This window comes from Prionailurus viverrinus, chromosome A1 (genome assembly GCF_022837055.1).
Source record: "Prionailurus viverrinus isolate Anna chromosome A1, UM_Priviv_1.0, whole genome shotgun sequence".
NCBI lineage: Eukaryota > Metazoa > Chordata > Mammalia > Carnivora > Felidae > Prionailurus > Prionailurus viverrinus.
Genome location: NC_062561.1, coordinates 75,379,263 through 75,451,351, shown reverse-complemented (window position 1 = coordinate 75,451,351; position 72,089 = coordinate 75,379,263). Strand labels below are relative to the sequence as shown.

At 38.7% G+C, this 72,089-nt stretch overlaps 1 pseudogene; it reads right to left on the bottom strand.

Annotated features, from left to right (window-relative positions):
- Positions 1-17,139: 17,139 nt before the first annotated feature.
- On the bottom strand, positions 17,140-23,604 carry LOC125163742 (nuclear receptor coactivator 7-like; annotated as a pseudogene).
- Positions 23,605-72,089: the final 48,485 nt, after the last annotated feature.

The window sequence follows — 72,089 nt, the reverse complement described above, 5'->3', positions numbered from 1 at the left end:
TGAATGTCATTTTTTTTTCATTTAAATTAATACAGCTCATCATCGTGCATCAGAAATCTTCCGTTTGAATGTCAATTTAAATTTAAATGTCAAACACTTAAATTTTTAAATATTTCATAAAAATAATATATCTTGTTCTCTTTTAATCTGTACTTCTATTATTACCCTCAGAATTTCCTTTGTGACTATTCTTTACATAAATGTAAAGGCACGCAAACTCTGAATTATTCTTGCTCTCATGGAGGGTTAGAAGACAATACGCTTCTTACTTTAAAATTGTCATCATTAAACTCAAGCACAGAATTAGCAGAGGTTTTGAATATTTCTTTTATATGTGAACACATTTGAGTTTTCAAGAGACTTTCATGAAGGAGCATCAGTAGAGATTTTAACCAATGGGGTTAATGTGATCAAATTATAAAACCAATTGATTTAATTATCCAATGTTTACTAGGTGATCGGAATAAGGAGAGGTTTACTTTGAAACTTCATCAAAACCTACTCAACAGTGTTACAAACACACATGTTAAAAAGTGTTCACACATGGGCAGAAGAAATTCAAACAAGGGGGCATAACTTCAGAGGCCACCTAAAGATGGTCGAACACTGAACTGGGCAAGAAGTGTGCTGGTCAGGGGTCAAAGAACCTTCGTAGGGAAAGGGAAGGGCTAGGGATCAATTAGGAGATCACAGGTCATTAAATCGAGGCTTTGACTTTTTCATCTTTACTGAAAAACATATTTGGTTATTACTTCTGACCTTGAGGTTACCGGGTGCCAATTATTCCCATCCGTTCATTTTATAAAATTCTTTGTGACTGACGATATCACAAGAAAATGTTAAGATTTTCAGCTACGGAGTGTAATAAATGCCCTTTATTCATTCAAATAGTTCTAAACAATTATAAAAGTTTCCACTTGAGATTAAATAAATGCAACTCCCATATTTAGAATAAATCTAGTATGATGTAGGACCCCCATGCAAGAAGAGATACGTTGCGTATCAGTGTCGATTACCCAAGTGATCATTGCACTACATTTTACACTGCTTCCACTTACACGTTCAAAAATAGGAAACACTTATTAAATAGGAATTGGGGATCCCTTTTAGTCACTAATAACTGATTAATGCATTTTATTAACTGAAGCCATCTGGGGCTTTTCAGATGTCTGTTATGATTCTGGAATTCCTTATGCTAAAACAAACAAAGTGCATAGAGCAAATGGGCCAGCAGCAAGTTAAATGTCCTCGAAGTACAAAGGTGCTAGACAATTTATGCCTTAGGAAACCCTCTGATTGCAAGTGATATAAGTTTTAAAAATAACCAGACTTTAATAGACTAATTGTGAAAGATTAGTCCATTTATCTGAGCTTGTTAAACACTGCAGTAGACTGGAACCAATTAAATAAATAACTCTAATTCTGTATTATTAACTTCAAAAGTCCCCAGTTCCCATCACTGCAGTGGTATGATAGGTAATTTTTTTCAAAGCACAATTCTTTTCCCCCACAAAGGGAAGTGTAATTTGGCACATTTTTTTTTTACTGCGTCTACATATATATATATATATATATCAGACTACATATGGTCAATTGAATGTGCCACATTAGCCTTATATATAAATAGAGAAAAATATCAAATTAAAGTTTTGTTTTTTAGGTACAAGTAAAACTGCACCCAGATAAACAGATACATCAGTGTATTTAATTCACTGTGTTCCTACAAATGGAATCTATTTCTGGTTCTTAAAGACGATTCTCTTCAAGTTGCATTTAATAATTTAATTTAAAATATGTTCCTGACCTCACCAACCACAAAATGGAATACAAACAACTCCGAAGTTCTAAAATAGTGGAGGAAAAAAATGGAAAAAGGAATTATTCAGAGAGTCTACAGAAGCACTCAGCATATGTGTCTGATATAAATGTGATGCTTCTTCCTTTATGTTCACTGTTGCCTAAACAAGAAAATAAGCATTAACATCTTTATCTCCAAATTAAATAGTCAGAGTCTAAAGTCCTTAATAAAAACTTCTCTGCTCTGTCTTACTTAAGCCAAAAAAACAGGAAAATTAAATGTAATATGTTAAAATGGGATTTTAAGTAAAATGATCTCCAAGGGAAAAATATTTGTTGATTATTTGAATGGTGTGATTAGAACTAAGTATTAACAAATGTTCCCAGTACTGAATTGGAAAGGGATATGGACATTTGTTCCCGACCTTTAATTTTCAAAACTTGAGGTCTCTTTCTCCTCTCTTTCTCTTTCTCTCTCCCTCTCTCTCTCTTCCACAAACTCACAAATGTGACTTGCATAGCTACATTTCCAAAAGCTATCGGATTTGATAATAAATATATTTTATGTGAAATTCTTCTTTCTCTGGAACAGTTTGCAAATCAGACACTAAAAGAAAAGTTGTGGGACATTATAACTAAAAGTGGGGACACTTTCTGATACTTTCTCCATCTCGGTTTGTTAACAGGAATCAGACTCCAAGTCCCAAACTGTAATCACATTGAATCATGTTCATCTACGTGTCAGACGCTAACGTGGTTTCATCAACAATTGCTTCAAGGGTCCTGTGCCATTTGAAATAAGGAACTTTGTTTTGGAAAAAAGAAAGGGACAAAGGTTGCCTGCTAATTTCTTCTTGTGACCGAAGCTAATGAAATTCTAAAGCACCAGGGGACATCAAGGGACACCATCCAGGCTCTAAAGTCTCTGGGACTGTGCTTGAAGGTTCAACGGCCATGAGAGTTTCCCCAGATTCCTGGAAGCACGCAAAATGATGCCTCCGTAGAACCCTATAAGAATCTACACCTGGTTTGCTACATTTTCATTCTCCCAAGTACTGAGCACCATTAAGAGCTCATTTCAAAGAAACGAGTAAGTGAATTTTAATATGCTAGTCAAAGATCCCATATTGCACCATTTTCCCCTGCATTGGTAATTTTAAAGGGAAAAAAGGAAACATGTTCGTCATCAAATGGAAGATCATTGTCTTCTTTAGAAGATAAGATGAGCGGATAAAATGGGACTCTAAGAAAAAAGGTAAAGACACCCTTTCAATCTCAGGGAAAGCATTTTTTTAGGAAGTGATACTTCTTAAAGGAACAAGGTCGTGTTTTAAGATGAGAACAAATAGAGAGGATGTTAGATTTCTTAAGGCAAAGCCCATGACTCCTTTGGTCAATGTCCTGATGTTTGCTTCAAGAAAGAGACCAGAAACATTAATTCACAGCCCCTGTGACAACCCAGTTATCCCAAGTCATGGACCCAGAGTGTCATCTAATTAGTACCACTCCGGGTCTAGAGGAGCCCTCCAGGGCTGGGAGGCACGGTGTGGACTGGCTGGTTGATGGTAATTGGTGGTGGAGACTCTGGGAATATATCAGCTTCCGGTTAAGTGTGTAAACTGCTTTATTTTAAAGATTTGTTCGTTAATAAAATGATTTTTTTTACTATCACAACTATTGTTTTTAGGCAATTGCTCTTGCATTATTGGACGAGAAATTATGAAATAAACCAGGATGGGAATGTTGTAGAAACTCAATAATTGACACTATAAAACTTGCCTTAAGTTAATTTAATAGCTTCTTGGTTTCCCCCTGAGAACATGAGCCTGTATTTAGAATCCAGCGCTAAATATGTTAGTGAGTACTTCAATCTGTGTTCTATATTTAGTTTCTAATCAACTTTCTTGTAAATAGGACCATTTTCTCCACTTCGGTTTCTTTTATTTAATTTGAAACTGCTTAGCCAAATTCCTAACAAGCTTTGTTTGAACTTTGCTGTTGTATTTCTTGACACTGAGTTTCAAGGCCAGTAGTGTTAGCCTTTGGTGCTTGATTCCAACTTTGTAATAATATTTATTCTGATCTGTAGACTATGAACTGTCAATTCTGAATTCTTCATGATGCAGAGAGGCTGGGCTTCCTGTGGGGCATCTGCAGTGATCCAAAGATTCTGATTCCTCTCATTTCAAGTGATCCTGTGGAGGCCACCCTGTGTTTTGTAAGAGAAATTAACTTTCTATCTGGGTGCTTAGTGACAATGAGCTCCTAATGCGATGGTATTCCTGAGGGGAAAAAGAAGGGAGCTTTTAAAAAATACTAAAGATAATTTTCTTTTACTGAGAAGCAAAGTAATAGTTCAACTGAGAGACAAAATTATTCTGTTTATATAAGATGCTTATCAGTATAAATATATATGAATAATATAAAAATATAAATATATACATATAAAATCTTGTTAATGAATGTTTATACATTAACGTATACTCATTTATCTTCATTATCAATTATATGTTAAGATCATATTAGAGAGAAGCTTCTGGGTGGTTCAGTCAGTTAAGCCTGACTCTTCTTTTTTTTTAATTTATTTATTTTTGAGGGAGAGAGAGAGAGAGAGAGAGAGAATGAATAGGGGAGGGGCAGAGAGAGAGGGAGACACAGAATCCGAAGCAGCCTCCAGGCTCTGAGTTGTCAGCACAGAGTCCAACACAGGGCTCAAACCCACGAACTGTGAGATCATGACCTGAACTGAAGTCAGACGCTTAATCGACTAAGCCACCCAGGTGCCCCAGACTCTTGATTTTGGCTCAGGTTATGATCTCAGGTTCATAAGATTGAGCCCCCTGTCAGGCTCTGCACTGACAGAGCAGAGCCTAGTTGGGATTCTCTCCCTCTCTCTCTGCCCCTTCCTCCCCAAAAAATAAATAAATGCACTTTATTTATTTATTTATTTATTTATTTATTTTCATTATGAAATTTATTGTCAAATTAGTTTCCATACAACACCCAGTGCTCATCCCAACAGGTGCCCTCCTTAATACCCATCATCCACCCTCCTTCCCTCCCTCCCACCCCCCATCAACCCTCAGTTTGTTCTCAGTTTTTAAGAGTCTTTTATGGTTTGTCTCCCTCCCTCTCTAACCTTTTTTTTTTCCTTCCCCTCCGCCATGGTCTTCTGGTAAGTTTCTCAGGATCCACATAAGACTGAAAACATGGTATCTCTCTGTTCTCTGTATGACTTATTTCACTTAGCATCACACTCTCCAGTTCCATCCCTTTGCTTCAAAAGGTCATATTTCATTCTTTCTCATTGCCACGTAGTACTCCATTGTGTATATAAATCACAATTTCTGTATCCATTCGTCAGTTGATGGACATTTAGGCTCTTTCCATAATTTGGCTATTGTTGAAAGTGCTGCTATAAACATTGGGGTACAAGTGCCCCTATGCATCAGTACTCCTGTATTCCTTGGGTAAATTCCTAGCAGTGCTATCGCCGGGTCATAGGGTAGATCTATTTTTCATTTTTTGAGGAAACTCCACACTGTTTTCCAGAGTGGCTGCACCAGTTTGCTTTCCCACCAACAGTGCATGAAACAGGTTCCCGTGTCTCCACATCGTCTCCAGCATCTATAGTCTCCTGATTTGTTCATTTTAGCCACTCTGACTGGCATGAGTAAATGCACATTTTTTTAAAAAAAGAAGATCGTATAAATGTAATGTCATCTGTTCTGAATCATATAGAAAAAAAGATTTAAATGACACTATAATACCTTTTTGCATTTACTAGTAAACTCTGGAGCAAATAAAATGCTTTTCCTCTTGGTGCTTCTGGAGTTCAGATTATGATTAAAGTTCTTATATATTATGATCATTTTTCAAGGTGGTTTTAAATATGGTTTAAACTAAAACTATTGGGGCGCCTGGGTGGCTCAGTCGGTTGAGCGTCCGACTTTGGCTCAGGTCATGATTTCACAGCTCGTGAGTTCAAGCCCCGTGTCAGGCTCTGTGCTGACAGCTCAGAGCCTGGAGCCTGTTTCGGATTCTGTATCTCCCTCTCTCTCTGCCGCTAACCCACTCGCATTCTGTCTCTGCCTTACTCAAAAATAAACAAACATTAAAAAAATTTAAAAAAATAAACTAAAACAATTTTCCTCCAATTAATTAATTAATACCCACCTAATTTTAATCATTTAATTATTCAGATGCAAATAAAAATCTCCATATTCTGTTCAGTTGTAACTTCCTTTCAGGACACTGAGCAAACTTTTAACCCTGAAATTTCACCAAATTCAGTTTCCCATTGAATGCATAATAATGGCCACTAATTTTTTTAATAAGTCTTAGATATAATAACAGGCATAAAAAGGAATGTACATCACAACGCTGAAACACATTGTTCTGCTTTGGATGCATTCTTACATTTAGATGGATTATGGAATCACCTGAACAGAAATGTCTCCCTTTGCTACTGGCTGATAATTGCAGCTAGTGTAGTGTTAACTTTCTTATTATATATATCCCTCCATGTCAGTGCTCTTTCTAAAACGTCTTGCCTCTTTTTTTATTTTTTTATTTTTTTAACGTTTCTTTATTATTGAGAGACAGACATAGAGCATGAGCACGGGAGGGGCACAAAGAGGAGGAGAGGCGGAATCTGAAGCATGCTCCAGGCTCTGAGCTGTCAGCACAGAGCCCGAGGCGGGGCTCGAACTCGCAAACCTGGAGATCATGACCTGAGCCGACGTCGGACGCTTAACCGACTGAGCCACCCAGGCGCCCCTCTTGCCCCTTTTTAAAGCCAGAATTCTCCATTAAGCGCATTCGGTCATTTAACGAAATTGCTTGTAAGACCGTTTGTTGCTCAAAGTCACGAGTGGGCTGAAATTCAAATAAATCGTCATTTTCGAAGAAAGCGACAGAAGATAAACCGTTTTTATTTCTTTGGTGGAAAGCTGTAAGGTGGAAATCCTGTTCTCACCCGTGTTCACTTCCAGTAGGGGTTTAATTCAGATAATGGATCAGCGTATTAGCAGAAGAGGAAATATTGGAAATGATAGCTGGGGAGATACAATATAAACATTACAGTGGGTACTAGTTTACCGATTTAATAGGTAGTATCCGTCTTCCCATCCATGGATCCATCCATCCAAACTGAGAGTGTGTGAATGTTACAAAAGCAGAGTCCATTAGTCACTTGTTACGACCAGCACCACTTACAAAACTCAGTACGTCGAAATTTACAAACCTTTCTCTTGAGATAAGGATGACGTGACAGCGTAATAGTTCCCTGGTAATATTCAATAAGGATTTTAGTAAAAGTAACTAAAAATATCTAGAGATTATTTTCTCCTCAGGCACTGCGGCAAGGATTTTCATTTTGCCCCCCCCCCCAACAGGCCTACAACGAAACGATGGCGATTCACATCCTGTAGACGAGGAAACTAAGGCGTAAGAAGCTTCAATACATAAATCTCTCAAGGTCAAAAAGTTGACTTATCACGGAATGCACAGGAAAACTGAGACCATCCACTTGCCATTATTTCTACATTAACTGAGTGTTCCTTAAGTTTTTCTGTAAGAGACCGTTACAGCAGTAACCAGACCAAATTGCTTTAACTTGCTTCAGATTTCGCAAAGTAAAAGCTCCCCTCCCCCCCCCCCCCCCCCCCCCCCCCGCAAAGGAGCCCACGTCAGATTATAAGGACAAAATTGTGTTCAAAAATATGACTTCTTCAGAGAAAGCCAGTGCTTGGGTGAAATGTATTTTATATTTCAGCACACCAATGAAAAACTATAGTTTTAAAATACCAGATAATTTAGTTTATCACATCCCTCCTCTTCCAGAATTGGTCAGTACCTCTGAAGAGGGGAAATTCTCCAAGAAAAACATTATCCTTCTGAAGGCTTCCTTTCTGTTGCTCTATTTGACATCTTAGAAGATAACATTTATAATGAAGGAATTAGAGTATTCTACAATTTTTGAGCAGATAATTTTCTGAAGCTGAAAGATACAAGGAAATTATTATAATCTGGATTGTCATCATTATCGAAAACATCAGTGAAATAGTTCCGGGTAATTTCAAAGAAAATGAAAGAGGAGGATGATTGTCCTGCAGAAATCTTCATCCTAAAAACTGATATTCTCATTAGTGAATCCATATGTTAGGAAATGTATGAAAGGCACCCCCCCCCACCCCGCCCGCGCGATCATGCTTAAGCAGGTAGGAAACAGGAAGCTACCGCATGTTCCAGAATTCAATCTTGAGCAGTGAGCACACCGATGCATTTCTCCCGAATGTTTCCGAACACCGTCTCTGCTCTCTGGATAGGTACCGATGCCATCCTGGGCTTTTCACCTTTCCGTCTCAATGACAGCTGCTAATTGCATCCAAGTTTCCCTTTCCTGAGCAGACTCTTACTTCTTATCTATTCTTCAGACCATTCTGAATATTCGTCAACTTTCCCCCACACGGAATCCCTTTTATATTTTTGTTTTCCCACAGGAATGTGAGCCTATCATAGCCTCTCCTCCCTCTTGCTTTTTTCACTCTTAAGGTGCCGTGGATGATATCATTCACATCAGTACACATAAAGCTGGCCACTCCTTCTAAAGGCTGAGTAGGGTTGTATAGATGTAACATCATTTATGTCACTAGTCCAACACTGCCAGCCGTTAGATGTTTTCAGGCTTCTAATGTTTAAAGTGTTGCCATGAATGACCTCGGGCACCATTACTTACCTATAGGACAAATATATATAAAGAAATGGAATTGTTAGACCAAAGATTTTATTTTATTTATTTTTCATGTTTATTTATTTTTAAGACAGAAAGACACAGAGCGCAAATGGGGGAGGGGCAGACAGAGAGGGAGACACAGAATGGGAAGCAGGCTCCAGGCTCTGAGCTGTCAGCACAGGGCTCAACGCAGGGCTCGAACTCACCAGCCGCAAGATCATGACCTGAGCTGAAATTGGATGTTTAACCGGCTGAGCCACACAGGTGCCCCAAAGATGGTGTGCATTTTAAGCATATATGTGTAAAATATATAGCTAAAATATAGGCATTCAAATATATACGTAAATAGCAACCCCCCCACCCTGTAGATGTGCCCTTTCACGACCATAAGTAATGTATAAGAATGCCTCACTAACACAATGTGATTTTGTTTTAACTTTTGCCAATCTTTGCCAAATTTAATTTATATTTATTTTATAATGAATGAGGTAGACTATCTTTCCCCAAACCAAAGCATATCTCTTTATTTTCTGAAAATTGTCTATTCCCATCCGTTGTTAATTTTTCTTTTGCATTTCAACTTAATTCTAATGGATCTGTAGAAGCTCTTTATGTACAAGAAAATTTCCCTTTGTATGTAATATGAATTGCAAATATCAACCTTACTGTCAAAAATTGAATTATTAGTCCTAACTTTTCACTTCTCTTTGATAGTATTATACATTAAAATCCTGGCCCTTGATGCATTATGAGACAGTGTACTTCTCCACCCCTTGACTTTGTTCTTGTCAGTGTGACTTGTTTTGGCCAAGGATGAGTTCATAGCTGTGGCAGGAGTGGAGAATTTAAATTTGCTTACAAGATTGGTCTTAAATCCTGGCATTTTGTGATCCACAATTAGAGAAGGTTCTTCCCATTTACTGTTGTCCTTTTTAGCCTGGTCACCACAGTGGACACATGCAAAGACCTGAGCTCAACCATGTCCAACATTCAAGCACAGCTGGTGACACAGGACAAAGCAGAGCGCCCCGGCATCCCAGTCAAAATTTGTTTATCCAGATGGACCCTGGGGCTCATGTGCATAAACAGAAACTCTTACTGTGGTGAGCCTCTGAGATTTGGGGATAGTTTGTTATACAGCAATAACTGACACAAGCATTAAATGATCAGTTGTCTCTCACTGTCATGATTTTTTTTAATTCAAATTTTTATTTTTATAGCTTGAATTTATTAATCATTTTCATGTATACTTATAGGATTTATATGTTGTTGAGAAAGGCCTACGTGCTGAAAACACAAATTAAAATAAGATATTCTACGTTTATTTCATTGCTTTTTTTTTAAATTTTTTTTTAAGTTTATTTTTGACAGAGACAGAGTGTGAGCATCAGCTGGGGAGGGGCAGAGAGAGAGAGAGAGAGGGAGATACAGAATCCGAAGCAGGCTCCAGGCTCCAAGCTGTCAGCACAGAGCCTGATGTGGGGCTCGAACTCACACACAAACTCATGTGAGATCATGACCTGGGCCGAAGTCAGACGCTTAACCGACTGAGCCACCCAGGCGCCCCTATTTCATTGCTTTTTAATGTTAGTTTTCTTTCCCTTTAATTATATAGTAGCTTTAGGACTTATTTAATGTGTATTTTAGATTAGACATTAAAATACATTTTTCAACTCAAATAATGTCAAAAACTACAATTTATTTAGTAATCTATGTTTTATTGACCAACTTGAGATGTCACCATTAAATATATTGAATTTCACAAATAATTATGGTTTATTTCTGAAGTTTCTTGACATTCTCTCTCTATATCCATTTAAATGGACATAGAACACCCTTAAAGGCCATATATGAAAACCAACAGCTAGCGTACTCAATGGGAGAAAAGTAGAGAGCTTTTCCTCAAAGTTCAGAAACAAGACAAAGATGACCACTCTCACCACTTTTAGTCAACAAAATACTGGAAGTCCTCCCCACAGCAATCATACAAGGAAAAGAAATCAAAGGCATTCAAATCGGCAAGGAAGAAGTAAAACTTGCTCTATTTGCAGATGACATGATACTATCTATAGAAAACCCTAAGGATTCCACCAAAAACCTACTAGAATGGATAAATTAATTCAGTGAAGTCACAGCATACAAAATCAGTGTCCATAAAGTTTTTGCATTTCTATGAACTAATAATGAAGTAGCAGAAAAAGGAATTAAGAAAACAATTCCCTTTATGATTGTGTCAAAAATAATAAAATGTATTAGGAATAAACAACCAAGAAGGTGAAAGAGTATAAAATATTAATGAGAGAAATGGAAGATGATACAAACAGATGGAATGATAGTCCATGTTCATGGATTGGAAGAGCTAATATTAAAATTCCCATATTGCATACATAATGCAAAGCAACCCACAGATTTAATACAATCCCTATCAAAATATCAACAGCAGTTTTTCACAGAACTAGAGCAAATAATCTTAGACTTTGGAACCACAAATACCTTGGATAGTCAAAGAGAGCTTGAAAAAGAAGAACAAAACTGGGGCTACCACAATCCCAGATTTCAAGATGTGATACAAATCTGTAGCAGTCAAAACAGTATGGTACTGGCACAAAAACAGTCACAAAGATCAATGGAACAGAATAGGGAGCTCAGAAAGAAACACGTGGTCAACCAATCCTCCACAAAAGAGGCAAGACGATACAATGAAAGAAAGACAGTTTCTCCAACAAATGGTGTTTGGAAAACTGGACAGCTACATGCAAAAGAATGAAACTAGACCATGTTCTTAAACCATACACAAAAATAAATTCAAAATGAATTAAAGACCTAAAGATAAGACCTAAAAACATAAGCAATAATCTCTTTGACATCAGCCATAGAAACATTTTCCTAGATATTATCTCCTTTGGCAAGGGAAACAAAAGCAAAATTAAACTATTAGGACTACACCAGAATATAAAGCTTTTGCACAGCAAGGGAGACTGTCAACAAAACCAAAAGAACCCACTGATTAAGAGAATACATTTGCAAATGATATACCCATGAAGGGGTTAATATCCAAAATATATAAAGAACTTACACAACTCAACACCAAAAAAACAAAAATAAAAGCAAAACAAACAAATAATTCCATTAAAAAATGGCAGAAGATATGAACAGACATTTCTCCAAGAAGACATATTGAAGGCCAACAGACACATGAAAAGATGCTCAACGTCAGTCATCATCAGAGAAATGCAAATGAAAATCAAAGTGAGACAACACCTCACACCTGTCAGAATGGCTGAAATCAAAACCCCAAGAAACAACAAGTGTTAGCAAGGATATGGAGAAAAAGGAGCCCTCGTGCCCTGTTGATGGGAATGCAAACTGGTACAGCCACTGTGGAAAACACTATGGCAGTTCCTCAAGAAATTAAAAATAGAATTACCATTGGATCCAGTAATTCCAGTACTAGGTATTTCCCTCCTCCCCCCGCAAAGATGAAAACTCTAATTCAAAAGGATACATGCACCCTTATGTTTATTGCAGCATTATTTACAGTAGGTAAGATCTGGAAGGAACCTGAGTGTGCACCCACAGGTAAATGGCAAAAGAATGAAATCTTGCTATTTACAACAACATGGATGGATCTAGAGGCTATAATGCTAAGTGAAATAAGTCAGTCAGGGAAAGACAAATACCTTATAAATTCACTCATATGTGGAATTTAAGAAACAAAACAAGGGTAGCTGGGTGGCTTAGTTGGTTAAGCGTCCAACTTCTGCTCAGGTCGTGATCTCGGGCTGACAGCTTGAAGCTGAAGCCTGCTTTGGATTCTGTGTCTCCCTTTCTCTATGCCCTTCCCCTGCTCACACTCTGTTTCTCTCTGTCTCTCAAAAATAAACTAAACATTTAAAAAAGTTTTAAAAAGAAATAAGAAAAGAGAAAAACAACAAAGTAAACAGACTCAATTATATATAACAAACTTGTTGTTGACAGAGGGGAGCTGGGCAGGGAAATGGGCAAACTAGGTGAAGGCGATTAAGAATACACTTATTGTGATGAGCACTGAGTAATGTAAATCACTATGATGTACACGTGCAACCAATATAACACTGTATGCTAACTATATTGGGATTACAAAAAATAAACACAAATGTAAAAAATAAACAAATGTCATTAGCAACTCTTTATTCATCACTTTAGTATGTGTTATATCTATTTTCTTCGTTTTCTTCATTTTGAGAAGTATCCTTATGTATTGTCTCCAAGGATGACAAAATCATATTAGTATTTTCAAAAATATTTCAAATGTCAGTTTCATTGGAATTACATAAAACATAGAGGTTTATTTAAGCAATAGTTTTTTAAGATATACTGACACTTCATTTTCAAGTATATACTTTTTACTTAGTACTCTTTTGTGTCCCTCGGGAGTGTTTTTAAAAGTTTCTTGATGTGATGTCTATTATTTAATTATATGAATTTCATCTTCTATTTTCCTGTTGTTTTTCTACAGGCGTAGATAAACTTTTATCCATAGGAATTGTATTTTGAGCTGAGATTCATTTTTATCTTTTCTTGTTTATCATAGTTTTCCAGGCAAAGTACAATATCTTAAAATAATCATAAGCTGTTTTTTAACAGACTTTTGAAAACTTTCTGGGGGGAAATAATGGTAGATTCCCATGCAGCTGGAAAAAATAATACAGAGAGACAGAGAGATCCTGTGTACCCTGTAGTTTCTCCAAATGGTGACATCATGAAAAACCCAACACAAATATAACACAGTATCACAACCAGGACATTGACATTGACACAGTCAAACTACACAAGATTTCCATCACACCAGAATCCCCCGGGGTACCCTGTTATAGACACACCCACTTTTCCTCTTACCTCTACTTTCTCCCTAACTCCACTGAGATGCTAATCTTTTGTCCATTTCTGTACTTTTGTCATTTTAGGAATATTATATAAATAGAATCAGTGTAAAAAGCCTTTTGCCACTGGCTTTTTCACTCAGCATAATTCTCTGGAGATCCATCCCAATTGTTGGGTGTACCAACAGTCTATTCCTTTAGAATGTGGAGTAGGATTCCATAGTGTGGATATACCAGTTTGTATCCCCCATTGCAAGACATCTGGGTTGATTCTGGTTTATGATTATTATGGGTAGAGCTTCTGTGAACATTTGTGTACAGGTCTTTGTCTTCATTGCCTTGGAATAACAGCCTGGAAGTGTAATTGCAAGGTTGTATATTGAGCATTTTAAGTAGCAGATATGCTATTTTCCAGACTGGCTGGATCATTTTCCATTTTTGCTGGTAATGTAGGAGTGATTCAGTTCTTCTCCATCCTCCTCAGCCCTTGGTGATATCACAATTTTATTTTTACATTAGCCATTCGAATAGGTGTGCAGTGATATCTCATTGTGTTTCTAATTCACCTTTCCCTAACAGTAAATGACATTGAACTCTTCTCATGTGCTCATTTCCAGCTCAAGAATCTTCTTCAGTGAAATGTCTCTTCATGACTTTTGACTTGTTCTAATTGGATTGTTTGCTTTTTTACTATGGAGTTTTGAGAGTTCTTTTTTATATTCTACATGCCTTGTTCTTTGTTAAGGAAGCAATTTACAAATATTTCCCCTACTCTATAGGTGGTATTTTCTTTCATCCTGCCACCAAGTCTAAGGAGTCTTTCTTTGCCTAGCCCCATGTCGCAGAGACTTCCTACTATTTTTGCATATAAGTTTTAGTTTTGTATTTAATTCCAGGATCCAGTTTGAGTTAATTTTTGTATAAGGTATTAATTTTGTGTAGGGTTAAGGTTCATTTTTTTGGGGGGGGGCCTACAAATGTCCAATTCCTTCAAGCACTATATGTTGGTAAGTTTACCCCCATTGAATTGGTTTTACAACTTTGTAAAAAAATCAGATGCAACAAGAATGTGTCTATTAATAGTTTTGCTATTTGGGTTCTGGATCTATGTGTCTATCCCTCGGCCAGTACCACATGACCTGAGCCCTGCAGTTGTATAGTAAACCTTAACATTAAATAGAGTGATTCCTCCCATTTTGTTCTTGCACATCAAGACTGTTGTAAGTATTCGAAGTCCTTTCCTTCTCTATATAAATTTTAGAATAAACTAATAGTGATGCCCATTGGCTTGGATTTCTTTGGGTTTATTCTATTTGAGGTTTGCTCAGTTCCTTAAATCTGTAAGTTTATGGTTTTTTTTTTTTTTTTACAAATTTGAGAAGTTTATACCCATTATTTCCTTGAGTACTTTTTCAGTACTACGTTTTTTCTTTTCCTCTGGGACTCTAAAACATGTATATTAAGTCTTTCTCAGTAGTCCTACAGGTCTCTGAGACTCTGTTAAATTTTTTTTTTCAGTCAACTCCCTCTCTCTTTTAGATGAGGTGGTTTTTACTGTTCTGTCTCTAGTTCACTGATTCTTCTGTATTTTCTCCATTGTGATGCTGAACTGAAGACACTAACATTTTATTTTGGTTATTATATTTTTCAGTCCTAAAATTCCATGTGGCTCTTCTTTATGTCTTCTACTTCTTTGTTGAGGCTTTTTATTTCTTCATTTGTTTCAAGTGTGTTCATAATTGCTCACTGAAGCTTTTATATCGTAACTACTTTTAAAATACTTGTCAGGTAATTCTAATATCTTTGTCATCTCAGTGTGGAAATTGAGATTTTTTTTAACATTGATCTTGAGACTGTGTTGGTCCTTGGTATGTAGTGATTTTTCTTTTCGAAGACCTAACATTTCTATGTTGTGTTATGAGCCTGTGGATCTTATTTAAGCCTTCAGTTTTAGGTGGCTTTCTCTGATACCACAATGACAGTGGAGGAGGGACACTCTCTTGTCTTTGGCAGATAAAAGTAAAGTCTAGCTCCACGTGGCACCCCAAAGCAGGAGGGAGACTTATTACTGCTGAGCAAAAGGATGTTCTAGCTTCCCAGGTTGTCTTGACTGATATTACTGTGGGAGTGGCCTTGTCACTATGTCACTACATCACTGAGGGGTGACGGTGGATGTCCAGACTCTCCACTAGGCCTGTCCTAACACCATCTAGCAAGGAAGGGATGGGGATGGAAGTCTAGGCTCTCCATGTAGCCTCCAGGGACTCCATAGGGGAGAGAAGTGTTGCCTGTAAGGAGATCTTCACTGCCTGGTGATGACAAAAATTCCACCTCCCTATTTGACCTGCTCTAATACCCTGTGGTCAGGTTATTGAGGCACCTTATGACATCCTTGAAAAGGTGGAACTCTGAGCTCCTCACCCACATTTTGCTGCTGTGTAATTACACATTATGTGTAATGTACACATTTGTTGTTGTTGTTGTTTTATTTAAAAGAAGGAGTTAGGAAGAGTACATTTACTCCACCTTTCTTTATGAAAACAAAAGTATCCATTAAGATTTTTATCTTTCATTTTTATTCTTATCTAGCTGGAGTAAACTGTATATCAGAACAATGTTGAAGAAGAAGAAGAAGAAGAAGAAGAAGAAGAAGAAGAAGAAAAGAAGAAGGGGAAGAAGAAGAAGAAGAAGAAGAAGAAGAAGAAGAGAAGAAGGAGGAGAAGAAGGGGAAGGAGAAGGGGAAGGAAAAGAAGATGAAGAAGGGGAAGGAGAAGAGAAGAAGGGAAGAAAGTACTCTTGTTATTATTCTTTAAAGATAATGCTTCCTCTAAAGGTTCATATGCTTTCAGAACATTAAGAGAATGTTAATATAGGAACTTTTATTTTATCCATTAAGGAAATAGGAATTCATTTTATCTGTTATGAAAGCAATTATCTATTCTTGTTTAATTAAGAATTTTTATAAAGAATATATTATGCATTTTAAACTGCTTATTGAATATACGAGAAGATCATAAGTTTTTTCTGTTTTACTTTCATTTCTTAATAAAATGAGTAAAATATTCTAACACCAAATCATCTTGACATTATACCTTAAATACTAATGGGTCATGATGTAGCAATACCATGTTGAAGTTGGATGCAGTTTCCTAATATTTTATTTGAGATATTTTTCATTGATACTAAAAAGAATGATTCATCTGTGATTTATTTGTGCTATGTTTTTGAGCTATTTTTTAATTATTAAAAAAGAGAAAAGTTTTCATATGAACAGCAATTATTGTTTTTTTCTAAATTAGGAAATAATCTCTTAGTATTAAGAACAATAAGATGACTGCTCTTTTTATATAGAACATTATCCAAATCTATGAAATACAATCTTATTAAGTCTCAAGAAAGTGGTAGAAACTGTTTCATCAAATTTCATAAGCTTCTCCAGGCAGAGTCCCAGTCTTATTTACCTAGAACTGGCCCAGCACATGCCAGGATGTATGCGTTCATTAAGTGTTTGTTCATGTGGAATCTCATCAATTAGTACCCACAATGACTCATTTTTCAAATTAAGAACTTATGTTTCAAATGGATAAAGAATCTCAGTCCAGGGCACACTATTTCTAGGAATTCTCATTCGTCACCACTTGATTCTCTGACTCCTTATTCCACTGACCAGAGCAGGGCAGCCCAAGACTACACATCTCTTCCTGGAGCAGGGCACAGGATACCTTCTTATATTTCAGACAGCTGTTAACATAGGCTCTCCAGAGAAACAGCAAACCAATACTCTGTCTACTTTCTTCGTTTGCCATACTGCTGGACTATGGCTGCAGTGTGCGTGACAAGGAATTTTCCCATTGGTTTTCCTACTTTAATGCACAGAAAGGTGGGCGGAGTCTTGCTTTTCTCTTCTTTTGAAAGAAGTATATCTTCAGTAGGTACCTGAATTCTTTCTGGTAGCCAAAACTGAATTTCAGACTTACTATCCATTTGTGCACCTTGGCAGTTGTGATCCAGAAGAGATTCTAAACAGGTGCCTGGACACTATTCCTATTTGCTTCTGTACGCAGAAGAAGGCCATTTGCTGTGGGAGGGACACTCTTTCACCCAGCTTTTATCTGGCTTTTTATTGCATTCAGCTGATGAATCACCTACCTGGGAAACAGAATTACTAAGGGTGTTGTCTTCCCCCACTAGCTCAATACTTTTGCCATCATTAATTCTGGCTTCTGCAACTTTATAACTGTGACCCTTCTTTCTTCTTATGAAGGTAATATTCAATGAATTTAACTTTATCTAGATTTCCATGTACATTCATGTCCATTCAATGTTTTCTACTTGGATTTCTGGGGAACCCAACTACTTGTTCATGTCTGGCACTATATCTTGCTTTTCACAGGTTTCTAAAGCTAGGGCTCCCTTCAGTTCAGCATTATTGTCTGTTCCGGAAAAGCTCAGGGCTGGCTCCACCTACATTTCTGTAGCAGGAGTATTGTTTATGACTTAGCCTTCCTTAGCTCTTCTGGGTCAAGAGAAAGGCACTCTGTTGAGATGTCTCTTTTGTCCATTCCACTATCAGTTGGAGAAGAAACTTCTTCCAAGTCAACGGAGTTAAAATCTTCCCCTAAAAGGAAATTTTCTTTGGCTATAGTTCAGATGTAGCACGAATATCAGAAGGTTCCTTGCTGAACTTAGTCACATTCATAGATCCATTGGTTGCCTCCCCAGAAGATTCTAGCATCTTTAACTTCCTTGACACAATGCGAGTGGTCTGAGGGCTTTGTAGGTGTGTATTTTGTTGACTTCTCCAAAGGCCCTGTTGTTTTGGAGTTCGAAGCGATGGTTCTCTCTCCATCCTGATGGTTTTTGGGTTTTTTTCCTTGTTGACATCTTTGAAGTCACTGACCCATGGAAGAGATTGCTTCCATTGCCTTTACAATGACATTTCCCACATGAAGAGCAAGATGACCTGCCATCACTTGGAGATTGGGAAGGTCTGGCTTCAGAAAAGGGTATCAATCTATTCAGTAAGTTTTTGAGCTATTTGTGATGGCAATGTAATCTTAACTTCATTTTTTAAACAACGAAGTTCCTTTTTTATTTTTATTTTTTTGTTTTATTTTTTTTTCAGTTTCAGTTCTTCATGGCAGGAAGAGCGAGATTTTAAAGTATTTTTATTTAAATATATCACGTCTCTTGGTATGTTTACTCCTAGATACTTCACTCGCCATAGTAAATGAATTACATTTTATTATATTTCTTAAATAATTGGTAGAATAAGCTGTGAAATTATCTAGGCCTGCTACTTAGCTGGCTATAGTTCTTGATGACTTTCTCTATTACTCCCAGAGGTCAGTCTGGTTAATTTATATTTTCCCAGACTGGACCTTTTCAAGGTGGCTTGAATCAAGCAAACTTCCACTTTTCAGTCAGAGGGAACTCAACAACATTGTTGCGTTAAATGGAAAACTGTAGATTATGCCTGATGCTGCTGTTTTAATATTATTATTATTGTTATTGTTATTGCTATTGTTATTGTTATTAATCCTGTCACTCCTATTAACTCCAGAATGTGATCTACACAAAGAATGAAGATGCCCTGGGAACCATTCTAGTAGGAACCATTCCAGCCATCTCTGAACGGTTCTTTTGGGACTCATTCCCTTCAGGGGAAAGCAGGCGGGAGGCAGTATGGTCTTTATATCCACCCCCAATGAATCTCTAGGATGATTTATGTCCACCAGTGCAAAAGATAGCATGCATGTGTGCATTTGTGTGTGTGACCAGACTAATTTCTCTTTTTCCACTAAGTTCTGATAAGAGATGTTTAACAACTCGGGTCAATTATTTTTAGTGTATTTATTTATTTTGAGAGAGAGTGTAGGGGAGGGAAAGAGAGAGAGGGGAGCGAGAATCTCCAGGAGGCTCTGCACTGTCCGCGCAGAGTCCAATGCCGGGCTCGAACCCACAAACCTTGAGATCGTGACCTGAGCCAAAATCAAGAGTCGGACACTTATTGGACTGAGCTCCCAGGCGCCCCGATAACTCTGCTTGATTTTAAAGAGAACTTCTTCTCACCCATCTTCCTCAGTTTTTGAATCTCATGAAAGCTCTATGCCACATAGAAGTCTTATTTAACTTTGGTATATCTGTCAAGCACCAGTGAAGAAAAAGTGAAGTATCTATTTCCTTCTATTTTCCCTGAATCAGTTTTCACCTTCTGCATGAAAATAAATAAATAAATAAATAAATAAATAAGTAAATAAATAAAGGATTCTCTTTTAGCTCATCATGTAAAGTTGTCTGTATTAATGTTTGGTTTATCCTCTTGCAATGTGGCTGTTTACGTTCCCAGACTATATATATATATATATATATATATATATATATAGGCTTCTTAGCCAGCTCATTGTGCCATAGACTTTTGACCTTAAAAGCACTGTAAGCTTGTTCTAATGCCTATTTTCCTTAAATACATTGAAGTAGTCACTCTATAATCTCTAGCATCTTTTTGGCAAAAATAGAGACTTACACTATGTTTGTTTAATTTTGAACACAGTGGGGCAATTTTCAAATATAATTGCACATTGCCCAAGTTTCAGATTTTTGGTTTCCTTAAACAGATCTAAGTGTAAGAAAGGAAATGTTGGAAGAGATTCAGAAACTTTAGGAAGCAAACATCAGAAAGCCAGAAGGACATTGACTGGATATTGACAATTAGGAAGAAGAAATGACTCCAAGTGCCACTGAGATTTTGCAAATGCATAGATGGGGGCATGAAGCATTCTGGGCAAAATTATGAGTCTCAGGATGGGAGAGGAGACGTACTGGGGTCGTCAGAGGTGGTGCAGCCACCAGCACTGGCCCGGGGGCTCACAGGCATCTCATAAATGCTTTTTGAATGACTGTTAGATGAATTCCATACCAGACACACTGAATTTGATGTGGACGTTTTCTGTGGTCCTGTAACCTTAAACCTGTGGGGCACTCTTACTTTACAAAGCACTTTCATATGCTGCCCCATTAATCCCCACAATAAACCATGGAGTAAAATATCATTAAAGCCCTCTTATAGCTGAGGAAATGGGGCTTAGAAAGATTAAGTTCCTTACTTAAGTTATATGTTTAGTATGAGCCAGAGATGAGGTTTAAGCCCAAGTGTTTTTGAAACCAAAACCTGGGCTCTTTCTCATACTGCGGAGTGTTCCAAGTAGCAGTAGCTTTGGCCGCCCGTAGCTGGCTATCTCAGACACATCTGAGGAAATCATCAGGCTTGGAAAGACACAAATATTTACAGAGAGAGTTAAAAATGAGAGCACATCAGCAGTAGGCAAGAGACTCACAAAGGATGGAACGCTATTTTTTTTTTCACTGCAGTGTGACCAACACGGAGGGAAATTCAATGCTGTACTTACTGAGTCAATGATTCCCCAGAATGTGCTGGAAGAAGACAGGTTTGTTTGGGGAAAAAAAAAATCAAAGACTACATATGCCAGAATCATGGTGAAAGAATCACCAGTAGCTGGCAACCCATTTCATGGAAGAGTTAAGGATTTTAAGAAGCAAAAAGAAGGGTTCCCCAGGATTCTTCTTGAGGAAAAGGTGATGTATTTCAACTACAATACCGTGAAATATCTAAAAAAAATAAACAACTAATATTCTTTTTTTTTAATTTTACGTGACACCTTTTTGTAAGGGTGTCTTAGATGTGGGTAGAATATTGGTGAACTACATGACAGCTGAGTGGGGTTTTGCTGATCGATGAGATTGCTTTTGAGAACTTTTTGAGAAATCACTTTTGTTTTTTTGCATCGGTTTTTGTTTGAGGTCATTTTTTATAGGTCTATTGGACAGTCCCTACATCCATTCTATACCAGTCACTTTCAGTTGGATCCCTTTTAGCTCTTTCTTTATTTCATTTTGATTTTAAAAGGCTTGTCTCCTTTTGCTTATTTTTTTTTAATCTAAAGAAATTATCTGTGTGCCCAGTTAATATTGTTATTTGTTTATTTCATATCCTTTTTCCATATGTTACCATCTCCTTTCTGAGTTTTTATTTTGGGCTTATGGTATTGTTTTCTATCTTCTATCATTTTCCTAATTTATTTTAGCTTGTTTGGAACATCTGTTCTTCCATTGGAGGGCTTCCATTTCCTAGACGGTCATTATTCTATGTCAATATATCTTTTTAAAAAAAGGAAGTGCATGGTATTTTATTGTGATCATTTGCATTGTGCTACTTTTTCTTTCTCTACATTAAATTCGTTTCATGGTATTTGAGGAAGAAGGAGTGCAGTCGAAGAGTTTTTCTAGGCTCATGGCTCTAACGCCTTCCCTATAATTTCCATCAGTTCTTTAATGTTATGGTCCCTTACCATTTGAAATCTTCTAGTAGTGTCCTTTGTTTATATTAAACACACCCAACTCCTGCTTTTGCCCCTGTCGTTCCTCTTCTAATAAATTTAGGTTTTCTTTCAGATAGTCTCTCCTTGATGTAGGGTTCTGTCGTAGAGGGATTTTGCAGACTTCATAGACATCAGATCGTTCACGTGACATCATCTTAAATCATGGACTCACGCTATTTAGCCATAATTTAGCATACGAAAAAAATACGTATAGTTTCAGTAGAGTTTTTCAAATTGTCCTGCCCATGTTCCAGCACATGCTTGGTGGCAAGTTGGGGCATCTCCACTTCTCGCATCCATCATGTGTCAGCTCTTTCCTCCTGAAGAGATGCTGGTACCATTCAAGTCTTGTGCTGCCAGGCATTTGTACCCTCTCCTCTCATTTCCTGGTTTCGTGTCGTGAGTGTCATCGTGGGGTGTTGGTTTTGCTATTATGGTTCCAGCCACTGTTTTCATAGCTCTTCACCTGCCCCCAAGGTGAGAGCACAAAGCTCAGCCTTCAGGCTTTAACTGGTATAACTGCTTGGATTTTGGACTTGAGTGCTTTAAAAATACATATTTCTTGGGACTCCTGGGTGGCTCAGTCGGTTAAGCATCTGACTTCCGCTCAGGTCATGATCTCCCAGCTTGTGAGTTTGAGCCCCGCGTCGGGCTTTGTCCTGACAGCTCAGAGCCTGGAGCCTGATTCAGATTCTGTGTCTCCCTCTCTCTCTGCCCCTCCCCCTATTCATGCTCTGTCTGTCTCTCTCAAAAACAAAGAAACATTAAAAAATTAAAAATACATATTTCTTAATTTAACAAAAGAGAATAAGCATCTATATTTTATTTATTTATTTATTTTTTCAATATAAGAAATTTATTGTCAAATTGGTTTCCATACAACACCCAGTGCTCATCCCGACAGGTGACCTCCTCAATACCATCACCCACCCTCCCCTCCCTCCCATCCCCCATCAACCCTCAGTTTGTTCTCAGTTTTTAAGAGTCTCTTATAGGCATCTATATTTTAGATGCCTTATTTTCTGAAACTTAAATCTTCATATCCTTCTGTAAAAGTTTGTCCACATACTCAAACACATACACTAACCCCTCATAATTGAAAACTTACCTTGATCTCCACAAAACATTCTAAATGACACAGCATATTCTTTATCACCAAATTACCTCATATATTCTCTTTTCCGCTTTATAATTGTTATCAGATTGACGTGTCTGTCCTCATTATCAGAGTGAACCACAGAGCTGTTCCACTGGTTTGATTTTACTGTATAGAATGGTGCCCTTTTTTTTTTTCTTTAAGACAGAAAATTCCCAGTCACCCCTCCTATTCCAGTGACAAATAGAAAAAAGAAAATATCTTAGCAAACTGAAAACAAACACCTGTAGTGATGAGATAGGAATGTTTTTTTTTGCAATTTAAAAAAACTAAACCCATGTTTTTCTTGAACACTCAAGTTTATGTATGGATTTCATTAAGAATGTTACCAGATGTCAAATATTTACAAACCATTTCTACATTTCTTAACTGGTCATAAACTAAGAAGTAAACGATCGTCTTTGAGTGGCAGTAAATACTATGATAAATACTCTGCCAAGGAAATCTTTACCTGCTGGAAACGATTTTTAACTGTCAATGTAGCTCTAATGCCTTATTTTCTACCTGGTTATATTTGACGTCTCCTGAAGCCAGACCATTAGTGAGATGCGTTATCTCACTGAGGCCTTCCTCTGAACCTTTACAAGGACACCCCACAGCCCGTGGCCATACAGGCTCATAGTCTCCTGAACAAGTTATCGAGGACTGCAACATCTTCATAGTGTTCCTAACTAGCCATTTTTAACTTAATTTAGTAGTTAATGCAGTCAAATAGGATATATGATTAAAACGTAAAACACGGCTCTGTGCATCTAGCTAATTGTTTGTTTGGTTTAACTAATTAATAGGATCTATTTCAAAATGTGCCCAGTTTTATGAAAAGTAATTTTGGTTTTACTACAGTAATTTGTACACTCCATAATTTCTGGCACAGTATATGGGAATTTACAAACTCATTTACGGTTTCTCTTTACTCATATCTTATATGATATATATACTTTGTGTGTGTGTGTGTGTGTGTGTGTGTGTGTGTGTGTATGTAAAGTAGTTCATGTAGCATTCAACACAAGAGTTCTAGTAATAAATATAACATGCTTTTAGCTAAATATTTTCATAAAGTGGTCTAAAACATTTTTCCTGAGTGAAATTCCATTATAGATTCACATGCACACACACACACACACACACACACACACACACATCTTTATCCATTCATCTTTGGACACTCAGGTTGCTTCCATATCTTGGGTATTGTGAATAATCTTGTGATACACCTAGAGGTTTGTATATATTTTTCAATTAGTGCTTCTATTTTCTTTGGGTATATACCTAGCAGTGACAGTACTGGGTCATATGGTCTTTCTATTGTTAATTTTTTGAGGAACCTTCATGTGGTTTTCCATAGTGACTGCTTTGCTGGAAAAAAACAGGTGAAGGGGATTAAGAGGTATAAACTTCTAGTTATAAAATAAATAAGTCATGGGCACGAAAAGCACAGCACAGGGAATGTAGCCAGTAACACTCTAATAACTTTGTATGGTGACGGTCACTATACATGTGGCCGTGAGCAATGTGTAATGTACAGAATTATCAAGTCACTATGTTGTAAATCAGAAACGAATATAAAACTGTGTGTCATCTATACTTCAATGAAAAAGCAATTAAACAAATAAACAAATTTCCTGGAGCTCAAAACCTAACTTACATTTTCAAATATGACTCTTATTTTCTGGGAAAAAAAAAAAGTCTCACACGGGCGTTACCAAATCGATTTTCACGTGAATAATTCCACATTTTCCCCTGAGAACAGTGCTTACTGAGAGCTTGAGGGATTTGAAGTAAAGGGCAGTTTATCCTCTGCATCTTCATTGTGATTTGTATTCCTCAATCAGAGATTAAAACTATTTAGAAAGTAAATCTTCCCAAGCTCTTTGGACCTATAGATACAAACTGAAAACATAAGTTTGTTCAATTCTCCATCTTCAAAAACTTCCAGCCAAGTGGAAATCTTAACTATCTGTTACCTTTCAGGATACAGAATGATTTTAAAAAAATGATTTTCTTCTTTTAAAAATCTTGTCTAAGTTTCAAAAGAAAGGAAATAAAGGAATTAAAATTTGTTGGAAGTCTAACATTTGTCAGCCACTATGCTGGGACTTGTGCTTAATCATATTGACTTCCACTTAATTTACTTACTTTTAAAGTATCACGAAAACTAGATTATATTGTCTTATAAATGAAATAGATGTCCGTGTCTTCATGATATGTTAAAGCCTCAAAAATAAAATAGGTTCTATTGTCTTATCTGACATGGGAAGAAACGATGAGATCAAAACCACAACTTAACCATCAGTAAGTAAGATGTTTGTATAGAAGCTTCAAATGGTGAGTTTTCTCATTTTCTTCCTCACGTTGTGTAAGGCAGGCTCACCGGGGTTAGAGAAGCCATTCACGGGGGTAATTGATCCCTGCAAAATAATAATCTATTTTTTTATCTGAAATAACATTTCAAAGGCAGAATGGAGCTAGGATTGTAACACTTACTTGCATAAGGGATACATGTTTGGTACTATTTGTCTCATTTTAAAATAGGAGCTTAAACCAAATAAACAGAGATAATGTACACGTCGACCGTGAGAGGAATTCTATACTTGCCTGGAAGTTCACGATCATATGAAAATGTGAAACTGCCACATAATTTTACCAAAAGCTCCTTTACTCTTTCTTGAAAATGAAACAGGAATTCTTGTGAGTTTCATAGTCTGTAACCCGTTACAAGAAGCGCATTGTACAAAAGAAGGAAAAAAAGAGTTTGTTACAGTTAGAGCAGTTTGGAGCTCAGTAAGCAAGATTTCATTCTTGGCTGGTGACAAACAGGCAGTGTGGTCATGAAAAACAGCACGAAACACAGCACGAATATAAAACTGTGTGTCATCTATACTTCAATGAAAAAGCAATTAAACAAATAAACAAATTTCCTGGAGCTCAAAACCTAACTTACATTTTCAAATATGACTCTTATTTTCTGGAAAAAAAAATAGAGCTGTCTGCCCCTCTGTTTCCTTGTCTGTGACATACCAGGAGGAAGTCAATATTCCTGTCATTGGCATTATTGCTTATCATTGTCTGAAAGTTTTAATCAATGGAATAACACAAGAAATGGAAATGTGAGCCATCCCTGTTGGATCAAAACCAAAAAACCACTAGAAGACAACACAGGGGAAAACATGTTGATTCGTCTTAACGTTGGTCAGGTCAATGGTTTTTTTGGCCATGACCCCAAAAATACAGGCAATGAACGCAAAAAGTAGACAAATAGGATTACATTAAACTAAAAAGCATCTGCACAGCCAAGGAAACAATTAAAGGAGTGAAGAGACAACCAGTGGAATGAGAGGAACTATTCTAAAGCATACATCTAATAAGGGGTTAATATTCAAATCACGTAAGGAACTCCTACAACTCAAGGGGGGAAAAGAACTCAGTTAAATAGGCAAAGCGCACAAGTAGACGTTTTCTCAGCGAAGATATACAAATGCCCAACACGTATTTGAAAAATTGCTCGGCATCACTATACCTCAGGGAGATGCAGAGGGATTAAAGAAAAGAGAAAATATATACTGTGTTTATATACTAGCAGATGTCTTAGATATAGTGGGCAGTTCATAAGGCAGGACCAGGTGGGACACACAAATTCTGGAACTTTCTACATCTAAATGAGCCGAAACCAAAAGTCGGGGTGGTCTTACCAAAGACGAGTGCAGAGAAACATGAGAACCCAGGAGCCACATCCCGTGTCTGATGGAACTAGGTTACCAGGGGATGGAGGAAGAAGGGGCCGTAAAGCCAGAGGAAAACAGGTGAAAATGGTACCTCGAAAGCAAAGTGAGAAAAGCAGGGCAGGAGTGGAGCTGTTTATCTGAAACAAATGTGACTACATAAGATGACGACTAAAACCGACCTCGGACCCAAGGAGTCCGATAGCCCAGGGAAATCCTTTAGGAAATACTCTCCTGTCACTGATCTGAGATGAAGGAAACAGCAACCCGACTTGCACACATGATTACAGAAACGTGAGTAAAACAATGAAAAAAAATATCTACTTGGTTTACTAAAAGAAATGTGTATTATTAACAAACGAGATTTCGCACAGAAATGAAAAGACGTTTTCTCATGCTCAGAAATGCAGTAACATCATCCATAACACTAGAAAGTCAGATGAGAAAAGCTATACCATCATCTTCCAGGAGTCTGCAAAGGTCGTCATGGAATTCCTCAGTAAATTCTATGGTGAAACAGGCTGTTTCTTTACCCAATACATAAGCTATCGAGATGTACTTCCAGGAGGCAATTATGGTTTTTAACTTACATTTTTGTTTTTGAGTTTTCAAAGATTTAAAATGTCTTTGTTTTTTTTTTTTTTGTTTTTTTGGTTTTTTTTAAAGAATGCATGCTGTATGAGGGAACACCTGTCATTTCTTCTGTTTTGTTTTTATCTGTTTGCACAAACCATTCTTTTGCCACGCACCGTTTCTGGTGACTAGCCACCTTCCTTGATCCATGTGTATATGAGAAGCAGGTGACCTTGGTCACGTCCCCACACAGTCTACAGCTGATTAGTACAGAAGTGACACAAGCTGAGATCATCTGCATGTGTACCTGAGCTTCTGAATCAGTATCCTTCTGAGAGGCTGAAACTGAGGACAGGTAAATATGGTCCCTCTTGGTAACCACGTTTATCATTTAAACAACAAACAGAAGAGATCTCAGATTGCCAGTGAACAAGGAGAAGGCAGTGGCTGGAGACACACGCAGGAGGAAAAACAAACACAGGCAAGAGGTAAAGTGAGAGCGACATCCGGATTCTCAGTAATATTTCAACCCTTTTATGCTAATCAAATTCGTGTTGCTATATTCTTATAATTCATTTTGCCATTGAAATCCACACAGGTTGAATTCTTACATAAGGCTCAAGTGCTGAAATGAGCATAGGTAGTAGCTTATGTTAATTCCCGGATTTATTTTCTAGCGTCCTGAAAAAAAAAATCTTGGAGAATGAAAAGAGATACGTAGACCCATCCTCCTTCTATTAAAGAAAAAGATGCTTTTCTTAGAATCAGGAAGTTTCCTTATGACATTCTTCCTAAAAATTTGAATTCCAAGCAAGCTATCAATATCCAGTACAAATATTTTGAAATGATGGCGTACATATATGAGTAAACATCCAAAAATAAAAATAAGAACATGTAGATATATTTTTTTCAAAGCACAGACTCCTCACTACATAATTATATCTCTAATACACTGAAAATTACAATGGTATAGAAAAACATTTAAAAATGTATTTCAGCTTATTGTTTATATTATTTTACAGTAATATTTTCTGACGTAACTTTTTGAATTCCAATTGATCTAACCAAATAATTCATAAATGAAGGCCAAATCAGTATTCCATAGAGGCTGTTTTGCACAATAAAAACAATAAAAATACCTTTCAAGCTGTAGAATTAAGGGCCCAGAAGCACAGGCTACTGTGTGATCTTACAAATATCTTCAAATAGTGTTGCAGGCATGCTGAAAATCGGAACAAGTCTTCAACTGATAAAAATGATTAAAGTCCTAGGATTATTGTGATATGATACCACAGACTGGAACGAGATCAGCTAAAATAATTGCACAGTGCATCATTTTTGAACACAACCGGTATTTTTCTTATTCTTTTGCGTATTTTTAAGGTTGGTTTCCGAGTAACGAGCCATGAATATCTGTATTAACTTTCATGCATAACTGATCCATGTAGTACAATCTCATCTATTGTATTATTAAAATGAGGATTTTTGGTATCAAATGAAACGTAATATAGATAAGGGTAGTTTGGGAAAATGGAAACAAACAAAATGGAAGTATTGTGCTCCAAGATTCTGCTACTACCATAGGCTTTCTGGGTTTTTATCCTACAGGTGTGTGTTTTTGTATGACAGACATTAGCTTATATATAAAATTTTGTTGACAGGGTCTGCATGGCTTTAAATGCCAATAGTACAGCTTAGAATATCAACGATAACAAGGTAGAAAAACAATGTTGCAGAAAAAAATGTCAAAACGCAAGTAAGACCTTATGCTGATTTTCAGGGCGCCTGGGTGTCTCGGTCGTTTGCGTGTCTGACTTCGGCTCAGGTCGCGATCTCACGGCTGGAGAGTTCAAGTCCTGCTGACCGTTTGGAACCTGAAACCCGCTTCGGATTCTGTGTCTCTCTCTCTCTCTCTCTCTCTCTCTCTCTCTGCCCTTCCCCATTCACGCTCTGTTTCTCTCTCCTTGAAATATAAATAAATATTTAAAATGTTTAAATAAAAGACTTTATGCTGATTTTGTGGTTAAGTCCATTTCTGTCATGAATTACTGTATGCTCATAAGAAAGAATCAATAAACAATTGTTCACAGACCAAAGTGACTTCCTTTTGTAGATAAAACTTTACTGGAACATGGCCACATTCACTTGTTAATGTATGTGGTCTGTAGTGCTTTTGCTCTGAAATGGCAGAAACAGTTATTGCGGCAGAGATGATATGGAAATATTAATTATTGATCCCCGTACTAAAAAAACATTGGCCAACTCCTGCAGTAGAAGATCTAAGAAATGTAACATTTGGTCACAGCATCCAAATGCTTACGCTGGAGGTAAGCAGAAAAATATGCACATTTGGGGCCCCTGGCTGGCTCAGTTGGTTAGGTGTCTGACTTTGGCTCAGGTCATGATCTCCTGGCTTATGAGTTCGAGCCCCACATCAGGCTCTGTGCTGACAGCTCAGAGCCTGGAGCCTGCTTTGGATTCTGTGTCTCCCTCTCTCTCTGCCCCTCCCCTGCTTGTTCTCTGTCTCTCTCTGTCTCTCAAAAATCAATAAATGATAAAAATAAATTTTAAAAAAAAAGGAAAGAAAAATATACACTAAGTCCATAACCACCCATATCTGCAGTTTGTTTAATAAGTTCCTTAACCGTGATTTTCTACTTGGGAAAAACTCCATTTGAGAGAGTTATCCAGGATCTTTAGTGATATAGGCAAAAGTGATGTTTCTAGACAGACTAGGGTGAATTAAGAACCTAACATTTAAAAAATTGAATTGAGGAGTGCCTGCGTGGCTCATTCAGTTAAGCATCGAACTCTTGATTTCTTTCAGCTCAGGTTATGATTTCACAGTTCATAGTTCGAGCCCCTCATCGGACTCTGCACTGACAGCACAAAGTCGGCTTCGGATTCTCTCTCTCCCTCTCTCTCTACTCCCTCCCCGTTCTCTGTCTCTCTCAGTATAAATAAACATTAAAAAATACAAATTTGAGTTGAAGACAAATAAAAATAACATTTTATTTCATCTATGTACAGTTTAAAAGTTAACATATTTAACATAATATTGATTTATATTTTGATTTTTGATTTAACAACTCAAGAGTGAACCATAGCTGGAATTCCTTTTAGAAGCTTAAAAAAAGGCATGCATCCGGTTGAAAATACAGACGCAGCTGTAAAATCTAAACATTTTCAATCCCATGTATGTTTTATGCTTTGATAAATGGTGTCCATAGAGGTGAATAAAGGTATAGAAGGAAAAATATATGTGAGTGTCAGCTTCTCTTATGGTATGAGTTTTGCAGACTGATTTTGTTTCACTGAGTGACTTGATATAAGTCCTAGAGTATAAGGAGAATTACTATTCTGGATGAACAACTACATTGAAAAAAATAATATGATAACAGAGAAACATTAGGAATACAGAACTAGAATGTTAGAATGTTAGTTAAGCTGTTTGTGCCTCTCTTATTTGTGATTTTTTTTTTTATTGTGGTAAGGATAGTTAACACAAGATCGACCCTCTGAACGCATTTCCCAGTACACAAGACAATGGCAACTGTCATGGAGCAGATAAATAGAATGTATTCATCTCACATAATTGAAACTTTACATGCATTGAACTACTCCCCACTTCCCCTCCCCTGACAACCGCCATTTTGCTCTCTTTCTATGAGGTTGACTGTTTTAGATATCCCTTGTAAGTGGGACCATGCAATAATTACCATTTTGTAACTGGCTTATTTTACTTCACATAATGTCCTCCAGATTTGTCCCTGCTGTTGCATAGGACAGGATTTCTGTCTTTTTAAAGGCCAAATAATATTCCAGTGTGTATGTGTGCGTATGTGTACAAATGTGATTATATGCATATATACGTGTGCATATAAATACATATAATACATATAATATATATAATAAAATGTATATATAATAAATATATAATATATATTTATACATAATAAAATATACACATATTTATCCACACACATACACGTATACAAGAATTGAAATCAGAATGTCAAAGAGATATCTGCATTTCCATGTTTATTACAGCATTATTTGCATGGGAGTAATAAACATCGTAGTGAAGATATCTCTTTGGAACTGATTTCAATTATTTTGGATATATACCCAAAAGTGGGATTTCTGGATCATATGCTAGATCTGTTTTTAAATTTTTGAGTGACCTCTACACTATATACATATATATATTCTAAATGGTGGCTGCACCATTTTGCAGTCCCACCAACAATGCACATGTATTCTAATTTTTCAACATCCTCCTTCTGATAAATATATATATATATATAATATATAATATATATATAGTTATATATAACAATGTTATATATATATATGTATATATATATCTGTTATATATATATTTATGGTATATATATATATTTTATATATATATTTATATATATATCAGGTATAGATAAATATACATATACAGATTTATACATATATGTATATATATAACATACATATACATATTTTGGATTTTGGAAAATTGCCACAGCTGTTGGCTGTGAAGTGATATCTCATTGAACATTTCCCTGTGGATTAGTGATGTTGAGCATCTTTTCATATACCTTTGGCTATGTGTATATCTGTGTTAGAGAAATGTCTATTCAAGTCTTCTACCCATTTTAACAGGGTTCTTTATTTGCTACTGTAGGATTCCTTATATATTGTGCAAATTAACTGCTTAGCAGATATATGGTTTACAAATATTTTTCCAATCCTATGTTGTTTTTTTCAACTTGTTGATTATTTCCTGTGCTGTGCACAAGTTTTTCTTTGTTTGTTTGATGTGATCCCTTTGGTCTACTTTTGCCTTTCCTTTGATGCCACATCCAAGAAGTCCTTGCTAAGACCAATGTCATGAAGCTTTTCCCCCTATGTTTTTTCCTAATAGTTTTACAGTTTACGTTCTAGTTATCTTTAGGTCTTTGACCCACTTTCAGTTTATTTTTGTGTATGGTGTAAGACAAAGGTCTAATTTCATTATTTTGCATGTGGATATCCAATTTTCTGTACATCATTTGTTGAAGAGACTATCCTTTTCCCATTGAGTATTCTTGGCACTTTAGTTGAAAATAATTGATATTATGTGAATTGATCACTATATGTGAAGTTTATTTCTGGGCCGTCTATTCTCTTCCATTGATCTATGTATCTGTTTTTATGTCAGTGCTATACTGTTTTAATTACTACAGCTTTTTAATATATTTGAAATCAGAAAGTGTGATATTCCCAGCTTTGTTCTTCTTTCTCAAGTTTGCTTTGAAAATTTGAAGTCTCAAATCATAGCATGGATCCTTCCCTTCTTGGTGAGACGGTCTCTGTGTCATTTCAATGTAAGGCTACATTACATAAATGGAAAATGAAACATTGACAAAAGATTTGCCTTTTCACGTGGAAGGATAGATTTTATGTTTTTGCAATCTGCACTTGCAAAATTAAAATCGGTAATCTGTTTGTTTCATGCCAAGTAACAAATTCCTGATTTCTGAATTTCTAATATATAAGGCTCATTTTAGATTTAAATACATTACATAGCAAAATATGGTATTTTTAAATTACAAACAATTTTAGAGATTATAATTTTAGCCCATCATTTTTTTTTTAGCTGAGCAAATTGAGATTCAGGGATATATGGAAGTAAGTTGGTTATAGAGTTAGTCATTTTCCAAGCTAAAATATGTTCTCAGTGTTCCTAAAATGAAATTCTGCCTTAATTGTGAAAATTGTTTGGTTATTACTTCAGTACAAAAAAAAAGGTAAATAATAAAAGCAGAATATCAGAAACACTCATTAGGGTAATTCGGGTATGTATTTTGTTGCTAGACAAACTCACTTAGGCAGTCATTGGTTTCATTGATATTCTAGGGAATTATGGGAGGAATATTCACCAAAACTAATGCCAGTTATGTATGTAAATCCTCTGCACAATGATGGAAGAATAACCCCAAAGTGTTTGACTTAATTAATCTTTTTCTGAGGCCCTTCACTACAGAACTAAAAATCTAAATAATGAGTAGGGACAGAGTATTAAGTATCTTTCTGCACTTAGGGGATGATTAATTATAATGGCTAAACCCCTGAACATTAAGTTGAATACTAATCTGATGACAGAGTTTGGAAATAAGCCAGTACTGCATCTGGGTTTTTTCTATCCTTTTGACAAAATAATAAAAAGAAAAAGAGGAACATATTAACAGTTTATGCTCATTCCACTTAATACAGTCTCTTTCAAATTTGCTTGTTAGTTAAGTGAAAGAGTAAATTTCTTCCACCTTCTTGAGCATAAATGTAAATTGCATACCTAGTGATTCGATACACAGCTCTGTGTTCTGAGATGATGTGGATGTTCTTCAAATATAAGTGACTAAAAAGGGAAATAATGAAGAAGAAATACCCTGACTCTACAATGCACACTTACATCTTTATACTTGCCTGTTGTCTGTAGAAGCTTGCAGAAAAAGTACAGTCTTGTAGAGAGGCAAGCTGCTTCGCGGTGGCTTTGATTTACAGAGAAAATACCTACTAGATTGTTCTGTAGCACATGGATTCACAGGGCTGGTGCAAAGAAACTCAAAGGGCAAATGGATAAAAGGTCAAAAGATAAATGTTATTAAAGACTTTTGCCAATAGACAATAGAATGTCTACTGTCACAGAAAGAGTTAGAAAACCAAGTAGTTCTTTCAAACTTATTTGTGTTGTTCTAAGGGATTAACCATACTCCACTGATAATAGGAGGGAAAAAGTCTCCAAGATGCCTGCTTCTAAATCCCCCTTTGCTGGCTTTGGAATTAAAAAATAGGGAAGAATATAAAGTCTAGCATCGACCTCCCTGAGCTCTAATAAATTTCTCTTTTCTTCAATGTGGATCAATTTGGTCATGACACCATTCTTTAGATTGTTCACCTGGCTCCATTCAGTTAGAATAAAGCACCACACTATTGCTGTGTGCTAGGAATTTCTCCCCATTAATTTACTGCTATTTTCCCTTTCTCTTTTTATGTGTGACCTGAAATTATTTAATGTGTATGTATGTATGTATGTATGTATATGTATCAGATTTGGGTAAATTTATATTAATTATTTTGAATAAATTGAATTTTAAAAATTCACATGCATTCCAGTGGAGCCTCTTTAGAGGAAAGATAGCTAACCTTATGTTAATACTATCAACTAGATCTAGCTATAAATACATAATCAAAATAACATTGGGTTCCTGCTCCTATGTTGTAATTCATCTGTGACAAGGTTACATTCCCAAGAAGTGTTGAAAAGTATAGAAACATTTAGGGAACTGTATCCATGATACAATGAGAGTGTACTTTGTTTGACTTAAAAAAATAATTGTTTTCATTCATTTGTCTTCTAAATGACCATAATAGCTGCTTTGGAGCCCACTTCTCTGATCTCTACACTTTCCTCTGAAAACTCTCTGCCAGAAACCTCTTCCCCCCGGGGGCTCCTTATTTTCTCTCCTTTCTATTGCTGTCTCAAATCGGCAATTCAGGATGGAACAGGTCAACTTATCCCCTGTGCCCCTTTATTTCCATGAACTTTCTGACATTTTAGCCATTGTCTGTATTTAGTTTACAAGCCTTGATCTACTTGCAGAACTGCCTTAGATATTTTTTGAGAGGACAGAAAGGCATCGATCTGCTGACATGTGACTTTATAATTTTATATATTTTATTTTGTGACATTCTATTAAATGCATTTGAAATTAATCAACATACTTTTGGGTCACCTGGGTGGCTCAGTCAGTTAAGAGTCCGACTTCCGCTCAGGTCATGATCTCATGGTTCATGAGTTTGAGCCTCACGTTGGGCTCTGTGTTGACAGCTCGGAGCTTGGAGCCTGCTTCGGGTTCTGTGTCTCCCTCTCTCTCTCTGCCCCTCTACCACTCACTCTCTGTCCCTGTCTTTCTCAAAAATAAACAAAAAATAATAATAAAAATAAGTTAACCAGCATATTTTTATTTTGGTTTCTCTTTCCACATCAGAAGAAAAGCCTGGCAAACCTAAATTATCATTAAGAAGTACTAGAGAAAAAAGACTTTTCCAGGAAATCTACTCAGGACAAAGCAGAAAGTCTTCTTTCTCTGTTCAGGTTAGGATCAAGGGAAGATTTTAGGACTGGTGTGAAAGGTGAAGAATTCTGAAGGCAGCACCCACAGACTAGGAACATGACACCATAAACCCAAGATCTGGGTGTGTCCGTCTTCTGCACATGTTGTCTGGGGCAGGTTGCAAGCATCCAAGAGAAACCCTGCAACCTGATGTTCTAGAAAAATAATGTAGGAACTAAGCCCAGCATTGGGAAAGTGAAGTTCAAGTATAGATTTTCTAAGGTAGCCATCTTGATTATCCATAGCCATTGTGTGGCTTTCAGGATAGCCAGCAGTTTCTTCTACCAAGTGGAGAGGTAGAATTGTAGAATTCTGTGGTGGGAGAAGAGGGATGGGGCTTGTGTCTATTCTGAGTTACTGCTCTCCGGCAGAAAACCAGGATTAGGACATAGAAAACAGAGTGTGTGGCTAATTCTGCATTAGAGTTGAGGGCCAGGCCTATGGATTTCCACTGTAGATGTTATTTTTTAATGTTTATTTATTTTGAAAGAGGGAAAGAGAGAGAGAAAGAGAGAGAGAGAGAGAGAGAGAGAGAGAGAGCAGGGCAGGGACAGAGGGAGAATTCTAAGCAGGCTCCACACCATCAGTGCAGAGCCTGACATGGTGGGGCTCGAACTCACGAACTCTGAGATCATGACTTGAGCTGAAACCAAGAGTCAGATGTTTATCTGACTGAGCCACCCAGGTGCACTTCATGGCAGGTGTTATGATGGCAACCCAATCAATAAGCCCAGCTGTGCATTCACAGGCACCAAGATGGCAGGGATCAGACTCACCCAGACTAACACCAGGTGCTGTGTGTTAGAAATAAGTAGAAGTTCAAGAACAAAACAAGGTCCCTCTGTCATGCCAACAGCCCCTTCTCTACCTATTACAGTAGCACATAGACAGCCTCGTGGAGAGGCAGAGGTAAGAGAAACACTGAAAGCCTGAACATTGATATTATTACCTTCTGTCCAAAATGGAGTAGCAGGAAATAGATTTTCAATCCCATCTGCAACAAACAAAACACCAGCTCAATTTTAAAACACAATGATTTTCAAGGCACTGGATATCAGACCAAAACACGTCAGTGATTCTAAGTGCAATAGCCAGAATTCTAAGGAAGACGCTCTGAGAATACCACCCTCTGGATATCCATTCGGATGATGTAAGCAAGCCCTGCTGTGAAGGAACTCTGAATTGCATTATGGTTACTAATCTGCTGACTTGGAGACAGAGCGGTCATCCTGGACCATCAAGGGGATCCCAAAGTAATCACGGAAGAGGAAGGCAGAAGAGTCAATAAGAGTGTGGCTGCAAAAGAAGAGAAGAGGCAGGAGATGAGGCCAGAGGCGAGATCACAGACAGGAGAAGCCTGGAAGGTCTTGACACACCAAACTTGGCTTTGAAGTTGATACTGGCCAGGATATATGAGCAGTTATCTAGAAACTGAGAAAAGCCCGTGTCCTACAGCCACATGAAAATGAATTCTGCCAGCAATAAATGAGTAGGCCAAATAGCAGGTTGTACTCTGGAGCCTCGAGAAGGGAATTCAGTGTTTCCAGAATCTTTATTGCAGCCTTGGGAGACTGTAGGCAGAGAATCAGCTGAGCCACACTAAGTCTGGACATCTGATCTACAGAACTGTGGAAAAGAAGTAGTTTTGCTTTAAGTCTCTAAGTTTATACTAATTGGTTATGGCAGCAATTGAAACTGAACACACGGAAGGACAGGAAACAGGTAAGTTGAGCCCTACAATTGTCCTGTTTTACTGCCTTGAAGGAGTGAGAAGACCACGGCTCTGGGAGGAAAAACCCAGACAGAGCTGGGCACACTCCCTTGTTTGAGCAGACAGAACTGAGAGTCAGGAGAGACCAAAGCAGAGACAATTCACAGGGCACAGGGGAGAGGTGTGCAGAGAGAACTCTGAGGCTTCCCGTAAAGCATCAGCACAGGTCTGATCAGCATCTGTATGTGAAGAAACTCCCTGCAGCCGTGGAAAGGATCACTCAACGTGATTAGAAAGAACAGGATTAGGAGCTCTTGCAAGGGTGACAACAGTGCCTCCTCTTACCAGAGAGACCAGAAAACTCATATTTACAAGGCATCCATAGAGTACAGAGAAGTGTGCTGACTCATTAGTGGGAAACGATTAGCTCTAAACCAAAAACTGCTCTGGTTCCCATAATGAATTTTAAAGGAAAACATGAAAGTATCAAACTCTTTCCAAGTAAACGGAAGCCCAGAACTATACTCAATAATATTTCGAGGAATTCAAGGAGATCTAGTCTCTACGAGGGTAAAGTTCACAAAGTCTTGCATCGATATGGGTGAGATATGTATGTAAAGAAGAAAACGTGACTTGAACAGGAGAGTAATCGATGAAACCCAACCCAGAACTCCCATCTGTTAGAATCACAATGTAAGAACACTGACAATTATTGTAGCTGTATCCTACATGCTCATAAAATATAGACAAAGAAAATATAAAAGAGACTCAAATTGAATTTCCAGCGATGAAAACTGTAGTGTCTAAGATGAACGATACACTGGATGAGATTAATGACAGACTAGATACTGCAGAAGAAGGTTAAGGAATTTAAAGATATAACAATGCATCATATCTAAAATGAATAACAGAGAGAGGAAAGAATATATGAACAGACAATATCCATTACTTGTGAGATCAACCTCAAGAAGCTTAATACTGATGCCTGGGTGGCTCAGTCAGTTAAGCATACAACTCTTGGTTTCAGCTCAGATCATGAGCTCATGGTTTGTGAGTTTGAGCACCACATGGGGCTCCATATTGAAAGTGTGGAGCATTCTTGGAATTCTCTCTCCCAGAGAGAGGGAGAGAGAAAGACAGAGAGACGGAGAGAGATAAGATAAATAAATAAACTTAAAAAAACTAAGAAAAGAAGTCTAATACACGTGTAATTGGAGTTCTCAAAGGAGGAAAGCAAGACAGAAAAAAATATATTTGGAAAAAAAAGGCTTATTTTTTCCAAATTTGATTAAAATTATAAACTCACAAATCCAAGTAGTTCAAAGGAGTCAAACTTCATAAACATGAGGAATACTAAATACATCTGCATAACTGAATCAGTTAAAACCAAAGATTAAGAGATGATCTTAAAGGAAAATTGGAAAAACAAAAAACAAAACAAAATAAGGTTGACAGTGGATATTTTATCAGAGAGAAAGTGGGAAGACAGTGAGATCATCTGTTTAAATTCTATGGTCAATGAATTCTATATTATAGAATGCCATATTCAGTGAAAAATCTCTCAAAGAGCAAAGGCAAAATACTTTCAGACAGACAAAATCCAGAAGACTCCATATCTAATAAATCTGCACTATAAGGAAAGTAAAAGCTGGGTCTTCAGGAAGAAGAAAAATCACACCACATGGAAATCTGAATCTACACAAAGGAATGCAGACTCCCTGCAATGGTAACTATGGATACAAAGCTATTAAATATTCCTTATTGTTTAAATTTTTGAAAGGTGATTTATTATTTAAGCAAACATACTAACCATGTAGACTAAGGTTTGTAAAAACGTAAAAGTAGTGAGATGTATCACAAAATAGCACAAAGCTGGATAAGGGAGGGATGGAAATCTACTGTTTAAGCTTATTGTCTGTGCCTGAAATCATACATTGTCATGTAATGATAGACTGTGATGAGTTAAATGTGGATATTCTAAAACCCAAAGCAACACTAAAACAAAATAAAACAAAAAAAAACAAAAAGTTATAGCTAGTTAATAAACCAACAAATGAGATACTGTGGGATAATTTAAAAATACTCAGCTCATTAAAAATAGTCAAAAAAAGAAAAAAAGGTAAGGAAGAACAAGGAAAACTGATATTAAATAAGTAACAAGAAGGCAGATTTAAACCTGATAGTATCACTAGTCATATTAAATGTAAGTGGTCTAAACACCCCCAAATTTGTCAATTACAAAAATGCAAGACTTGACTATACAATGAATGCAAGTGATGTGCTGCAAATATAAAGGCAAATATTGGTTAAAAATAGAAGGATAGGAAAAGCTTGGATCAGTCTGTATCCAATCTGGAGACAGAAACCACAAGGTAAAGAGGATTTTAACACAAGTAATTTTATATATAGTAATATATATTATTTATATAATATAAAGAATATTAATATAAAGCAACCATAGGAGGGGAAGCCAAAACTTGGAGACAGAAGGGCGCCTGGGTGGGTTCAATTGGTTAAGTGTCCAGCTCTTTATTTCAGCTCAGGTCATGATCTCACAGTTTGTGCATTCAAGCCCTGCATCGGGCTATGTACTGATGGTGTAAGGCTGCTTTGCATTCTCTCTCTCTCTCTCTCTCTCTCTCTCTCTCTCGCGCGCGCGCGCGCGCTCTCTTCTCTCTCTCTCTCTCTCCCTCTCTGACAGCCTGTTTTTCTCAAAATAAATAAATAAACTTTAAAAAAAAAGGCACGAAGAGAGAACTCTAGAAGGTCTTACAAGTCTGGGGGATACCGCGTACAGAAGAGCACACTTAGAAGGAAGACTCACCTCTTGGTGTAGAAGGTAGAGGTGCTGCTAATTCAATGGAAGTTCACTGGGTTGCCCGGGCGGAGGCTTCTCCTGAGTTCCTGGGCAAGTGGCAGAGCTCTGGGACACAGGCCAGCTGCTATTGATGGACAAGGACTCAGAGGGTGTCAGCGTGCTACTGCAGGTGTCGTGGCGACCAGGAGCTGGAGAGACCTCCCTCTGTAGGAATCACCTTGGGCCCGGGCGGCTCCGGGATGCTGCCTGATACTAAGGGGGCACCCAGCAGCATCCGGGCCTGGGGAGGGGGGGGCAGGGCGAGGAAAGAGATCAGAAAGCAACCACGCAGCCTGGGCTCAGGTCTGCGCCAAATTGGTTTCCCGGTGACACTGCCATGACCTGAGCTGAAGGAGACGTGATCAGGTTAGTGTGGGATCAGTCCATGGGCATACAAATAGACCACTGGATGGGAAGAGAGTTCAGAAATAGACACATATCTACAAGGGCAACATATACTGACTTTTCCACAAAGATGCGAAGACAATGGAGTGGACAAAGGGAACTGTTCAGGAGCAGCACTGGAACACTTGAGTATCTATATGCAGAAAACCTGAGTTTGAATCCACACATTGGGCCATTTAAAAATGTACTCAAAATGGATGAGAGACACAAATATAAACTCTAAAACTCTACATCCTCTGGAAGAAAACATAGAGGCCTATTTTAGTGTTTTTCAGTTAGGAAAAGTTATTTCCAGATATGACACCAAAAGTCCTACCTGTAAAATAACAAATCAATAAATTATTCTTTATCACAGCTAAAAAAAAAGTCTACTTTTGAAAAATAGTTGTTTAAACGAAGAGAAAAAAACCCACAAACTAGGAATAAAAATATTCGCAGATCATATATCTGATAAAGCACTTGGGTCCGGAATATATAAAGAACTTTCAAACCTCACTGATCAGACAACAAACAGCTTAGTTTAAAAATGATTGAAGTATTTCACCAAGGTAGATATACAAAGATGCTCAATATTATCAATCATTCAGGACATGTATATTAGAACCAAAATGGGGTACCACTAAACAGCTATTAGAATTAAAAAGTCAGATGGTAGGAAATATTGAGGAGGATGGGAGGGATCTGGAACTCTCAAGCACAACAAATGAGGGCTGCAAATGGTACAAACGCTTGGAAAACCAGTTCCGCCATTTTGTAAAACCGTAATCATACCCTGATTTAGCCAGGTCACTTCCGGGTAAACTTGAGTCTCTAGGTGCCTAAGACAAATGAGAATGTGGACCCTTTGGACATAGAGGAAGCAAAGAGCTCTATAAACAGGTGAATTTAAGCTTCAGAACCTTCCCACCCTCGCTCACCCCCACCCCACTCTGTGTTTTCTCCTGGAGGAGGAAGTCAAGAATGAAGAAGATTTTATAGAGAAACAAAGTATTTTTCAAATCTGAGTTTAGGTATAAACCTTTAACTTCATTACAATAACTACTTTTAGTTATGAGCAACATTTCTTAGGACATTCACTGACCTTTAGATAAATCCTTGCATACTTTCCTGCAGCTCAGCTCAATAAGCGTTTTTATCCTGCCCTCTGCTTGAGGGAATACTATATATATTATGCAAACATCTCTACTAAAATGAATCGCAGTGCACCGAGTTTAAATAGACTTCATTCATATCTTTGAAATCTTGATAATGCAAATATCTAGATTCCAGAAAATTCATGAATCGCAAGTAGTTGTTCTGAGTATGTCTTTGAGAAGAAAGCGGGGAGGGAGCCTCGAATTGGGATGCTTCACTTTTCATTCAGTTTATTGTGGTTCTTTCTGGAAAAGATAACATGTTGACAAAGCCATAACCAAAAGCCATAACCATTAGAGCAAAAAACGAATCCTGCCAACTGGTTAATTGGGGAAGACATTTAGGAAGGCTACAGTTTTGTGATAAGAAGCTGGCTTGAAAATGCCATGGAAATAAGGCATAACTGGAGTAAATACAAATATTCGTTTTTGATAGGGAAATGAAATACACAAACCGGGAAATACCACACACATTTATTATTAAATGTAATATTAAAATGACTTGCAAAATATCACTGCCTATCTCACCAGGTATTTTACAAAATGAAAGAAAAATGCAGTTAGCAGCAATTTTCCTGATTGATGTGTTTCCTCGGGCTACAGATTTGCTACATTTTCCACTTAATCTCCAATCCCACCTATCGTGTAGCCCCTGCAGGCTTCTATCAATGCATTGGGCTTCATTACTACTGTCTGGGGAAGAGGCTCAGGCCAGCAGAATGCCTGTTATATAGTAGTGCCCCATACATACTCGATGAAGGAAGTAATAATAAGAGTAACAACATTAAGCACTTTTTTACTAAGCACTTGCAATGCCCCTGAATGTTCAGTGTTTTCCACATATAGGTGACCCTTGAACCGTATGGGTTTGAACTGCCTGGGTCCCCTTACGGGTGAATTTTTGCTGGTAAATATGGAAAAGTAATGTACATATATTTTCATTTCTTTTGACTTTCTTACTAACTTCTATTCTCTAGCTTACTTTCTTATAAGAATACAATGTATAATAGATATACAAGCGATGTGTTCATTGACTCTGTTGTCAGGGAGGCTTCCGGTCAATAGTAGGCTATCCGTTGTTAGGTTTGGGGGGGAAAGTTACATACAGATTTTTCGAGTGCGCGGGGGCCAGCAGCCCAACCTCCGTGTTGTTCAAGAATCAACTTCTCTGGACTCTTCAAGAGTCCGTTTATGATGGAAAGTCTCAGGAAAGACCCAAAACGATTGTGAGAAGCAAGCTAGGGAAAGGAAACCAGCTACTCAACGATGTGGGGTCAGGTAGAGTCCGGTATGTAGCCAGACTCCAGCCGAGGCTCCTCCGAGCTGTCTTGCCTTCATGCAAAGTATTTGGGTTTTGTAGGGCTTGGAGGAAACTTCTAGGTCCCCCCTTCTAGAGAGGCTTCCACCACCACAAGGGCAAGGCACAGAGAAAGAATGGATGAGAGGGAAATGTAGAAGTCCTGCTGCACGGAGAGGAAGAGCGGACCAAAGGGGCCAGCCAAGGATCCAGGCATCTGAACCTGAGCCAGTAGCATCTGCTACATGCGTGTTAACACGTGTAACCCTGGAGGCAACCCTGCCAGGTAGGTAGGCTTTTTATGTCTATTTTTCATGGAAACTGATGCACAAAGGGGTTATGTAACTTGCCAGTCCTACCTAGCAAGTAAGAGCTGTGTCCACATGCCAGGAAGGAAAGGGAGAGTGGGAGGGATGAAGAAGCCAGGGGGCAAAGAGAGAGAAAGAGTGACAGTGAGTGAATCCTCAGATGTGACCTTGATCTCCTCTTGATTCTCAGATGCTCCGACAGTATCTGCTTTGGGAAATTCAAATACATCACTTCCAGACGAATTTGAAGTTCTTTACTTGGTTCTATTTATGGCGGAGCTTGAGTAAGGGTCCACGGCACTTAGGACTCTACTCCAGACACCCAATTTAGAAATCTTTTTTTTTTTTTTTTCATTTCAAAACTGTAGTGGAAACCATCATTTCTAACTAAACAGCCAGGAAAACCTTCACTCCCTTGCCCAAGGCTTTTACGTGAATATTTAACTTTTTGGGTTTTTTTTTCTTTATGTTTCGCCATACAGGGATTGTGTATTTACAAATATAAGATGATCTAAGTGAATGGTGTGTAAACGAGACTAGGGCAAGTCAGTTTCCGTTTGTTTGTATTAAAATATCACATAGTTTAGATAAAATATATAGTATATTTCAAGACATTGAAAATGGAAAAAATACTGCAGTCATGCTAAAGTATGCTTAGTATGAATGGTTTTCCAAATGAAATGTCTTGGGTAACAGTCCATGGCAAGTCCGTATACACAACGGCAAACTCTTTTTTCAGTCGTAATATATTTCCGTCCATTGATTTGTCTCTCTGCTTGTTTCTGTAGGCTCAGGTTCACTCTGGATATTCTCTACCTGGCACCATAAATGAGCTATCTTACATGTTTCTGGCAATATCAACTACCTCGTCCCTTTTTGTCCATTTATAGGATTTTACCAACACGTCCGTTTACATTACGTGAGATTAATGAAATGACTTACGGCAACATGATTAATCAAAACTAAAATCTTGTCTTTTTAACCAGCATACTTTATTCTCACTTTTTCCTCTTCACTTAGTTCCTTGTCCTTTTGGACAAACTCACCTAGATTTCAGTTTTTTGAGCCTATATCTAAAACTGAGCTTCCTCTTAAGTCGTCCCGCATTGCTAGGTTTTCCTATCGCATGTTTTGTACCTTAAAATGAACTCCAGACATCTCACATCATCATTGCCTGTATGTCCACCTGGATGTCCAAAAATAACACTAGAATTATTTAGGCCCTTTGTCTTCTATACCACATCGCCTTGTTAACCTTGACGGCCGCGGTGTTCATAAGATGAACCCTGAATCGTGTTAGACAATCCTCCGAATGACATTACAATTTGCAAAAGGTTAATATGATTTCAATCACATGGTGAAAATATTGTGGCATTGAGATGCACATGTGATTTCCATCTAGAGGGCATTCCATTTCCCACCAACTCTTTTATATACTTCATGCGCAGCTCTTCTCTCTCCGAGGTCCCCAAGGAAGTTTGCCGTCTCTCCCAATTTCTGCCAGGTGCCCCTCATACAGGCTCCACAAATCCAGCAAAGCCCTGATGAAGTCAGACAGAGAGGAGGCAAAGGAGAGGAGGAGTGATTTTCTACATCGGAGATAATAGAGCACACTTGCCAGTGTTTTATAACAGGATGTACAACACGCATTATCCATGCATCCTGAAAACATCCTTGTCATTCCAGGGCTATGGTGAGTCTCGCCAGGAACTCTGAAATTGTACTTGCAAATACAATTTCTAGTTCGCGCAATACGATCTAGGTGAGTGATGCATAAACAACCGTCTCTCTTATCACCCATGTGGGGAAGACAAATGGAATTCGAGTAGCGTATTCTGAGCAATTATACAGAGACTACTCCTGGCGGCACTGCTGTTCATCCTACACATACCTCATCGCTTATATAGAACAATCGCTGTCTGATGAATGATTTCAACAGAGCAGCAAAGAAACAACACCACGGTGGCATAAAGAAGCAACACTTGACCTACCAATGCAACAGCTTCCAACGACAATTGAAAAGGAAATGAAGGTGTAAAGAAGTGTAAATATCAAACGTATTTTGAGGCACAGGAGGGAGTGGCAGAATTTAGTTAGCGTGACCAACTTTTTGCATAAAAATCAATGATAGCCATAATCACTTAGAAGTCAGCATCTGGTAGAAAAGGAAAAGTTCTCAAGGCACCTGGTGCCTCAGTCGGATAAGCGTCTGACTTCGGCTCAGGTCATGATCTCACGTTTTGTGAGTTCAAGCCCTGCGTCCGGCTCTGTGCTGACGGCTCGGAGCCTGGAGCCCGTTTCAGATTCTGTGTCCCCCTGTCTCTCTGTCACTCCCTAGCTCAGGCTCTGTCTCTCTCTCTTAAAAGTACATAAACATGAAAATTTTTAATTTTTTTTAACATTTATTTATTTTTGAGACAGAGAGACACAGAGCATGAACGGGGGAGGGTCAGAGAGAGAGGGAGACACAGAATCCGAAACAGGCTCCAGGCTCTGAGCTGTCAGCACAGAGCCCGACACGGGGCTTGAACTCACGGACCGCGAGATCATGACCTGAGCTGAAGTCGGCCACTTAACCGACTGAGCCACCCAGGTGCCCCAACATGAAAATTTGTTTTAAAAAAAAAAGAACAGAAAAAGCTCTTAAGGCTTTTTTTTCTCTATTGTGTCAAGTTCTCTGCTTCACAGAATATAGGGAATTATTATATAGTGATAACATCAAATTTTTAAATCAACTAATCTTTGATGTCAATTTAAGACATAGACTATATTAATGATCAGTGTAGAAAAAGGCAAGCCCCTTTCCTGATGTTATAACTCATATGCCTTTCTTGGCCTATCTACCTTGAATATTAAGACTACTATGATCCAAAGATATTTTTAATAATGGGTGTTCCATGAAAAATTAAAAGTAATGAAAAGTAAAGACATTCAGTAGCTTAAAATAGTTAAATGATTATGTTCCGGGGTCATACATTTCTAGCATAAGCCACTTCCCACCACACACACACGAAATGCTAAGATAAATTCTCCTACATAGAACACAAAAATTTAGGTATCTAGCTATAAAACACAAATTAAATGACCTCAATGTTAGCCAAGTATTTTCTTGTTATATCACTATACATTCAGGTCAAACTTACTGGACACTAAACTGAAAACAGCTATTTCTTTTTACTAAAGAACATAGAAAAAAATTATTTCCTTAAGTAAATAATTGATGGACTTTGGATAGACTGATCTTTTTAGCCATTTAAAGAAATCCCATTGATATTGTCATTGTTAACATTTATTGATAAAAAAAATTAGCTAGACCCCAATATTCTCAATTAATTAGCAATACTCATTTCCATTGTTTATTGATACAATATTCACGCCACACCTGAGTAAATATCCTTCCTTCAGAAAGTCACCAGTTAAATTATCTTGTGCCAATTATCACCAAAAGCACAGACCTGTTTGTACTCTGAAGTTCCTTCCCTGCTCGAATTGAGGCTTTGAGCTTCCAAAAGGTTAACTAACCTATGAATGACCAAATAGTTTCATCTCAGAGGGTCATTGTTCTTAAAAGTCACCGTCATTAGAAGCCATTATAGCTTAACTACTTGTCTTGGACTTGTTTTTAAATCATGAGGAATTAGAAACCAAAATAAAAATTCTCACTTTTATCAGGGGTTAGATTACCAGAGGGTCAACATCTTCAAGGTGAGGGTGTCAGTGCCTGTGCACAATTTTGTACTCAGTTTTGAACAGGCCCTAAATTGCTTCCAAAAAAAAAAAAAATGCATCCCCGCCTCCTCTGGGGGGGCAAAAATCCACAAATGCAACTACAGAAAAAAATACCCCACTAAAATGTCTTGGAGACTTTTCATTGTTGTTTTACTGTTAAAGATGATATTTGAAGACCTCAAATCATAGAAATAACATCACATGTAATAAGAAAAACATGTCCTAGATACCTGTACCTGAAGAGAAGGAAATATTTAAAGACAATGGTTCCTCTTTTACTTCTCCATCCAGAACAGGCCTGGAAAAAGGGCAATAACACAGCATCTCCACTTTTTCCAAGTGTGGCAGCATGGCGGGGGGGGGTGAAGGCTAAGGATGTTAAAGATAGAATATTCTTTTTATTTTTTTAATATTTATTTATTTTTGAGAGAGAGAGAGAGAGAGAGAGAAAGACAGGGGAGAGAGAGAGAGAGAGAGAGAGAGAGAGAGAGAGAGAGAAACAGAGCATGAGCAGGAAAGGTACAGAGAGACAGGGAGACACAGAATCCGAAGCAGGCTCCAGGCTCCGAGCTGTCAGCACAGAGCCCAATGCAGAGTCCAAATGCGGGGCTCAGACTCAGGGACCGCGAGGTCATGACCTGAGCAAAAGTCAGACGTTCAACCGACTGAGCCACTCAGATGCCCAGAACAAATATTCTTATTACTGATTTCCATTTGTGTGTGGTATACTGAGTTTCCCCTGATAGCATTTCCTATAAATGTTCAATGGATGATGAATGAATGAATGGGTTGCAATTCAAAAAAGCATGAAAAATACGATTCTTAGGTGCAGTTTCTTCTCCTTTCTAAAACAGATGAACTAGTGACCTGTGTTTCTTTTCATAAGGGGCTTGTGTGGGTTAGCTACAGTACCTGTTACTACGTGCTCACACATAATTGTAACAAGAAAAATTGCCCCAGAGCAATTACATAGGCAAGGAAGGTTTACTCAAGATTAGTGGAATAGAAGAAAAGGAACTCAGCGTCACTGACATAAAAGGAGAGAGAGTTTTAAGTTCTGGGCTGATCTCCTGAACGAGTCCTGGAAAATATCAGGGAAGGTTGGTTGATGTGAGAGGCGGGCTATGTTTGCGGACTGGAGCTTATGGACGTTTGGAACCCACAGAGTCTGGGAGCTGGTGGCACTATCATTCATGATGAGGACATGTCAAAGAGGTGGCTCCAAGTTCTTAAGAAAGACATCCTTGGGGTGTAGAAGATCCACATCTCAGAGGGACAGAGAAGTGTGTGCAATTGCAAGTCTTCAAAAGTAAATGCTTGAAGAAAAGGGAAGTCAGGAGACTATAGTTAGAAAGAAATCTGTCTAGGGACGCCTGGGTGGCTCAGTCAGTTAAGCGTCTGACTTCGGGTCAGGTCATGATCTCGCGGTCCGTGAGTTTGAGCCCCGCGTTGGGCTCTGTGCCGACGGCTCGGAGCCTGGAGCCTGCTTCCGATTCTGTGTCTTCCTCTCTCTCTGACCCTCCCCCATTCATATTCTGTCTCTCTCTGTCTCAAAAATAAACGTTAAAAAAAAAAAAGAAATCTGTCTAAAGTGAAAGGGACACTGACCCAGTTTATACCAAATTAGACACGTCTCTATGCCCAAAGAGCTTAATATATATTAGCAGATACTATAATATTTTCAAAAATATAATTATGGAATACATATTCACCTGTTATCATTATTAAATGCACACTCCAGACACCTAATTACAACTATAACATCTCTCTCTCCTGAGAGAACCAGCGAGTGAAAGGAAACTACATGCTAGTTGCTTATTTCCAAGAAAAAGCTTATTTTACAGTTACTGGTTGATAATTCCCTTTCTACCTTTTGAAAATGCCATTTGACGCAATGAATTAATCTTTGAAAAGTAGATGAAGAGAAGACTTGCAAGAACAGTCCATATACCCAAATTTTAAATGCTTCCTGACACTTTCATTTAAGTTGGGATGTGCCAGCAGCCAATTTCCAGTCGAGGCAACTTTTTGTGGCCTGGTGACAAGTCAAGGAGGTGATGTGCCTGGAACCTATTTTGCCCTGGGACAGACCTTCCTCTCTCTCCCCTGGACTGCTTGAGGGTGCTCTTTATCTCATCCCCTTTCGTTCACACTTAGAGAATCACTTCATTTGTGCTCCGTAAAACATCCAGATTTATCTTCCTAAGATGTCAGAATGCAAGCTGGCTTCATTCTCTTTTCTCCCTACCGTTTCCTGCCTCCCCAAAGCATGTCTGCCGTCCAAATACCGAACTCAAGTGAGCTCACAGAACGCCTGTCTTCTTAACCACTCTCTACCCCAATGCAGCTATGTAACTCCTTTGCCCAGATCATCTTACTAAAACCGGAAGGCAAGGGGTTGTAGACTCCACCGTGCTTACAAATAGGACACTTGTTTGAAATGCAGATTCCAAGCTCTCACAACCAGGTGTTCAGCAAGTCTGTGCTGGACCCAGATGTCTGAATATTAACGACACCTCAGACTGTGTCTGAGGAAGCAGTATTATACTTTCTTCAGATTTGGTTTATAAGTTCAATTCTATGCATGAGAGTGGGCGGCAGGGTGAAAGTTATATTCTTCTAAATTGACTCGTTCGTTTGCTTGTGATGTTGCAGCTAGGAAGATATATTACATAATTATTTTTTTTTAAAGGGAAGCAATCCTTCAAATGTTAAAAAGTCTATTTCTGAAAAGGCTTCCCTGAAACAGACTCTACCCTTAACACCCTCTATGTTTCTTCCTCGCTTTATGCTGCCTCTGGACTGAGCACACACATGGGTGAATTACTGTGCCCACCGCATTGGACTATGATTACAGTTTGTTAAACTGAATAGATTGTAAGCCCTTTTGAGAATAGCACCTTAATGTGCCATTGTTTTCTCTCCGGCATTTAGTACCGTGATTGGGGTACATTTAGTTTCCTTAGTAAATGTCATATTATTTATTTACAATACATAGGCATACTCTCCCAGGGCTCTAAAATAACATGACAATATCTTTAATCTTTATCTTTTTAGGGTATCATAGCTTACACAAGTAACATGGGGGCAGGAGTTGTGTTCAAATTAACATCCCCAGTGTCTAGAACAGTAATTAGCACTTAGTAAGCCAATTCTGTGGACAGGTGAATGAATGAATGAATGAATGAATGAACAAATGAATAGCATATCTATGACTAAGACACTTGTAGATATTGGTGTATCAGACTCATTCACCAGGTCAATTCTACTGGTCATTCTATTTCTTGTTTTATGGACTTACCAAGGTAATAATGTTCCCTTTGAAATGCTCCAAAATATATCAAAGGAAATGAACGATATTTATAAGAGAAATATGTTGTAAAATAAAAGAGGGGGACACAGCAAATACAGACATATACTTTCCAGTTTTCTCATTGAAAACAATCCCTGCAAGGACTCTGGTCTTATTGGCAAATGAATGACCACTCTGGGTTTTCAAACACCCGTTTTGAGTTTGGTATAATAAAAACAGAACAACTCCTCTCTGCCATTGTTTGAGAAGGGAATAGCTTTGATTTGAGGGGCATTACCTGCATTTTGCTAGTAAAAATAAAGCTTTGAGATGCATAGACTGGTGTGACTAAATTGAGCTTAATTTCCCAATCAACAGACTGACTTAAAGAATTTAGAAATGATTGACTGCAGGGCTTCATTCAGGAGAGATTTATGTAGGCAAGACCTAGTTTACAAATAGTTTTCTTCTGCATGTGCTAAGTATTTTCGTTAACAAACCGGATATGCCATTTGGATCTTTGTCTAGATATTTATGTTTAGATGTTGGCCTTTAATACCTTATTGCCTCATCCTGAGTATTCCGTCCAAACAGTTACCCCAGTGCTCATCCACAGATTATCCACAACTGATTGTCATTATTCTTTAGCAAAAGGAGGGAAAAAACCCACCATTATGTCTATATCTAGATCTCTGTGTCCCTATATCAGGACACAAGAAGCAGTAGGTAATTCTACATGGTGATTCAACTGGACAAGAAAAGAAACTGTTCTGTGAAAATCTAACATCTATGACTGTTCATCTGTTCATTCTGACCAATACACCAGGATGATCAGTTATCACCCCACCCCCTCCCACCATAAACTCATCATTCTCTTAACACTATTATTCTATATCTCTAATCCTTAGCCTCTACTGTGCCCCTTGTCTTTTTTTAAACTTTAAAAAAAAAATTTGTTTTTCTTTGAGAGAGAGTGCAGAAGGGGCAGAGAGAATGGGAGAGAAAGAATTTTATGCAGACTCCATGCTTATCATGGAGTCGATGTGGGTCTCAATCCTATGACCCTGAGATCATGACTTGAGTCCAAATCAAGAGTCAGACGTTTAACCAACTGAGCCACCCAGGCGCCCCCTCTACTCTGCCCCCTTGTCTTGGAGTCCTGCTAGGCAATGACTGACCTGCTCTATCTGATAAAACCAGATGTAGTTCCCCTGATTACTTTTCCTTCTTCGTGATCAGGGCCAGAAGAATATCTCACACACCAGCAATGGGTTTTTCTCATTGAAAGATTTTGAAAGACATGTTGGGAACACCTGGTAATAATGGTTAAAAAGATAATCTATTACAGTTTTTAAAAATACTTGTTAATGTTTATTTTTAAGAGAGAGAGAGAGAGAGAGAGAGAGAGAGAAACAGAGCATGAGTAGGGGCAGGGGCAGAGAGAGAGGGAGACACAGAATCCAAAGCAGCCTCTGGACTCTGAGCTGTCAGCACAGAGCCCGATGCGGGGCTCAAACCCACGAACCGTGAGATCATGACCTGAGCTGAAGCCAGATGCTTAACTGACTGAGCCATCCGCATACCCCAAGATAATCTATTACCTTAGGAAATTAAAGTACATCAGGGTTACCTTTCTCTCCCATTCCCTGAGGAAAACTAGAATATGTGAAATGAGAAAACTCATAAAAACGTACACCAGTCATCAAGATGTCAGGTATGAGAAAAAGCAAAGGATCGCAGGACTGCAGGATATCTAAATTCCTGCCAATAACCAGCACCCCAGTGAACCGAGCATGTGGCTAGTTTGCTCAAATACCGCAGTGGCCACAGTTCATACGAGATGTACATGTCCCTCTCCTGAGAGACAATCTTTGTCCTCACATGGATGGTCTTGAAGGCAGGGGAGCCACCCAGGTGAGGTAAACAGCATCAAAGAAGTACTTGGTTGTCTAGATAGGTCCTCTCACAGAGTACCAAGAATTGGTTAGGCAGAGGACTGCGCAGAAGTAAAAACTAAGACCGAGGGAAGGAGAAAGGGCTTGCGTGGTTGGACATGGCTCCCAGGAACATTGAGGATACATGCCTAGAAACTTCTCAGGAGGTCAGCTTCGCTGGCCTGAACCTGCTAACCCTAGTTAGTGACTGTGAAGGAGGTAAATGTTCCGGGGGCCTTTCCTTAACTGCACCTGTCCTGGCTGCCAGGCTTCCACGTGGAAAACCCTCCGGGGAGAAGGAGATGGAGTACACACAACCTACAAACAAGTTTTTGTGTTTTTCTGCTCCTTGAGGGGAGGCAGTGGACTTATTCACCCATATCTATGCAGCGGCCATCCCTAGGAAAGAAACTGGCATTCGGTCAGTCTATAAAATCTTGTTGAATCTAATTAATTAGTTGACTAATAGAGGGCACAGAAGATATTTAAGCAAGATGTGTAACGTATCTGAAGCAAGAAACATGAATAAAATGCCAGAAATGTTGCATATGATGGCATGTTGTGGGGGCGTGATGGTTTGATGCCAGGTCTGTGCACGATTTTTCCTGAAATTACATCATGTAAGAAGCAGCAGACTCCATGTTGGTAATATCGAGAGCCTGGGCAGTGGTTACGTCAATAATGAATAACAAAGAGAATCTGGTTCATTCAGTAACGCCTCATTTCATATCACAGCGGCTTTCATGAAGAGGCAGTATATACAATTGGACAAAATGAATCAGATGATGCCCAGGTAGGCATATTTTTAAAAGAACGTTGCAGGTGATGTTGATGTGTGAACTGTTTTAAAGAAGCAAGAATTATAGCGGGGGGGGGGGGGGGACGAGATTGGTCCACATAGCGGATGGTAAGACATAATCTTAATCTTGCCTCTGCTATCACTTTCATGCCTAACTTGGTCCACTATAACTTGCCAGGTTTCCACTTCCTTGTTTATTTAGGAGGTGACCGCTGGGGAGGCGAGATGCATGGATGTTTGGGTAGTTTGGGTGCCAGATAAGGTGACCTCTATGACCCATTTCTTCTCAAATGTTTCAAAAATTTATGAGCAAGAAGTAACGAAACTGAGAGCAAATAGGAGTTGAGCCCAACTTCAAAGAGGAACCCATTGCCTAATGACCCATTGCCTTGAAATGAGAACTAAACACACAGGTCCCGGCTCCGGGGCACTCTGATGTGACCGTCACTGCTGTCACAAGTTGCTGTGAAACCAATGACTTCATATTTTGACTGCGCATTTCCAGTGACTAGGGGTGGATTTAGATTGCTTGGGCAATGGGCTAAAAAGATCATATATCCTGATGAGTTCCCGGATCATTGATATCTTTTGGCCACTACCAGGGCCATGGATAAAGATATGACAAATTTAATAAGGAAAACCCTGTGGAAAACACAGACTTGTAATAGTCAGCTTAGGCGCTAATGAACAACCCCCAAATCTCAGAGTTTTACAAGAAGCAGACTTCATGTCTCTCGTACCCTATGTGTAGTTGTGGGTTGCCCGGGTCTGCCCTTCATGTGGTAATTCAGTTCCCTAATTCTTCTCTTTCATTGACCCAGATTAAAAGAGGAGCATCCATCCTGGGCATTAACTTGTATGGCAGAGGACAAGAGCAAACTACATTAGAATCCTGGCATAGATGTGATAGTGTCATGTTCCACTGGGAAGAGTAAGTTGCGAGACAGTGGTTGGCAGAGGACAAGGAGTACATCCTAACTGCAGGGGGCGTCCTGGGGGTGGCTAAGCTCAGGCAAGGTGGTGCAAGGCTGCAGAGGGATTTCAAAGTGGTGATGACTAGTCTGGCTCTCACTGTGAGGCTGGAGGCCATTCCTAAACATCATGTCTCATACACAGTCTTCCTACTTCTTTATCATGGGGAGCCCACTTCCCACAACTCTTGATGGCCTATGGGTGCTGGAGATGGGGTCCAGTAGGAGAGAGAGAAGAAAGAAGAAGAAGGAGGAGAAGAAAGAGGAGAAGAAGGGGGACAAGGAGGAGATGTAGAAGAAGGTGAAGAAGATGGAGAAGGGGAAGAGAAAGAAGGGCTGAAGGAGAAGAAGAAGAAGAAGAAGAAGAAGAAGAAGAAGAAGAAAAAGAAGAAGAAGGAGAAAAAATAGTAAAAACCGTCATCAAAATGATTCGATGGATTTGACAGGCAGAATGGAATTTTGGAGAATGTATTTCAACGAGGACCTACATGACAAAGCAAAAAGGGATGAAAGGCACAGAAATCCGTAGGTTCTACAGACACCGGCAGTTTCACATTTTGATGCTGGGTCTTTGGATTCCTGAGTTCTTTAGGCCAACGAGCAGGCCACCCCGCCCACCCACCCACATAGAGTGTGACCAGAGACTCTTGCTGTCCACATTTCTAAAGAGTAGTGATTTTCACTGAAGAATGACACACACATCTCTCTCTGGGATGCGTTGGTTTATGCTATTATTAGAAGTATACAACTTGGAAAGCTAATCTACCACCTGCCCCAGTCGCCCTGTTTCACTAGAACAACTGAAAATGAGTTGAGCCCTGTGGAGCCTCTCAAGGGATTCAGATAAATTTCACTGAATTGTAATTCAATATTTTCACCTCAATCCACACAACTATGTATATTGGCGAGATTGGGCGCTCTCATCATCCCAACGAACTGTGATGTATCTTCCCTGAATTACATGGAAATTGAATTTGAAAAGACTTTCCAGCCCATAAAAAGAAAGACCAGGGAAAATGGCTCATTTCTCTCCATCTCCGAAACCTAAGGGAGCAGGTTGCTGAGAGTTTTCTCATCAGAAGCTCCTATTCTGTAAATCTGAATTGGGAAATGTGAAAAAAAAATCAAGCCAATTTAAAATACATTAGGAGAAGGAGGAGGAGAGAACAGTCGACCTGTTCAATTCATTGTCAGTGATTAGCTGATTATATCCCGATTTAAGAAGCACACACGCAAAAATCATTCCCCATTCTCTCTCCGACTGTGCTGTGAAATGAATACGGTGATCGTAAAATGATGAATTTTTAAATATATCTTTTGCTCCTTTAAAAAAAAAAAAGAAGGTAGCTGGCCTATCAAAAGAGGTGTGGCGTTCCAAATTTCCAGATTACAGGTGTTTCTCCGTGATATAATTAACCTAAACGGCTGTCTTCCTGCCACGATGACAAAGGTGGGACACTTTACATAACTACTATCCATCTTGTAAGGTGTCTATAAAGCTCTCCCCCCCTCCCCCCGAATGGCTTCACACGCTGATTAATAGACACTTTCTATTTTAGGCTTTAATTAAAAGCAATAAAAGCAGTCAACTGTAGTCCGTGATTCTGTTGGTGACAAAAAAAATTTTTTTTTTAAATGTCATTACAGAAATGAAAGATCAAGCACTGAACGAATTTAGTGTGAAACTTCGTAAGTGGGTCCATATGCCTGTGCTCAACCCTCTCCGAGAATCCCCATCTCTTGGAGATTGCACATATAGCATAAAACAGCAAGTAAGAGGAGAACCGACAGTTTTAGGCCCGATCTGCTGGACTGTAAGAGAAATCCAAGCCATGTTTTTTTCTGTATTTAGAGAAAAGTCGAGGGTAGTGGAAACAAGGAAGAAGAGATGATAACTTTCAACCGAGCAAACTCTAGCCCACCGGTTTTGTTATGAAACACAGATAGTCGAATTAATTCCCTTCTCTATGGCGTAGTGGGAATCAAGACTGAGTAAGGACTTAAGAGAGTACCTGAGCTCAGTTTAACAGAAACTTCAAATGGAAGGAAACTTCCATTCTCAGTCCTGTGGTTGGGGAGAGCCCTGCTGTGTGTGCACATGATGCAAGGCCCTGACTTTTCAGGGCTCGTGCTTTGGCCCAGAAGGCAGACAGACACCAAGTCAGCCATTTAAGAGGGCAGCGCTACAAAGGTTTGAAAATGAAATCTAGTGTGACAGGAAAAACATTCACATATGAGTTTCATAGCCTCTCTCTTTCATTCCCCATTAAAGATAATTCTATTTTTGCCAGTTTTATTCAGGGTGTTATGTGTGCATTGGCCAAACTGGGGCAAAGGGAGGTTGGAAGGGTGGAAATTAAGGAAGCCAAACACACATTGATTGATTTTGTTGGAAAAGGCAGAGAATTACCCCTGGAAAATAAAACGTATGGAAAGTGGAACCGGTGATAAGCGTAAAAGCCAGCAATGTTGTGCTTTAGAGAGGCAATGCAGGGGTGGGGGTGGGGGTGGGGGTGGGGGTGGGGGGTTGAGAGACAACACAGCCTTGCTGAAGGCAGCAAGTAACAAAATGGAGGCCAGGAGAGGACTTGTAAGATTTTGAATTAAAATTTCTTTATGTGTCTGTGATCTTTCAGGAGGTAACAATAAATATTTAAAGCATTTTTTAAAATGTGCTTGGCCATTGGACAGATTTTATTTTAATGCAATACAGATTTTGCTAATACAATATTAAGTACAGAGTCCCTGTCTTTTCAAATTCACCCATCTAGAAATCTAGCCAGCTCTTCTTAAAACTGCCACAGGGCAATTAATTCCACTCGCTCAAAACGGGAGACAGGTTTAAATTATATTTAAGCGTGATTCTTAAGATATTGAAAACTGATATTAGATATTTATGGGTAGATTAAGTTTGCTGCTAAGAGAAGAACTACACTTCTTTCTACTACCATTAATACTATAAATCAGAATTAGGAATATCTAAATACACACACACACACACACACACACACACACACACTGACATTTTCGTCTTGGAAAGAATGTTATCCTGTTTTGTACTTTCTATAACCTTCTTATCAATTGTAAAACACTGGTTTTTACACCCCTGCATCCTAAGGAGGGCTATACTTCCATCATATTCAGTTACATTAAAAGAGCATAAATCTTTCTGATTATTTTTTTCAGCAGTCCAGAAGTCCATTAAAATTCCAATATTAACAATCAGCTTTTGTAATTAAAATGCATCTCTGGGTTCTTTTCATTTGATCAATAGACAGCTTCTCTTTGCATGTAAAATCATTGGGATATGAATTGTAAGCAATTCATAATGAGAATCCTAGACCTAAAAATGTCTCTCTACTTGTAAAATTGCCCAAATTCTAATTAGCAGGCAAATTCAAAGTTACACATACCTTGTTTCTACCAAGCTCAAATCAATGCAGAGACTTTTCTAAACTCTTTCCTGGGTTGCATTATTTTACTTACATAAGTTTTGAGTATGTCCAAAGACAAGGGCTGAGCCTGGGCTCTTCCTCCTAAAGCAGAATATTCCTTTACAATCAGTGTAAATGAGATGGCTTTCTCACCTGTGAATTGGAGATAAAACTTGTATATGCCTCATGTGTATTTTGTGAAGTTTTTATAAAATTGTGCATGGAATGTGCTCAGGACTCAGCACAGGGACCAGCACAGGGCAAGCTCCAATAAAGTGAAGCTGTTATTTTTGTAAGAAAATTAGCATTTACATTCTTCTCCAGAGTCTCAAAGAGAAGGTGCATTTCACTATGGACTCTTCTAGCAGGGTAAATCACTATCGACATCAACACGTGCAGAATGTGTATTTTATGGATACTAAAGTCCCCACTAAGCCTAGAATTAGAATGTCTTGACTTTCCTACAGATATACTCTTCTGCTCCACAGAAAAACCTTCACTGCAAACACCTCCATGAATTTTGGGACCTAGACAAGAAACATGACTCTGTCTCAGATGGCTCTACAAGTGGAATTTGCGAAAAAGAAAATTTGGATTTGTTTCAAATCTCTCTCTCTCTCTCTCTCTCTCTCTCTCTCTTTTTAAGTGAACAGTTGAAAGTATTTTATGTTCTCACTACAAATATATCTTTTGGAGATGTTAAGATCAAATGTAGTGACTACTTTAATCAGAAAATATTACTTACTATAAACCTAGGTCTAAGTATCATTATTGTTCCTGCTGTCGACTGGAGCCATTTTTGATGAGATGGACGCATGTTTTCTGTTCAAGGGTCATTGCTTGTACTTCCTTCCTCCCTTAGGTGAGCTAAAAAGGCTAAAGGGTGCTGGTGATGGGGAGGAGGCTAGGAGAGGGAACACCCTTCCCTGAAGACATAAGGCACAACTAGTGTTTCTCCTAGAGACTGTCTTTTGTCTTGGAGACTATTCGGGGCATATTTCCTACTGGTTCCTTCCCACATTTAATGGCAGAACACTGTTGGGATCTCTCTTGGCTCTTAACCATAAGCGCCTGGTGGGATCCCAGAATGTAAAACTCGTGCAAATATAGGGGTCCCTCAAAGAGACCCTCTTCATGTCAGACGACATTTAGCCTCTAGAAATGAGTCACAGGTGCCACTGAAATGTTCCTACCAGTTTATCACTCCAGGGCAACTTCAACTCCAGCTGGGATGCTGGATTCACCGTTTATTCAGAGTCTAGAGTGGTGGCTTGCCCTCGGAACTCACCCCTTTGATAGACCAAGAAAGGTCACTTCAGAGTTTTGCAGCTTCTTTTCTTTGTTATAAGGTCAGGTCAATCTCTTCACACATCAGAGCTGAAATTGGAAGTCTCAGTAAAGTTATTATTAAAGCTTTTTTTTTTTTCGTCTTTCAGGTAATTTGATTTGGATTTTAGAGAATGGCATAATTTCATCTGGTTGACTGTCATCATTGCAAATTTAGGTGTTTGAATTTTACCAAACCTATACTGTCACCATTTTCAGGATTAAGGTGGTTGAGTTCAAATTTAAATATAAATATTATATAGTAAAATATTTTCTTTATTTTGAAGAATAAAAGTATAAATTATTTCTTAACTCTAGAGCTGAATATTTATATATTGTTGGTTCTTTCAGGCCTGACAATATAAAATCATAAATGATTTAGTCTAGTATTATTAGAAAAAAAATTCTGGGGTACCTGGGTGACTCAGTTGGTGAAGCCTCCCACTCTTGATTTCATCTCAGGTCATGGTCCTGAAGTTTGTGGGATCAAGCCCTGCATCAGGCTCCGGACTCACAGCAGGAAGCCTGCTTGGGATTCTCTTTCCCTCTTTCTGCCCCTCCCCACTGGTGCATGCTCTTTTCTTCCTCAAAATAAATAAATAAACATTAAAAAAAGAAAAAACATTTAATAACCCCTTTGAAAATGTTAACCAAATAGTAATTTACCAAACTTTCTGATGGCAACCAAAATAATGTATTTATTGCATATTTCTTGCGTGAGAAAACGTCTCCAAATCCACCTACCTAGCATAAATATAAATACATAATATAACATAGATGAATATAATTTAAATTAAATAATATAATTACAAAATCGGATCATTTTTTAAAAATTTTTGTTCCTTTAAAAGCAGTAACACTCATGGAGATAAATACGTATTCTCTCTCGCCCACTCCCCAACATTCTCACTCCCTGAAGATCTAAAAGAATCGAGACATTTTTAATAAAATCATTATTAATTGGTTGCCACATTTTTAGCCTATTTAATACAAAAAGTCAGAGAACAGAGAAAACAAAATGGAAGCTATAAAATGATGCATGAGGATCACTCAAAAAAGTCATTGCCTAAAAATAGTAGTTCTGTTTTACCCCCAAATGTCTGATAATGACGGTGGTAGGGAAATGAAGGACATTTTCTGTTTAAAGCCAATGAAGACACAAAATTTTCATTGCAGCAGCCCCTCCTTCCCTTTAAGGGGCTTGACAGGGTTCAGACATGTTGGAGAAGAAATCTCCATCTGGCTTAAGTCTGCTTATAGCGAATGTGTGAATGAGGAGATAGATGTTTAGTATTATTACCATTATTATTAGTAATAGTTGTATTATTATTAGTATTCTGTCCCTGGACTTAGAGTCCTGTTCCTTCACTGGAGAACTTCCCTACTTTGAGTATTTGGGGGTGCAGAGCCAGCTCCCACGAGAAAAGGTGCCAGACGACGACTTAAGCTCAGCCATGCAGGCACTTCTGCCCAGGATATCAAAGAAGAATCTAGTGATACGCTGCAGCAGCCATGATGACAGAAATGGGGATGTAGTCAGCCGAAACGTTGTCACAAAATCTGTGTGGAGATGAGGTCCAGTGCCCTGTGGCGATGGCAATGGTAGTTAAGCTATGATACCCAGAGTTGGGCAGAAAAAGCAACCATTATCTCACTGAACTAATTTTGGGGCTTGACTTTGGCAGTGCCTCTGCTTGCAAAGCTTCCCTGGGCTCCTACTTGGTTTTGAACCTGCTTCTCCAGCTATTTCTTGTGATACGGTGCTGTCCAAAGATCATTTTCTTCAATCAACCTAAACTGTGTCATTGCTCCCAACTAAGAAGCCTGGCTAGTATTGAGGCCATGACTGATAATATGATGGTTGTAAAACAAACATAGGACCTAAGTTTGAATTAGTGACCACATCTTTTGTGGTACCAAACAATTGAGTTTTCTTTAGCCGTATGTGTTAATGCAAGTTTGGTGCACCAAGCATATACTTTCATTAAAGGTAAGAAAAAGAGAAAGATATATGTTTGAGGAATGACAGTAAAAGAGTTTATGATCTTCTCCTGGGGTTCAGGAGAGTTGGGGAAGAGAAAAAAAGAGGGAGAGAGAGAAAGAGAGAGAGAGAGAGAGAGAGAGAGAGAGAAGACCTGCAGGAAATTTATAGTAAAAAGAAATAATCAAGGGACTCTTCAGAGCGAGGATACCTAATTCTGAAATTTAACATGGGGTCACAACATAATCACACTTCTATCCAATTTCCCTCTCACTGTCACACCATGCTATATAGAGCCAAGATATTGGGAAAACTCTCTGTGCCGATTGATGCTATGGAGGAAAGGTAGATTCATTATTAACAGAGATCAATAATTCACCATGGGAAAGAGATCAAAGTCAAGACTGACCAGGAAATATGTGAGATTTCTCAAAACTATTATTATGATTATTATTATTGCAGGAGTGGAGCCCCGTTCTCCACAATATTTGGAATGCAGGGCTTAGTGTTTGCCTTCAGATATGAAAGAAACATGGAAGCCCCATTTTGCAAGCACTCTAAAGAACACCAAGCAGCTAAGATGGATGTCACCTCCGTAATACTCGCGACAAAGAGATTCCTTTACAACGTGTGTCTTCTAGGCCATTTTATCATAGTGCTGAGACTAAGATGACAGTAAAGACTTGGAAAAATGATTTTCTCATTGCATACATTTCAAATTTACAGAAACCCGGTCCCAAAGAATCTTCCCAAACAGCTCCATAGAGGGTATGGAATGAGATGGGAAGAGGAAGTATAATGCCCAGGACAGTGTCTACTATGCACTCTCATAGACATTTTGGTTATTCCTAAAGGCCCAGTGAGATTGTGTCCTATCTTCTTCCTGAGCTAGGCATTGGAATTGAGAACAACAACAAAACAATGACCAAATACACATCTAGGGAACGGGCGCTTATTCTACAAAATGAGGTGATTAAAGGTCTGTGTTGCCTGAATGGGATTCTCCCATCCATTTGGAAGGCTTTGCTTTCCCACACAACAGATGTATGAGGACGACCAGGATGCAAGTGGTCAGGAGTAGGGGAGGAAGCATCTAACTCACCTTGACAAATCAGGAAATGCATCATGCAGGAGTCACTTAGTCTGAGTCTTGGAGATTATTTGTTAATTCACCAAGAAGTGATGGGAGGGATACCATATTTTCTTTTATTCCACAATATCCGTTGAGTGTTTTGGGCATGTTCTGTGCTGTGATATGGAGTTTAGAAAAGAAGAACATGCTTTCCCTCTAGATCTACCAATCTAATGGAAAAAAAATAAACTTTACACAACTACTTTCATAAATACGATGAGTGCGATGGTAGAAAAATTTTAAAAATGGTAGAAAACCATTAAAATATGGTAGAAAAGTCTAGGTTGCTGTTGGTTAACAAAATAAGGACATTAATTTACATTGGGACCATAGGGAAGATTGTATTGAAGAAGGGATCATATATATACAAGATCAGATCTGGTTAAGTGAAGGGTGACTGGAAGGATGTTCCTTGGAGAGCAAAGACCAAATGGGGAGCCCTTGGGGATTAAATGTGTGGTCATCCAAGGAACTGAGGAAGTGTCAGTTGGACTGAGAAAGCCACAGTTGCCTGAGTTGCCTGAGGAAGGCACAGAGAGGCCTCAGAAGGAACTGACCCTACTGGCATCTTGATCTGGGACTTCTAACCTCTAATAGTACGGAGGAAAAAAAAATGCGTTGCTTAGGTCACCCAGTCTCTGGTGTTTCACTACAGTTGGTCTAGCAAACTAATGTAGGTTCCAAAGTGCTTTACCAACAGGTGAAACAAGATTTGCCTAAATATTTATTTTAAAAATTAAAGCTGGTGATACACACAATTCGATCTGATTTATATTAAAAAATGTGATGGTCACTGGGAAATGTTCTAGAAATAAGGAGCCCCAGAAATGGAGATTTTGTTTGGATTAAGTTAAAATAGTCGGGTCTGAGTCAGTATGGTGGTATCAGAGAAGGAAAAGAGAGAATTGATTCACGAAGTATTCAGAAACTGGAATTAAACAGACTTTATGACCCCTGAGATTTTTTCGTGAGCAATGACTTATCTTTTCCAAGTAGATAAGGAATATGTTCTTTCCAACAACATAAGGAAAATTAACTTAACTGGGGCAGAGGGGAGAAAACTATAAGATGTCATATAAGGATTGAATTTAGTTGAAGTATCAAGTGACCATCTAAAGGAGATGTCCAGTAAGGACTTGTAATCTCCGATAAGAATTTGTCAATGGAGCTTGTAGTTTGAAATGAAGACAGTCTGCTATAAATACAGGACTGTGGTCACTCATGAATATTTAGAAGAATGTTTCAAGAAAAAAAATTGTATACCATGTTCTCTTTCTGCCAGAGGAAAAAAAATGTTTTCCAGAAATTGTGTCATTACCACTTTTAGAGTTTAGATAAAAATCTTCTTTTTGGAATAGTTTGGTTGATAACCAAAATCCAAACCAAAATCAACAACTACGTTAAATGCTATGATGAACACACACACACACACACACACACACACACACACACATTAAACTAAATGAAGCTTTGCCCTAGGAGTAACAAAAACAAGACAACCACAATGACATAAATACAGTAAAGTCACAGAAATGACCAGAGAGAGAGAGAGAGAGAGAGAGAGAAAGAGGGAGATGTGTTGCCAGGAAACATCAAAGGAGCAGTAGTCATGGCAGACAAATATGAACAGAGAAAATCTCAAAGATTAGGATGCAATTCACATGAATTTGAATGCGGATAGTATTTGGCTAGTCATAGAAAATAAAACACCTAGAGAGCAGGAGAGGATATCCCAGGAGGCCATCATGAAGATTTAATGCCAAGAAGAAATAGGAAATATGGTTTGGGAGAGACTGTGAACAATTTAAAGTTAGAAGAATTTTCCCAAGAGAAATTATACACAATAAGTAGCTGCAGGATGATTCAGACCACAGAGCCCCCTTCTTAGCTCAGGATGTGTGGACTTAGAACACAAATTTAGCCTTCTGTCTTATTTACTCTCTGCTAAACAGGAATTTTATTATGTATGATGTGAAAATAAATGGCAATGGTCCACAGGTAAATATGGTCATATTTTCTTGAAATAATACTGTACGGGCCAGTGATTGTGACTGTTGTCAAAACATTCGATTTAAACTGACATTGGCTAGGTGTGCCTGGGTGGCTCAGATTGTTAAGAGCCTGACTCTTGATTTCAGCTCAGGTAATGATCTTGAGGTTGTGAGATCGAGTCCCACGTCAGGCTGTGGGCTGACAGTGAGGTGTCTGCTTGGAATTCTCTCTCTCTCCCCCTCTCTCTCTGCCTCTCTCTATCTCACCCTCTCTCAAAATAAATACATATACATTAAAATGTTATTAAAAATAAAACTGACCTTTTCTAGAACATAATATTATGTAGTCAAACTCTATATAAGACATTTCCCAAAGGATGAATATACTGAGAAGTTGCTACATCTTATCAATACCTAAGGAGTCAACTCAGTTGGCGTCTGTCCAACTGACTCCAGTGTCGGAATTGTGGGATTTAGAAGCATAAATTTCTCACACGTGTTCATGAGAGCCAGTGCTGTATTGGGTACATGGTCCAGAAGAGAGTGGAACTTAGTAGTAATAGGGCAATATACCCTCGGGACAATGTGTCACAGGGCTGTTCCAAGAGCTTGTAGGTTTACCTCTGAAAGAAACAATGTGTTTATTTCTTTAATAAATTTAATCAGCAGGATAAGCAAGCAAACAGTTCAGGCTTACTCTGCAGGAAATATTCTGCCGGCAAAATCTTGGAAACTACGTCCAATGCTGTCTTAAAATAAATGTTAAGAACTGTTCCATTCAAAAGTGAAACAGTGCGTCAAAAGTGCTGGCAACAGGTGGCTGTAGGATCAGTAGTTTAAATTTATGTTGACACATCTCCCCTTCTTCACACCAGAAACAAATATAGTGCTATTGTGGTTCTTTCCCCCTTTAATATCTAGTAGGCATTAAAAGCCTGCAGAGTGGCTGCTAATCTTTTCACATATGTAAATAAGCTCATCAAAGATAGTAAAGCCATCTGTTATGTCCATGTGAGGCTCACAGGATAAAGAGAGAGTTGGAAATAGGCAAGACCTCTGACGAGGTCTATATACATTAAAGGTGTGGGTATAATATATTATGTATATATATTTTGTACATGTTTATAATATATATTATATGTATACATACATATATATTATGTATATGTATATAATATATAGTATAATTATATATATTATATTACATATATATGTATATTATATATACATATATATAATTTGAACCCAGGGGAAGCTTGTAAGCAAGGTCAGGTGACCTATAACCTATAGCAGAGCCAATAAACAGACCCCAGCCTAGGTCAGCTAAACAACACCCCACTTGCAGGTCCATGATTAGGAAGCAAATATTCACCATCCAAAATCATTCAGATTCGTGATGGTTGTTACACAGCATCATTGCAGCCATAGCTAATTAATAGTTGAGTCAATGACTAAGGAAAAATTTGGTAAATCTGAAACGAGAACAGAATTCACGAAGATGTTCACAAAGCATGAGACCATGCGATCACTGAAACAAGAAAACAAAATTAGAAAGAAAAGAAAGAAAAGAAAATTAGAGCAACAGGGTTAAGTAAGGATTGATTAAAGTAATAAAACTAGGCTGAATGAAACTTGAAATCAGTGCGCTGAGCTGTTGTATGTGTCAATAGACTATAATTCTTGGAAACAAACACACACATAAACCAACGGTTCAGCTGTGTGGTAAAAACAGCCCCCCCCCCCCCCGCAGAGTTGCCTGGTTCCCTAGGTTCATACTGATATTAATACCTACATCTCAGCTACTGCTCACAAATTGATTACTCACGTTTTTCCTAAAACTGACAAAATGGCTATGACATTTGTTAGGCAGAGCATGGTATGAAACTGAGTAGTCCATTTCAACTAGGCTGAATCCCGTGAAGGAGCAGGAGAAGGGCAAAACCGTAAGAGCAGACGACTCTTCATTGAAGGATGCAAATCCATTTCTCTTACACAAATGGCAACACTCTTCTATCACCTGAATCTGCTTTGCCACCTGGGCCACCCAGGATCTGGACACCTCTCTCAGGGTAAGATCATCACTCTTGTTGGTCCTACCAAAATTTTCAAAACTGCGACACAGCCAGGCAAAGTGGATCTTGATCCCTTTGGCTGGACTGCAAGTTTTGCCTCAAAACTCTGGTACCTTTTAGTCAAGAAATATATTATTACCGGGGCACCTGGGTGGCTCAGTCGGGTGAGAGTCCGACTTTGGCTCAGGTCATGATCTCACCATCCGTGGGTTTGGGCCCCGCGTCGGGCTCTGTGCTGACAGCTCAGAGCCTGGAGCCTGCTTTGGATGCTGTGTCTCCCTCTCTCTCTGCCCCTCCCCCGTTCATGCTCTGTCTCTCTCTGCCTCAAAAATAAATAAACATTTAAAAAAAAAGAATTAATGAAAAAAGAAATATATTATTGCCTCTAATCTCAAGGATAAGATCCTTCCCATATTTTGCGTAGCTAGTATATTTGGAGATAACTCATTAATTTATTCATTCACACAGTGATATTTATTGAGGACCTACCAACATGCACTGAACAAGTAAGTGAATGGTTAAAAAATAAATTAAAAAAAAAAGTAACTCCATGGGTCCTGCTCTCAAAGAAAGTATAAACCAGTGAATAAAGAAGAAATGTCCAAGGGTAAGTTTAATGTTAGAAAACAACAAGATAGAATTGCAAAGCAGGAGGCAGGAAACATCGTTGTACGATTCAGGGGTGAGGGAACTTGTCACAGAGGAAGCACATTTTTATTTGACCCTTGAAAAAAGAATTTGATATGATTTGGTTTCATAAAGAACAGAAAACCTTTTTATGCTGATACAGTGCCTGGTCCAAAACTGGAGATGGACGTATGTGCATGTCGAGGTAGTTGTGACAAAGCAAATTTGGTTGCAGTGTAGGTTCCTTCCAGATAAAAGTGGCCAAAAAAGTAAAAATTAAAAAAACACACACACACACATAAAATAAAAGCCAAGAATGAGGTCCTATTAGGTTCAGAGCACTGGTTGGTATCTACCGAATACATTAAAAGAGGCCAGAATCTTTATACATTCAAGGGTTCATAAGGACCTAAAGCCGTAAGAGCTTCCCCTGGCTTAGGTTTAAGGTAAAGAAGATGCCTCCCTCAAACACACAAGAATGATCATTGGAAAACGCTATAGTAACGGAAACAGAGCACCCCAGTCAGATGGTGGGGAGCTAAGTGGGTTCCAAACATGAAGAGGTAGATGTCCGAACAGTCCATGAAGTAGAGCGCTATCAGGATTGGGGACCATGCAGTATGGAGAAACTAATCAATTCTTAGTAGGATTAATATTTATTGAGATCCTACCATGTGCCATCTGACCTCTGGGAACTAAGCAATGGGCAAGGCAGGCTGGCAGGTAAGTGGGACTGTGGATTGGTGGAAAGAAGAGTTATGTTAGAGTGACAGTCATTCTTTCCCACCAAATCCAAATACAGTTTTCGAAGTTCATTTCCTCCTTGTCTTCTAAGCATGGGGGCAATTGCGGACCCCAAGAGGGCAAAGGCAATGCAGTGATCATTTTATTTCTTGGCCTTGCCCATTAGGGTTCTGAAGACCGGTTGTAGAATATCCGGTTAAGGAAGAGACATGAGTCCGCATCAATCACACATGCCTGCTTAGGCAGCACGGTCCGGAAAGGTCCCAAATTAAAGAATAAAGTCAAGAGAAAACATGATTTAAGCCAAATTAGCAAGATAAGCAGACTGCAGAAGAAGGAGCAGTCAGGATGGTGAAGGAAGTTGAAGAAGTGGAGCACGGGATGGCATTGACGGGTGAAGCAGGGCAGTTCATGAGCCATATCTAAGAATCGACAACATCCATGAGCTATTCATTTTATGTGAAGTTCAACTTGACCCTGTCACTGCACAGATAAGTCAGTAAAGCTATCATGCAGGTAGCAGACCTCCAGACACAAAGCAAAGGTTCCAAGACATATCTCTAGACCAAAAATGGAGAGCTGAGACGAAAAGAATACAGAGCCATTTGCCAAAGAGAGCAGAGAGAGTCTTGGACAACAAAGATCCTAGGTGTAGGTAAGAGATGAACATCGATTTAGTGCTGAGGAGAATTGGGGCTGAAAACTTGAAATACTTTGCATACTTTTAGTCCATCCAGACTTGGGAAAAGGCTGATGTTCAACACCAAGGGCTGCAAAGGACTGTGTGACTTGGGAAGTTAATGTGGAAATTAATCACTGAAATGGATGGTTACGGGGTATAAAATTGGCCGTATGACGGATCCAAAGATGAATTCGAGAAGCAGGTACCAGACACATGGAGATGGGATAGGAAGGTTCTAAGTCCATCGAAGCAGGAGGTCAAGATTGTACCTCAGCCTGAGAGACTATGGCAATGGGAAGGAAGGATGGGTCTGACAACATTATAAAGGCAAACTCCCAAGGCATTAACCAGGGAAGAAGTATATCAAGAAAGGAGCGGGAAAAGACCAAACTAAGACTTTTTGGTAACCTCTGCTCCTTAACAAAAGTTATCACTTACTGTGTGCCAGGAACCGTGCTATGTGCTTTTGGGTGACTTTGAAACCTGAGATGAAAATTAATGAAATAACTGAACCAATGCTTTTACCTGAGCACGGAGCCATGGTGGCGGCCATCTTTTTCTCCCCTCCTCCCTTCATGTCTGCCTCTCTCCTTTGCTAGTTTACTTGGGAGAAATTCCTCAATAAGTCACTTCCTCACGAACTGTCAACACAGGGCCTCTTCTGGGTCACTTGACTTAAGAAAGTGCTGGAACCAGAGCGCCTGGGTGACTCAGTCGGGTTGAGGGTCTGACTTCGGCTGAGGCTGTGATCTCTGTTCATGGGTTTGAGCCCCGCATGGGGCTCTGTGCTGATAGCTCGGAGCCTGGAGCCTGCTTCGGATTCCGTGTCTCCCTCTCTCTCTGCTCCTTCCCAGCTCGTGCTCTGTCTCTCTGTCTCTCTCATAAATAAATAAATAAATAAATAAATAAATAGGAAAATGAAAGTGCTGGAACCAAGCTTGAGTTCCGGGTCATTTCACTCCAAACCTCTGCTCCTAACTCAGTAATGCAATGTGGTAAATGTGCGAGGGCGGATGAGCCTTCAACACTGCCTCACCTAACCCCATAACACCCCCTAACTAAGTCCCTCCTGGCTGTCTACACTCATATCAATAACAAAAGTAAAAGTATCCAAAATGTTAATATTAAAGCACAGAACACCTCTGGCTGAGGGAAATTATTGATAAAAGTGTTAAGTCACGAGATGGACACATTTTTCTTCTCAGAATCTCATGGTTTTTTTTATCTGAGGCACAGTGAACTTGGGGCATTTGCCTGGTACTCAGACGGAATATGTAGCAGGCATTTGGAACGCAGGATGCAGTTTCTCAAGAAGAAGTAAGCAATTTCTGATTAATTATTCTTCAAACTTCTATGTGGAGCCATTGAATCACTAATTAAAATGCATTATCTCAATGAATATGTGTGGAACAATAGCAAGTTCACCAAATTTAGAGAGTCGAGAAGCTTAAATTGGAAAACACCATTGACAGATTAGGAAATCAGGTTAAAAAAGAGTAGGTACTACCCTAACAGAGCCAAGGAGACCTTACTCTTTGTGCATGTTTTTTTTTTAATTTTTTTCATCGTTTTTTATTTATTTTGGGACAGAGAGAGACAGAGCATGAACAGGGGAGGGGCAGAGAGAGAGGGAGACACAGAATCGGAAACAGGTACCGGGCTCTGAGCCATCAGCCCAGAGCCTGACGCGGGGCTTGAACTCCCGGACCGCGAGATCATGACCTGGCTGAAGTCGGACGCTTAACCGACTGCGCCACCCAGGCGCCCCATCTTTGTGCATGTTTTATCTTTAGATGTGAAAGAAAAGAAAAAGGAAGGAAGGAAGGAAGCGAGAGAAAGGAAGAAAGAAAGAGAGAGAAATGAAGAAAGAAATACTACTTCAAGGTAAAGTACTCTATTTTATCTATTTTATTACTCTATAAGTTTTTATTAATTTATTGTTAATACTCTATAAAATATCTATTTTATCACAGTATCTATTTGAAATTATACCCATTTCTAAGACTTTAGAGTCTCTGTTTTTTATGGATATTCTTCTGACTACGTGGTTTGATCCTTCTGCCCTATGGTGAGAAAACTTTGCTGCCTGGTGGTGGCAGAATGGATAAAAACCCAGGTAAGCTGGTGACTCTCCCCAGCCTTGGAAAAGAATGTCTCCCACAGAGTCTTCAGCAGTAGCTCATTTATATAGTAATTGACCAGGTTGTCTTATAGAGTCGATTACCATTTGTCAAGCATTAAAAACACTCCTTAAATTATGCTACTGGATTCCTGCAGGGATACGATTAAACATTTAATCATTTAATTAATCTAAACGACACACAAACAAACAAAAACTATGCCCCAAACTTCTCCTCACAGCCAAGGTCACGTTCATGTCCCAGGAAGAAAATTGACAAGATCAAAACCCGGTGGACAGACACTTAAACCATGATTAACAGAGATCCTGCTTTCTCTGGAAAAAATGATGCACTTCCAGAAACTAAACCACACTCCGATATCTACTTTGCTACTTTGTGAGATGGCTCATTCACTGTTTACATGACCCTTGGGAGCTCTCTTAAGGCCAAATAAAGCCATTAATTTTTTCTTGAGCTTAGTCAGAATATTAAAGATAAGTGACGGAGACAGCATAAAGGCATGGGGATAAAACATCGGAGATGAAGGCTCCAATACTATATCTCACTGAGGAATTCTCCGCGTGAAGGGCTCATTAAGTCGGGACACGAGGCTGTGCCTCACCATGGCAGGCAGGACAAGAAGAGGGGAACCCACGGCTGAGTCTTTGCTGAGGTGGGGGAGTGGGATCGCCTTCCTGCCGGGGTGGCCATGCCCTCCGAAGGCTTCTGGGTGTTGACCACATAAACACAGTGGCTTCTTCAGCATCACAAAGTAGAAATTCAGGGACGCAAAGAATTCTGATGAATGACAGGGTGTATGTATTATCAGGTCTAGGAACCGAATGCTGCCCAAATGGGTCTCTGTTTTTACTTTTTTTAAGTTTATTTATTTTGAGAGAGAGAGAACGAACAGGGTGGAGCAGAGAGAGAGGGAGAGAGAGAATCCCAAGCAGGCTCCGCACTGTCAGCACAGAGCCTGATGGGGGGCTCGAACTCAAACCAGGAGATCATGACCTGACCAGAAACCACGAGTCAGATGCTTAACCAACTGAGCCACCCAGGCGCTCCAGGTCTCTGTTGTTAAACCTTCCACCTTTGCCGGCTGGTAAGGAAGGGAGGAGACACAGATAAGACAGCCAGGACGCATGTGTTTGTCCCTTGGTCTGTCCATGCACCCTTTGCACTCAAAGCACGGGGATTTGTGGTTTCCTCCTATCAGGCCGTCCCCCACACTTTTCCCCTTCCGCCAAACATCTTTAAAGATCACTACCCTCCACACGTAGGACCTAAGTGCAAGTTATGTATCCTCTCAGTGGTGACGTTAGTCCTTCCTTCTCTCCAAACTTCCAAATGATACTTCTACCTTTTCTGTTCCGCTCCGAGCCTGGCTCGCACTTTGCACTAGCTCCGAGGTTCCCCAGCAAACATGAGATCAGCTACATCTATCTCAAGACAATTGATGTTACAGCGGTGCAGATTGGAGGCCGGGAAGCCGACAGCACCAGAGGCCATTAACTTTCTTTCCCAAAATCACCTTTCTCATTAGATTTGAAAAATGTGTTTGAGAACAGCAGCTTATGGCAGTCGACTAGATAAAACTTCAGAAAGATAGTACACACAAGGAAAGGTGAGACAAATTGCAATGATAAGGTATGTCAGCAGAGGGCTGATGTTGCAAGAATATAGTGTCTTTGTATCTGTAGCCATTCATTAAGCAAGGTTATGTCAGGGCTCTTGGCAGAGAGAAACGGAGACTCCAATATACCCAGAAGCCGCCGAAAGTAATTACTGGACTTCTGTATCCCTCCCTCGGACTATTCATTGGCACTGGTATATTCATTTGCAAAAATATACATGCCAGAAAAAAGTATTTTGAGAATAATTATTTTCAACACAGTAACAAACAATTGATAATCTGAACATAACTACACAGTCCCCATTATGATATTGGTTCTGCCTCAGAAAAAAAAATGTGTCTGATTATTAACCCCGAATAATCACGAGATTCCAAAGGTGTCTTATTAGCTTAGGAAACAAGAGTTACGTTTCTATGGGAGTTTGGGGGGCCGGGGGGGGGGAGGGGGTTGGGGAAGACACTTAAAATGAAAACAATTCTGTTTCCACTGTTAAGCTCTGATTGGTATATATCAGC